Source organism: Cajanus cajan, chromosome 5 (assembly GCF_000230855.2).
Source record: "Cajanus cajan strain Asha chromosome 5, NIPB_CcT2T_4, whole genome shotgun sequence".
NCBI lineage: Eukaryota > Viridiplantae > Streptophyta > Magnoliopsida > Fabales > Fabaceae > Cajanus > Cajanus cajan.
Genome location: NC_138521.1, coordinates 54,253,630 through 54,314,577, shown reverse-complemented (window position 1 = coordinate 54,314,577; position 60,948 = coordinate 54,253,630). Strand labels below are relative to the sequence as shown.

Here is a 60,948-nt window from a genome sequence, read left to right as displayed (position 1 = left end):
TTATTGTTAAATTTTTTTGTTTAAAAATATGACTAAAATATCTTCTATGCTATTTTTTATATTTCAAAATATACAATTTTTTTCTTTAATAAATAAGGATACATGACACTTTTTCACTATGAAAAATTATATTATCTATTATGTTTTGACTTGAAAATTATTTGTTAATATATTTATGAACTTATTTATATACATACATTATACTAAATTATTTGATTTTTATAATATATTAAATCTAAAAATAAATTATTTCTAAGTTTAATATTTTACTTGATTCTTGAAAATTTTGAAAATTTTCATTAAGTTTCTAAGCTATAAAAAATTATAATTAAATTTTTCATATTTTTTCTATTTTTGTAATTTAGTTTTTGTATTTAGAAATTTATTTAAAATTCCTAAAATATTGTAAAATATTTTTAATATCCGCATTTTGTATACCTAAACTATCATATATAATATTATTATTCTATGTCATTATTCATATGTATCAAAAATGTTTTCTAAAATCTTATAAATTGTAAATAAATATCCAATCACATAAACTAATAAATTACAAAAATATAAAAAGATAAAAAAGTTTAACTGCAATTTTTTTTTATAATCTAAAGAGTTAATTAAAAAATCTTAAAAAATCAAGACTGAATATTATATTAAACCTTATTTCTATATCGAGCGTATCATTCACCTTCTATAAACTACAATACTACTCTTACTAACAACAAATTAAGAAAGACGATTTGTGGCTCTCAAAATATCTACTTTACCTCTCTATAACTCGAATTTAAATTCTCTCCTGCAATCTTCTCTCTCCGGCCTCTTTCCAGCAATAATAATAACCATTGAATATATCTATTAGCTCAAATTCAATCTTATAAAAATTATTTAAGAAATTATATTAATTACAAAATTACAAAATTAATCAAAATTATTATAATATTATTTAAGAAATCACATTAATTTTTTAATAATATTTTTGGCTCTGCAATAAATTACAAAATTATTACAATCTTATAAAAATTTAAAATAAATGTTAACTATTATCAAAATTATTACAATCTTATAAAAATTTAAAATAAATGTTAACTATTATCAATATAATTTTATATATTTCTTAAATAATTTTGATTATTAGACAGCTAAAAATAGTATTACAAAAATTAATGTGATTTCTTAAATAATATTATAATAATTTTGATTAATTTTGTAATATAATTAATATAATTTCCTAAATAATTTTTATAATATTGAATTTGAGCCATTAAATATATTTAATGATTATTATTATTGTTGGAGAGAGGCTGGAGAAAGAAGATTACAGAAGAGAAGAGGATCCAAATTTATTTTGTTAAGGAGTTCTCTTACAATCTTCTAATTATTAAAAAGTTCACAAAGATGAATTAAGATAAATAATATTTTAATTTTTCTTATTGATAAAAATTACATTGATCACAACAAAAGTTGAATCTAAAATCTTATATATTTTATTATTTTTTCTTATTGATAAAAATTACATTGATCACAACAAAAGTTGAATCTAAAATCTTATATATTTTATTATAATTTTTTATTATTAAACCGACTTTAATAATTTTATAGTTTATTTTATTTCATAAATCTTAAATTCTAATTTGGTAAATTTTATATACATAAAATTGTTATTAAATCCAAATAAATTTAATGATACCTAAGAATAATTAAGAAGACTTTAGATAAAATTAAATTGACATGAGTCTAGATAATTTGAAATGTATATATTATGTGTGAAGGTTGATCAAGGATGACTCAAATATATTAACCTGCATCCATCCAAATTGACATTTGTTGTAGTTGTCTATGATCACAAACTACGACATGATCTTAAACTCACAAGTTCAACTGATCATCGAGAAAAAAAAGTAGCTTGAGATAAGTACAAAAAAAACAACTTTATTAAAAAAAAGTTATTGAGATTTATAAAGATTAATCTCTCTCCTTCTCACCGAGTTCCTAGTTTTGTATATTTAAAAAGAAAAAAAGAAGAAGAAGAAATCTTGTAAGTTTTGTTGTTCTAACAGAAGTTAGGGAAGTTAGGAGTATCATTTTTTTGAAAGCCAGTTAGGAGGATCCTAGGAACATACACATCACACATATAAGTCTTTAATTAAAGACAAATAATTATGAAGCCCGGCACATCTCAATTCAAAAACTATTTTTGTAAATGAATTTAACAATCAAGAATTCAAGATAAAGTTACTGTAAAAAAATATATATATATTCAGGATAAAGTTATTCTATTATGTAGATCGAAATCCACTGCAGTATTTCTCACGCTAAAAACTAAAAAGGGTCCGATCACTTAAATTTTTGCTTTTATGGTATACTAAATAATAAAGTAAAATTTGATTAAGAAATTATGAATTATTGGATCTTACTGCACCCAACCTAATTGTTCGAAAACTCCCAACTATCCACACTTGATCATCAAATAATGCTTGATCCATTAATGAAAGAGAAAAGTATTCTCTTTGACTCATCTACTTTTGGGGATTTTTAACCTTCACTAATGGTACTCCTAACTTGGGTTTCCGCTAACATTCCATATTATTTGAGAAATTACGATGACATCCCTTATCTCTTTAGTTTATAAGTGGTCACTGTAGATTTTGGTCACAGATGAGAATCCTTTTATTTTTCTTAAGGAACATTGACCAAGTGTCATACACGTGACTCTAAATGGTTTAGATGTCTTTATCACTAACCCTTCTTTTCTTTACGGTAAATGACATTGTGAGTTTGGTTCAACTTTGTCAGTCTTTGTTTTTCAAAGAAATCGTAGTTAAGCACCTAGAGAGATCTAGGTTGGCTACACGGGAAATTTCATTTGCAAGATTTTGTGAAACTGTAATTTTCCCAAATAAAAGAGTATTGAGTTAATTTGTTGTAGTTGAATGATGTTGATAACATGCAAGTTTATGGGAATCCTTGAGAAATAAAAAAGTTGGATGATGGTGATCATGTTAATTTCCATTCATATTTTTCACCCCAAGTTTCTTTGCTGTTGTAGTTGTTATCCAATGCAAAATGTTGCTTAGTTGGAAGATTCTCTAGACTCAAATATCATAATCGTTTTGCGAATAACTTAATCTAAATCCTACTTTCCTCTGACGATTTTACTCAAGTATCAAATCCTCTGTTTTTGTCAAAGATGTAATTAACAGTATTAGGGGGGGACCTGTGCCAAAAAAGAAAAAGGTAAAATTGGTATCCGGTGCCAAAATGCAAAATGACTTGTAATACGTGTAGATTAGGAAACAGATATGTTGCCATTCAGAACACGGAGAATGCAGGTAATGAAGTTTGTAAGGTTTATCACAAATGACAATTAGCACATTGCAGCAGAAAGGTTGGGAATAGACGACAATTTTGTAACGTAAATTTTGTCATCTATTCATCTTATCTAATGGCCAAATTTCACCCTCCAATCCCATTTACGCACCATCGTGGAATGCAAGCTACTTAGGACCAGGACTGGCTTCTCATTTGTCCTATTTTTCCCACTTTCTTTGCTTTTCTTCACTCTATCTTAAAGGATCCAAATCAATGATCCATAACTTACTTCATGTTCGCTTCAACTTCTTATAAGAAACTCTAATGAATCACTATCACGCTTCAGGTAAATTCTCGTGAAGTAACGTATCACATGCACAGAAAAAAAAAAAAAAAAAGGCCCCCTGCTCCTGCCTCTCCCATTTTATTTATTTATTTATAAATTTTCTGTTCAATTCATTACTATTTACAACAAATCTTCGTTGTTACAACAATCCATTACTTTTGATTAATTTACTATCTCAATTCTTTTATAATAGTAGTATAAATTTTTTTTTTTTTTTTTTACAGAATAATTTTATATTTTTAATTATACTCTTTTTCATTTTGTTTCATAATAAATATATGTTAATTAAAAATTAAAAAAAAAAACAGAAAGGAAGTTAACGAACATTTGATCGGAATATACTTATCAAACCTTAAATCTGACCTATTCTTGGACAAGAATAGTACAGAACCTCTCCCCTTCTTCGTTATTTTCAAGAAAGATAAAGTCTGCGTTAATAAAAAAAAAAAAAAACTATGTCTATCCCTAACCAACAAAACAATAATAAGCTTATTCATAATTTGTGAAGGGCTTTTAAAATCATACTACTAGTTAATGTTAATCTCTGAAACTCATTGAGCATCATAACACAGAAAAGAAATGAATTGTATAGTTGTATTCTGACTGGGTCTTGGGAATCATTGTTTTCATGCTTGACGCCAAGACCTGAATAGAAGCAAGAAAAAGCGATTTATTTATTCATTGTAACGAAAAGTGCAAGCTAGAGAGGGGTGGAACAGAAGGAAAACATTAAAACAGAATCGCAGAGTCGCTTTAGTACTTGAGAGGGCAGAGTTATTGGTCCACAACCTGCCATACCCCGAATTCGCATTGAAACTACCTTTTAAGACTGAAATTCACCTGTATCTAACACTAGCAATTCATCGTGTAACTCTATGGGAAGTGAAAGTGAAAAATGAAGGAACAAACTACCATTGTAGAATAAAAAACATCTGAACTATGAATAAACAAGATGAAATATCCGCACCTAGTTTTATAAAAAAAAGGAAAAAGAGAAGGAAAGATTAAAAATTAAAATATGGGGATGGAACTAGGCATGAGAGAGAAGGCTAAGGTTGTCTTCTTCAGGCGGCGCGGGCAAGTTGAGATCTATGAAGCTCTGTTTCAACTTAACGGAATGAGTTGAAGATGGAATAAGGTGAGATCTCTTGTGGCCACCAAGGGCTTGACCGGAGGCAAAGAGCTTGTAACAAAAGGGGCATTGAAAAAGCTTAGTATGAGTTTGGTGATGAGTGTTTTTGCAAATGGTTGAGTGAGAGGCCAAGGCGCGAGAGGAGCGGAAGGGTTTGTTGCAGCGGAGGCAGAGGTGGTTTGATCCGGTGCGGGAGGTGTTAGGAGGAGGCGCATGCCACGTGTCTCTGGAGAGCATGATGAGGCACATGGCGACATGTTCCTCGGAGGAGCGGTTGGATCGTTGGCGAGTGGGGTTCTTTGATTCGCTCTCGCTCTCTCTGTCTTGGACAAGAGAGGCAAACGGAGAGTTGAAGCTTTTCTTGGGGTTCTCCCTCAAGGCGTCGGAGTCAGAGGAGTAAGAGGAGGAACTAGTGTCGGCGAGGTGAGCCTTCATGTGCCCACCGAGGGCTCTGCCATTGCTGAAGGACCTTGAACAGAGCTTGCATTTCTGTCTTTCCATCATCACTCATCACCAACAACTACTACTACTCTTCCTTCCTTCTTTTTCTTCTCTCTCTCACTAAACTCTTTTTTGGGGAATTCCCTACTTAAAAGGAGTAGGTCACAACCATTCCTCCACCAAAAGACACACACAACCCATAATTTTTCATTTTTCTTTTTTGTGTGCATCAAAAAATATGACTTGTGTGTGCCAGCTGAAATGTCAAAATGCATTACCACACTCACATTAATTATTCAGCGCCCAAAATTAACAAAGTGTGATTGGGAACACCCAAAGAGCCACAAGGAACATGCAAACCTTGCTGTTGCTGCCCCAATCCAATTACCTTTTTCCATTTATTGCTTCCTCCCTTCTCCAAATCACCTTTTCAAAATAACAAATTACACTAACAGGTGTCTTAAGAGATTAATTATAAATTTTTTTTTTTTTTAATTATATAATGAACACTTGGTAACATTTGTCATTTCTTTAGGCTTAATAACTAATAAGCCGGGGTTATTTGTAAATATCTTCTTCTTGGAGGGTGAAGTGAGATTATTTTGCGGATTTGTGTCACCCTATTTGGCAAATTAGGTAAGCTTGAAAGGCCAGAATTACATGGGAAACAAAAATATGGGTCCCTGAAATAGATTCATGGGAAGGGAAGCCGTGAGTGATAATGGATAATTATTTGGTTGTGATGTGCAACTCTCTAATCCTGAATGATTGCTGCTTCTATTAAATTCTGATTGCAAAATGTATCCAAGATGTAAGATTGGATGTAATATCACGTTACGGAGACAGATGGAAGCTATTTGCAAATTTCCTTATTTACCATATAAAAAATAAAACTACGTTCTCTTTTATATAACCAAAATTCCCCTAATTATAAAATCAAAATTAAATTGTAGGTTTATCAGAAAATTTTTCTTTTTCAGTCTGCTATTATTTAGTTAGTGGTAGTTATATAAAAAACAAAAAATTTAATCTTATTCGTAAACCAAGTAAATAAGAATGTATTTAATATTAAATTTTAATACAAATAAACGCACATAATTAAAGGAGAAGGAGAGAGGACTCATGTATCATGCGTGCACAAAAAGCAAGTACATTGCAAATTCCTTACAAACCTTGAATAAGTATAAAATTGTTTTACCTATCATATCTTCAAATAGTCCGAACAAATATGATTTATTATGTGTTGTTCTTGGACGTGTACTATGTGCGGATGTAAATGTAGTTTTTCTCCGTTAAAAAAATTATTCTACATGTACTACTGCTATATATGATCTTCATTTTAAAAAAAATTATTAATTGGTGGACACGTGGAGTTTCTCTCACACCAGGGGATTTTTTCAGATTTGAAAGCAAAGGTGAAAGTCTGAAAGATCGTCAACAAAAAAAGCTAGGCATAAAATTTTAGGAAAATTAAATATTTATCTTTGTTTTGGTGGATATTAAATATTTATCTTCATATTTGTAAATTATTCTTTAACTTCTATAATTTCAAAGAGTTACAAATTTGAGAGTAGTTCCTTCCTCCGGTGTTGAATATAAGGAGAAAAAAAATAATTTTCCTTAATTAAAAAAATGAATTAATGCTATTCCATTTTAGGTAATTTATTTATTTATTTATTTTTATTATGGTATTAAATATTTTCTCTATTTTCTTAGATTTTTTTTATGCAAACAAAAAAAAAAAGCTAGTACTTTTTTCGTTTCAAATTAAATGTCGTGTAAGAAAAATAAATAAGTGTTTGTTAGTTTTATAATGTAATATTAATTATTTTTATCATTTATATTCTTAATAATATATTTTTGAAAATATATAATTGTGTTGCATCATTTCTACCAATGATTAATAATAAGGTTAATTTTTTTTATAAAATTATTGTCTTTCATTTATTTATTAGATTTTTTTTATTTGTGTAAAAAAATAGAACAACACTTATTATAAAATAAAGAATAAGAAAATAGATGAAAAGTATAGTAATTTTACAAAATATAATTTTTTATTGAATGTGTAAAAAAACACCTTTAAATAATCCCGATTACAAACGCAACCACCATCGAAACTAGGTTATAGTGAGGTGAGGGTGCACATGGACCCCTCACTTTAAAATATAAAAAAAAACTTATGAATATGTATATGCATTTTTTATAATAATTATTATTATTTTTTATTTTTCAAAAATAATTTGTCACCATTAACTTTAAGTTCTTAGATCTACCACGGAATGAAAGACCATATCACAATCATGATGCCATGCATGGGAATTCGCCTTGTGATTTCATCACGATAAAACAATGACACTTCTCATAAATGATTTTAAGTATTCACCAACATTTTTGATTGCCCTTCATACACAATGATGACATTTGAGCAATCATTTCATGGTGAGGGAGATTCACAACCTTGTTCAATTTAGGTTTTTACCAACCACTTAGTTCGGGACATTAAGATTTAAGAGTATACTAACATTCACTATTTCATTATGATTAAAAAAGTCATTCTCTAATAAAAAAAAACACTTTTTAAATAAAATAAAATTAAATGTATCACTCACAATGCTCCTCCATACATATAAATAGGTACCCTAGCATTGCTCGTTGGTAGAATTTTCCTCCTATATACCTTTAACTTCTTTTAGCTACTTATACAAAGTATTACTTCTAAGTTCTAATTTTTTACAACTATCAATTATAGAGAATTAAAATAATCTTTAAAATCCATGATTCTTGTATAATAAAAGAATAAAGTATACATTTCTTTATAATAGAAATCTCTTTTGATCTTAAAGTATGTTCATCTTCTTGAAAGGAGAGAAATCAAGATTTCACTTCTTTTGTTTATTCCTTATAGTCTCTCTATCTTTTGCAATTGATAAGGTTTGAGAGAATAATTTTCTATCAAGGAGGAGATATTATTTCACGTTAATGAGTATTTATAACCTTTTAAAATTATTATTCCCATCAAATAATAATTATTCTCAAAAATAGTTTCATTAAGCACATTTACAATTTAATTCTTAATTATTTATTCATTAGCCCCTTAATACATCACATGCCTCTCACATGAAACATAATAAGCTTATACTCTTCCTTTTGGCTCATGTGACATTTCACATAATGGACAAATAAATTAATTAATTAAACTAACATAATATGTGTTAAAACGACTAAATCATTTTTATACATTGGGTTCATCATAATTGCATAATTGAGAATATGAACTAATTTGAGTCATGACGGTTGTACATCACTTTAATTGACATAATCCCTTCCATGTACTACAAACTAGTCTTCTCCTTAATATGACCAATAATGAGCACATAATTGATCAAACATAATGTCTTTATTTAAGATAATACCTATTCACATTACTCTAACACAAATATGCATGCAACCATAGAGAATAGATAATCATAAACATCACTAATGAATTCAAAGTGTCAATCATTTAATACAAAATAACCATAATACTCAACAGTCATCATTAACAATAATGCTCATATTTTTACATATATGAGCATACATAATACTCCTAGCAACTTATGTATATGAAATTGCTTCCATTTGTTTTCTTTCCAAGTCATTTTTAGGACATTGAACGAGATTAAACTTGCCTCCTTGTTGAATTGGAACAAGTGATACTGAACACTTTTCCATCCTAAATCTCTCTAGTGCTTTATTAATATATGCTTTCTAAGACAAGTCTAACAGTCCTTGTGATCTATCTCGAAATATTTTTATTTCTATCACATAACTTGCTTCACCTATATCTTTCATTTCAAAGTTACTAGAGAAAACATTCTTAGTCTCATGAAGAAGACCAAGATCATTAGTTGTAAGCAAGACATTGTCAACATATAGAATCAGAAAAATAACTTTACTCCCATTGACCTTTAGTATATACACTGATCAACAATGTTTTCCTTAAATCTAAATGAAACAATGATATCATTAAACTTCAAATACCATTGGCGAGAAGCTTGCTTAAGTTCATATATTGATTTCTATAATTTGGACACCATGTGTTCCTTTCCTTCAACCAAGAGCCTCATTGGTTGGTCCATGTAAACATTGCCCAAATTCATCATATCTTCCATAACCTCTATTAGATTTGGCAACTTTCACCTTTCTGTCTAATTGTTTTTCTACTTCATCCAAATAAACTTTCAAGGCTCCATTACTTGAGATTTCTCTTGTAGTAGATAGACATAACCATATTGTGAATAGTAATAAAAGTAATGAGGTACTTTTCCTTTCTGAAAGAATTAACATCAAAAGGTGTCCATATATCAATTTTAAGAAGTTGAGTGCTTCTTGTAGCACCTTTCTTTGTGAGTTTTGTTTGTTTTCCTTTAATATAATCTACACAAATATTTAGATCCGCAAAATATATATTTTAAAGAATTTCATTCTTTATTAATCTTTGCATTCTTTCTTTAGAAAAAACATTTATGCCACAAGAAAATAAAACATTCATTTTCTAAACTACGTTTAATACCAATATTATGATGTAGATTTAAGAGGGTTTTAGCATACAAATCATCTAAGTTTAATTTATATAAACCATCACAAAGAATACTAGTACCAATGAGATGATTATGCTTAAATAAATTGAAACATCCATTACCAAAATTAAAAGAGTATCAAATAATATCAAGTTTAAATAATAAAACTAAATTCCTAGATAAACTTTGTACATAAAAAGTTTCCAACAAATCTAAATGATGTACAATATTAAGGATTAAACAATAAGTCTCGGCTGCTTCCACTAGAGCTTTCACTCTATTTCCCATGAAGACAAACTTTTCATTTGGGCTTATGGTTTGGATTGTAATGAATCAATGGATCATATTAGAAACATGAGTCATACATCCTGAATCAATCCACCATGTATTATGGGAAACTTCAGTCAATTTTGCTTCAAGACATACATAAGCATTAAGCTTATCTTTCTTTTCGAATCAAGCCTTACATTTTGGGCAATTCTTCTATGAGTGTCTAGATTTCCCGTAGAAATAGCAATTATTACCCTTTGATTTTTATTTATTTATTTGCATAGATGCCCTTCACCCTTATCATGTTTCTTTGCAAATTTCTTTCCAACTCATTGATTCCCTTGGTGTCTTACATAACAAATTGATTGACTTCCTTGATTCTTATGTCTTGTTTCCTCTTAAACCAACATACTATGCAATTCATACACATTTCATTTATCTTTCATGGTATTATAACTCATTTGAAATAGGTCATACTCAATCAGTAATGAACTAAGAATAAATTGTACAAAGAGGTTCTCATTCACAATCATTCCTAAGGACTTAACTCTTATTACAATATTTGTCATCTCAATGACATGATCATGCATAGTATGTGAACCATCAAACTTCATAGTGGTTAGTGTACTCATTAGTGTCTCAACATGAGACTTATCAGCTGCTTGAGAACACTCTCCCACAAATCCCATAAATTATTTAGCACTTTCAGTTTTGGGGAGAGTTGTCTTAATACTATATGTGATAGTCATTCTTATAAACATTAGACTAAGTTTGTTAGATTTTTCCCAAGCTTTATAATAGGTTTTCTCTTTGTCGTTACTAGAGTCAGTAATAGTAGTAGGTTTCTCTTCCAATATAACAAGGTCTAGATCTAAGAAACTGAAATGAAATTGAACATGCTCATTCCAGTCAAAGAAGTTGAGCCCATTAAAAATTGGAACAGACACTACATGAGAATTTAGTGATTTGGTCACTTTAATTACTAACAACAAACACTTAATTCCAAAATCATACATCATGAATAATGGTACATATATTGCAATTGAAACAAAAACTTTAATATCAATTCCATATACTATACGAGTGACAACAAGTTTCATGCATTCTTTGATGGCAAAAGCAATAATACCATATTAGTTTTTTTCACAACAATTTATATGGTTTTAAAACCTTCCTTTGATATATGGATCACGTAAAGAGGCTCACAATATGCAATGCAAATTAGGATACAAAACTATAATAAAAGCTATAGTAATCATGATCGCAAAGCATAAAAGAAAAAAAAAGAAATTTGATTCATATGAAGCATGCACGACTTCAATGAACTGACCTTTTAATATCGATTCTAAAAGTCAGTTAGAGATTAAAACTTTAATTCCTTGATCGATAATCACAAAAATATTTCATTAAAATGTATATGGTACATGCAACGGAAAAATAACAAAATCCCTAACTTTCATAATTAGGATTTATACATAATTAGAAAAAAAATTATCATTTATGGAGAATTATACAATTTAATAACACATGCTCTGATACTACATATAACCTCAAATTTTTTAAGATTATCAATTATTGAGAATTAAAAGATCTTTTAAATTTATGATTCTTACATAACAAAAAAATAGTGCATACCTTTCTCTATAATGAGAATCTCCTTTGACTTTAGAGTGCATTGATCTTCTTGAGAGAAGAGAGAAATCAAGATTTCACTTTTTTTGACTCTTTCTTCTACTTTCTCTATCTTTTGTGACGACTAGGATTTGAAAGAATATTTTTCTATCAAGAATGAGACCTTGTTTCACATTAATGAGTATTTGTAACCTCTTAAAATTGTTATTCCCATCAAATAATTATTTTTAGAAATTACTTCATTAAGTTCATTTACAATTTAGTCCTTAATAATTTAATTATTTATTCATTAGTCTCTTAATACATCACATACCTCTCACGTGAAACATAATAATCTTACATTACCATCAAAAGGATCAATGCTATTAATCCTACAAGAAAGCTTGCCATATCTAGACTTCTATGGAGCAATAAATAAAAAAAAAAACTTTTGTTGATTCAATGTGTTGTTTGAAACTAATAAAACACACACACATATTACTCCCTTTATTTCAAAACATTTTATTCTTTTAGCATTGTGAGGGTGACACAAGCTATTAACCCTCTACTCCTATTATAGCTAGGACACTACAAGAAAATTGTCATATAGTGACACACACATCTTATAATGACACTATACATGTCACTAAAAATTACTTTTACCCATACAATAACTACAATATATGTTGGTATATTATTAAAAAGTGTGAGTATAGGCTATAGTGACACATAAAATATGTTGTTAAATCTCATTAAAAATCAACACTAAAATTGTGTATAATTATCACTAGTACACAAAAGGTGTTTTACGTCGTGTATTTTGACCCTTTTACGTCGGAAAAGGGTCCGACGTTAATACGGGAGTCGTAAATTTACGTCGCCACTGGAAGACGACGTAAATTTACGTCGGGAAATTTTTCTGACCGACGTAAAAAGGGTCAAAATCATGCCACAAATTTACGTCGGACAACGTCTGACGTAAATTTACGTCGGTCATTGCAAGGCCCGACGTAAATTTACGTCGGACAACGCCATGTCCGACGTAAATTGTGGCAGTTTTTTTTTTTAAAAACGTTTGTAAATTGATATACCCAACACCTGCATATAAATATAATCCAGAATACCAAATCTAAACCAGGCAGTCCAGAATAGAAATTCAAATTGTATTTCAAAATTGAATGACAAAAAGAAAATAATATATAAATCTTAAAAAACATAAATTATGACAATGTAAATCCTATTATCCTAAAAAAGCTATAAAACATGTTTGTCAATGCTATCTAAATAACTAACTATCAAACTATAAACATAATATCTAACTAACTAAACTTAGAAAAAAAGTTGCCCATTGTTCTCTTATCTTGAGCATCTCATCTTCGGGCAATGGAGATGGATCTTGAAAGACCTGAAAGGGTAATTTAAGTGTCATTAATATGCAATGTTAATTATTCTAAAGGTAAATATAGTTAAATAAATTTTGATATGAATTACCTGCGCCCAAGAATCAATAATACCCGCAGAAACTATGGCTTTCATCCAATACATGATGTAATAGCCACATTCAAACGAGTCTTGTTGCTTATTACACTAAAATGAGAAACAAATAACTATTAATTCCAAAGTCAATAAATTTAAATATTATTGACTGTATGAATTAATTTGCTAACCTTAGGGTATATGAAATGCAATGACTTTGATGATCTGGCTCTTCCACTTAATATATTAGCTCCAGACACGATTCTAATTAATTGAAATAAAAATAAATGTTAGCCAATATATATAATTACAGTGTTAAAACATAATGAAAAAATTTAGTTACCCATGTAATTGGCTTTTAATTTCCTGGCTTGGTTTTCGATGAAGTGAACAAAACCACACCACGGTATATTCCTTAGGAATGATTACCATTAACTGCCAATGAGACCTACATTGTATGACAAACAAATCAGTTAAAAAATTACCATGATTAAAAAATCAATTAAAAAACTAACCCGTCAATGTATGGAGCCATGTATATATGTCTTCTTGAGTCATATTCATCCAACTTCGATTCATTATCTATATATTAACACAAATTAACTATTGACTCAATTATTCATAATTTTTTTAACCTAAACTACAACCCTAAAAAATCGATGGTAAACAAAAGGTCAATGCCTAAAAAAGTCTCTTCTTTAATGCATCTGGAACGGCCCGTACTGAAACTAGAACGGGACGTTCCAGATCAACAAATTACAACAACAAAAATTCCAGCAGAACGGGCCGTTCTCCATGCAGTACGACCCGTACTGCTTGCAGAACGGCCCGTTCTGCAAGGAGAACGGCCCGTTCTCCTTGCAGAACGGGCCGTTCCAGAGGAACAAATAGCAAAAAAAAACAAATAAATTACGGGGACAACAAACTAACCTCAAACGACCAACGTGCTGACACTTACAAACTTGGATACGTTGAATGTAGCCGTAAACGCAGAGGGAGACTCAAGTAATTCAGAGGATTTCGTATAAACTGTGAGCGCGGGAATGAAAATGAGACTTTGGGGGCAATATAGGAGAACTATTACGTCGGATAAGGCTTCGCCGACGTAAATTTACGTCGGCCTTGGTGGACTCCGACTTAAATTTACGTCGGACGTGGGTGGGACCGACGTAAATTTACGTCAGACTAAAGGGAACCGACGTAAATTTACGTCGGAATAGAGGTACCAGACGTAAATTACCTAATTTACGTCGGTCTACGAGAGGTCCGACGTAAATTAGTCTCCACTTATTTACGAAACTGCCACCACATTTTTACAACGTCGGTGTTTGTGGTTTGCGACGTAAATTGGGTGACGTAAATACCCTTTTTTGCACTAGTGTATATGTCAAATAGACATGTACCTACATATATTGTACTCATAGTGACACTTTTTTGTATGTCACTATATGTAACATTTCTTGTCAAATAAACTTTTTTCGTATTTTATGTTATTTTATGCAAATTACAGACTTGTGTTAGAGATGGATAGACAATTCGTTATCTCACTTAAAATCCTCAAAAAGGTTAGTGATTAATTTTAGTCAAGTCTTATTCTAATATAAATTTTTTGTAACACAAAAACTTTTAATTCTTTTAACATTTTAGTTTTGTTTCAAGACTTGATTTTTTCATGATTTCAATGTATCTTTATGTAATATTTTTCAATTATACATTAATATGTAATTGAGTAATTAAGACTAGTATTAGTGAAACATTAATATTACTTTGTAATGGAGAAATAATATAAATAATAAATAATAAGTAATATTAAAAAAAAAAGTCTAAATGTATATAAATATAATTTAATGGTCATACACTTTTGATGTAATTTTTTTTACAACTAATTAATCATAAATCATGGTTCGTATGACTTTTAAGCTTTAAGGTGTTTATTATAAAAATTAACATATTTATCATTTATAGTGAATTGAGATTGAATCACAAAGTAAATTTTTTTTTTAAATTATCGGTACATTACCATTAAATTCATATAAATAAATTAAATATATATTAATATATATATATATATATATATATATATATATATAAACAAAGTTTGGAAATAGATAGAATAATTACAACATGTTTTTAATAATTGATTTATTTTTCTTAGTTATTTTCATCTTTCTTATAAATCATTTGGAGAGATATGACATTTTTTTTTTTACAATTAACAATAATAAAATATGAACTTAAGATCTTATACAAATTACTCAAATTTTTTGCTCAAATAAAGTATAAGCTTGAGATTTCATGCAAATTACTCAAATTTTCACATAAATCATCTATAACTAAAGAGATGTGGCATTTAACTTCTTATAAAACATCTAAGGAAAGAAACCAGAAATTAAAATCAAAAGCATTTGACCTCTTTGCTTCTCCCGCAAGCCTCCTTAATTTTTTCGCCGACTAGTTGCTATTACCGAACATGATTTTCAAGTTATATACCTAGTTCTCCATATAATTAGAATACGTTGAAAATATATTAACGGGCGCAAAAAAATCGAAGTTCTTACCTAACATGCATCATATTTGGAAAGTGCCTATTCACCAAAAGAAATTGTTAAGTGCCGTAGGTGTCACGCTGCTAGATAGTTAGAATTTGGTTGCATTTTGGTTTTGATAATCGCTTCAGCTAGCAACTTGGAGGCTAAATAAATAGACTAAGCATTAACTCAACATTATTGATTCCATATAGTAGAAGCACAATAACTGGGAAGTCAATAAAACAGAAATCATACCAGTAGCTCCTTTAAACCTAGTTAATTATGGTACACGCTTTAGGAGTATGTCCACTTATATAAAATATAAAATACAAAAATAATTAATTATCTTCTATTTCTTAACTTAGTTGTCTAGGGTTTTTAAGTCTTGATCTTGGATATGAATCATGTTAGAAGAGTTTTTAAGTCTTGATCTTGATATGAATCATGATAGAAGAGAAATACTTATTTTGTGTGCGTTCAAAATTCCTAATGGAGATTAACCATTACTACTGTACATATTTAATATCAATATTATGATTATTCAGAAGAAAAAAGATAGTCATTTGAAAGTTTTCCCTTCACATTGTACTAGTATTTAGTATGTGCAATGCATATGCAGTTTATTATGTAATTAAATTTTATAATAAGTTATATAAATAAATATTATATTTAATTTTATTTGGTAATGTAATTATGTTTAAATATATAAACTATATTTAAAGTTAGTATGTATAAATATTTTTAAAAATATAAATTATATTTCAGATTTATGATAAATAATTTGTATTGTAAAAAAATATTTTTATTTATTGATATTTATTTTAAAATATTAATATTTAATTTATAAATAATTTACAAATTCTTTTATAAAAAAAACTCTAAAAATATTTTTTTTAATGTAAAATAGAGATTCATACTTATATAATATTTATTAAATTCTTGTATTAATGAAATCAAACTCATTTAAGGCCATATCAACGTGAAACTCATTTTCTACAAGTGAATTTGTGTTTCTATTCAATAAAGGTGGTCATGAGTTTTTTTTTTCCAAAAAATAATCATTAATAAAATTAAAAGATGCTTTACATTTTTTTAAAAATTAAATACTTTATATCAATAATATAATTATTAAAAATATATATACCTATTTGGATACATTTTAATAGATACTCGTATGAGAAGAAATCTTAGCCATTCGATGATGGATATCCCACGATTCTGACTTGTTTTATTCTTGATTCTACAATTTTTTTTGGAAGAATGAAAGCACATTTATTATGAACGAATGCTTCCTTCTGTTTTATTTCTAAAACATATTAAACTAACATAGTAAAAGTTGTATGAAAATGACAAAAAAAAAATTGTGAGACTGCTGAGACCTTATGAAAAAAATCCGCAGCGGATTTGTGAGGAATTTCATTGCTTCATTTAGTCATTTACAAAGAGAAAATGCAACATTACCAATTACATTGCGACATAATCGATTATATTATAAGACATACTTGACATCGTTAATATATGTTTAGTAACAAAATAATATCATTGATAAAGAAATTATCTTATATAATTTCATTTCAAACGTGGAAAACTGTGGTCACACTATACCAAGCATGTTGATAACCAATTGAGTTTCCAATTTTTTAATGTTTATGCTTATAGTTTAGAGTCTCTTTTTCCTTTGTGATTAATTGATTATCTCAACTTGTATAACACCACCGATTGCCTAACTAATTATCCCATGTAATTCCCAAATAATTAGAATTATATAATAATAGTAATAAAATAATAATAATTAGAATAATAAAAATAATTAAAAATCATACTAGTAATTAAATGATATTATTAATTAAATAATTTCTAAAACATTTATCTCCTACTTTATTTCTCTTTTATTTCCCTTTAACCTAATAACCTCTATTTTTACTATTTTTTTTATCTACTTGTCTTTTTTTTTTCTTTTTCTTTTTTTTCCTTCTCTCCTTTCTCCTTCTATTTCCTTTCTCTTTATCAATATATCCTTAGGAACTAAATTCGTGCATGAAGATAAAATTTTATGCAAAAGACTCTAAATAACATGGTGTATAACTGTATAGATTTATTCATGAGCGGATTCAATAGAAGTATGGGTTGGCCAAGCCTTAATTCTCTCCCAAAATCATTTTACAAAAAGTATATATATGAATAAAATGAAAATCTAATTTTTTTATGTAAAAGTATACATATTATGTAATGATCGATTTTTTTAATATGTATAATTTACTTATTTTACCTTTTAGTTTTTTATAGTTTAAAAATAAGTATTTTTAGTTTTAATATTTATTTGCAATATTTATCTTTATTAATTCTTTTTAAAACTTATATTTTTAATTCTTATACTTGATTTTTTAATCTTTTTTTAGCCATTATCGTCAATTCTTGTAAAGTTTTCTTTTGAGTATCGACTTAGTATAAATCTTCAATTTTGTGAGTGTAAAAAAAATAACATCTTAAAAATAGGTATTGCAAGTGAGGGTAAAAAAGGTACAAAGTGTGGAAGACTTAATTTGAAATAATTTCAAAAAAATTAATTCGACATCAGAAACACAAAGTTAAGTATCTCTATCATATTAATACAAAAGAGACAATGTTACAAATAAACTAAAATGATTAAAAAATTATAAGTATAAAGATTAAAAAATATAAAAAAAAATAAAAAATATTAAAAGATAAGTATAAAGAATAAAAATGTTATTTTAAATTATCGAGACTAAAATGTCAAATAAGTAAAATTTTATGGATTAAAAAAGTATTTTAACTTTATATAATTTATTAATATCATTATATATATAATAAATATATTTATATTTGTTACTATGTTATAAAGGTAAAATATTCATTAACTTTGTATATTAATAATCTCGATTAAATCACTTTTAATGTAATTTCTCGTTTTAACTATATTTTTTTACCTACAAAACTTAAAGTTGATACATTGAGGATTTGAATTTAATGTCAGTCCGAACAATATATTTATAAGATTTCACAGAATTAATAAATAATTAAGTTATTTAAACATATATTTCAGAAAGAAACTATATTCATCATACTATCTATTTGTCACCAAAGACGAGTCTTTCTACACTTGGTAGGAATATCCTTAAATACTTACTAAAACAAGTATAATGATGTATGTTGAGGTTTATTTATTTTTTGTCCTTTTATTCATTTTTATTCATCAATCAAAAGTTAATCAGGGAAGAAAAGAAGGAAAAAAAAACATTGATCATCTTCAAATTTAATCATTTGCTACTATTTTTAATTGCAAGTTTACAACAGAAGCTTCCTATATATTATTCATTATTTCCTGAAACTTCAAGCATTTACAACCATTTCACGGAATTCTATCTAACTTGAGGTTACACCTACCTAAGTAGTTGGTTACAGTAAAAGTTGATTGCAATTACTTGTAAGTTGTAACGTCAAAAATTCGAATCTACTTTATGAAGGTCTCTACTTTATCATTTTCTGATTGGAGGATTAACTAGTCTGATAGCTATACATGTAGGATACACCCCAAAAAATAAACCTCCAAGATATTAGTTACACACCTTTGATTTTGATTGAAGATGCTTCCGTAGAGAGAGCTTATTTTTCTCACAATATATGATGTGCTTGCTTGTCCTTCAAACTGATCACAAAAGCAATTTTTCATGTCAAAGACTTGGGTTTATAATTATTATGCTAAAAGAAATTTGTTATACGCATCATGCTTACTGCTCAAGCAATGATGCAAAAACAAGGTTAATACAACGGCAAAAACACTTGAGGTATATCTAAATCTAGACAAGTCACGTTTATAGAAATCAAGACTAAAGTAGACTATAGACTTAACGTTGGAAGGGCAAATTCTTGTCTCAATGGGGGTACGAAAAATCTTAAAATCTGTGGCTATAATTGCCTCTTTACACTATGTACTTGTTTTAATTCTCAAATGGTCTTTCTTACTTGAACATTCAACAAAGCATGCAACGGTACGGGGAAAGACATAATTGGAACTCTGCATACGCCTAAAGTAAAAAGGGAACGTATCTTAAACAGAGGATGGCTTTTAACTTAAGCAATGTTAATTAACTAAGCAAACCTAAAGGCTAATTCAAATAAATGGATCACTCTGTTTTACAATTTTTTCAAAGACAAATACTTGTTTAATGGTAATTTTAGACAAAATCTCTGCTTGAATGAATGAAAATGCTAAATAAAGATAGAGTACGGTTGCATGAATAATCCATTAGTTAATTCAATTTCATGTTGACATGTGTACAAATATTATTTTGATAAGACTACAAAAATTTAAGGAACCATCTAACACCATAAAAACTTCAATTATTGTGCATATTAAATGTTGTTCATAAAATTACTATAAAAAACGAAGGGATAGGTAAGACACCACATCAAAATCTGCTAGCATCCATGAGTAGTAGTTGGTTTACCCCGGTATCAATTCTGTGACATTGATAAATACGAGCCTTGTTTAACCACATTAATTAACAGCCAGTGATTTCCAATTACAAAATGGTACTACTTTAAATCATTCATGCCTTGTGACAGAAAATAAATAATTAGATGAAATTGCTCCTGCATTCAAACTGAACAGCAAATAGTAAATGCTGTCCCAACAACAAACATAAAGTAGTAAATCCTTTTTTTCTTTTCTCTTTTGTTGATTTTGCTTTTGGCAAGCAGGGTGAGAGTGCTACTACTGGCTAGTGTCTACTAAGGGCAAGTAGTGACTCTGACATAGAAAAGGATGTAGGCACTACTCTTTACTTGCACTTCAGTTGTTGCATTTTTTCATCCTTGAGGACTTTGACTTCACTAGGAGGATGAAATGAATGTAGGGCATTATATCTATGACGACATAAGGGGAGGACATGCTTAGAAAAATGAAAAAAATGTGGTGCACTTTGAGAATTGGTTTGCACCAAAAAAAGAACCAAGCTACCTTTAAGTCTCACCTATCAAATGCTTGTTTTTGGCTTCCAAGTCAAGTATATTATGACAGGCATGATGACTACGATGAACCGTTGCTTTTGCATCTGAAGAAGAGATGAATCACGAGGGACCACCCTTCGGTGCAATAGACCAAACATGAGAGACATGTGTCAAGATTATGGAATGGCCTACAATACTAGACGTGTCGTTCGCTTTTGTTCCCCTTGTCTGCGGGCTAGAAACACACAACCCAAAAATATAACCATGACAACAACAAAATCCTTAAACAAAATGTATATTATCAAGTAGACTCACGAAAATCAGGAAATTATCTGTTCTTTTACACCAAAAACTAATATCATTCAGAGTACTGTAATTGTTGTTGATCCGAAGAAATTTTGCACATGACGAGAATTGAACATAAATGTTGTATACTAAAAATGCAAAATGTTGCTTTACCTATTTAGTGTGAAAAGTTACCGTTCCTCACTTTTATGGGTCTTTACAGATAAAGGTGAGATAAGAGTATACAGTAAACTAGACATTAAATTTGTATAAACAATTAGAAAAGGATGGAAAGTTGGTGGGTCAATGAGAAATTGATGTTGCATGGAATGCAAAAGCTGTATTATTGGCATGTTACCGAATCCCCGTAACTGCTTGATCAACGCCGGCAAATGCAATAAATAAATGGTGGAGAAACGAAATAGCTGTGAGGTTTGGTTCGTTCAATTACATTAAACACAAAGCAACTTGTACCAAAATTATTGGTTTTTCTAAGACTGGTAAACCAATTGTGGAGACTTGTGGGCTTGTCAATGACGACATGGAGGTAGCCCTCCAAAGTTAGGCAGAACTCGCCTGTGGGTGTTGCTCAAGTTCTTTAATTAATTAATGCTGCTGTTCAAATTAAAAACTAATATTTTATTTTGTTTTAACAACATATAACTTAGGATTGAATGCTATAAAGAGGACTTCATGTTCAAGTTCAAATCACTTAAACTAACTTGATAAATTAAAAATTAAAATATCAATGTTTTTATGGCTTGAAAAATTGTAATTTTTTTTTGAGTGGGGGTAACAAGTCAATTCGAAACTTTCTGGATAGGTCAGTGGCATTGACATTTCATCCATTTGAAAATTGAGACTAGACTTTGAAGAAATTTTTATGAACTTGGTAATGATGACCAAAAGGTGTTGTATTAATTCAGCTTGAAATTTTTGCCACTTGATTCATTCCCGCAAAGTCCTTTGAAAAGTTAGATTGTAAAATATATTGACATAGGAGATAAGTATTTGTTAATGAGACTTGTAGATTCCTTTCCTACACAAAAGAAAATGCATCTACTATAGTACAAAATATGACCTTAATTAGAAAGCCGCTGTAAGAGAGTAGTTGCTCTAAAACGAGAGAAAATCGTGGCTAGTATCAGTTGTAGGTTTTTGAGGAGGAAGGAGAATAAATTAATATTATGCAAAAGTGCAAAAAGTGCACATGGAGTGTCAGTTAAAAACGAAATTAGTGTTTTGGGTAGCCTAACTTTTGCGACTTGTCATTAAACATGGAAGCCCTACAGATGAAAACTACAGAAAAGAGGGACATCTGAAAGCTCTCTAATACAAAGGGCAAAAGTCATGTTGAAATGACCACGCCATATTGAAACTCCAATCAAAAAGCCAAAGAGAAGCCACAAAAAAAAAAAATACGTATTCTCTTATACAGTTCTTATGATTTCAAATTTGCAACAAAAAAACAAAAATCTTAAAACAATGTATCTCACAATTGGAAGCCATATTAATTTTTTAACTTGAACATTTGTAAAATTGATTTTAAATAAAGTGATTTATGTTTAGATGTATTTTTATTCTAAAATCATGTTAATAATAAAATTTAGTATATATTTTATATCTAACACAAGAACTACATAAATTTGCTTCTACTAAAAAATATAAATAGATCTATAATAATCTCTCAATATAGGACCAAACATGAAAACATTTACATAAAAGTTATATTAGTTTGTATTTCAACTTGATTTTGAATAATCAAATATGAATATAAAATTCACTTTTTCATGTTTTGGATATATATTTCGAATGTACATTAATATTCGATATAAATAGTAGCTTCTCTTTTGACGCCAATAAAAATGAATGTGGTAAATGTTTTAAAAGTTGATAGAAGTTTTATCTATCTCAAATAAAATAATTTGTAAAGAAAAATATGTGATCCCTATTTAAATGGTCATTGGATTTTGCAAATGAATTTCTTATAGCTAGTACACAAATACTTTTTACAAAGTATGAACTTTATAATTTTGTTAGTATTAGTATTGATTGATTTCATTGTGGCATTAACTCAATCTTTTTAACTAAATGATATTAAATTCTTACATATTTTGTCCTTAAATGAAAGGCCAAATGCTTTACGATGTACAAGGCACTTTGGTGGTCCCAAATCGATTTGCTTGAGTTGGTTCCTACAATGCCATCATACTAGCTAGCTGAAGAATTCAAGAGGAGAAAAAATTCATCGACTTAGCATGTGTTTGTGTTTGGTTCAGATTTTTAACATGATTATGTAGATTTGACTTAATATGTATTTGGTTCAGATTTTTAACGTGATAAATCATGTTATAATAAAAACTAACAGTTATAACTTTTACATTTTAAACGTAATTTTTGCTCGAAATCACATTTTAGACGTGTAACCAAACATGCACTTAATAAAATAACAAGCCTCTACCTCCTTTCAGAGTACTCGAGTGAAATTCAAAAAAAAGCCCTTTTTACGAACATGGTTCTGCCAGAGAGTTAATCTGAGGGCACTTCTGCACACCTCTAATATATTCTGGAACATATTATTGGCCACATCTAGAGCTAGCTGTTTTGTCATGTCTCAATATTTGTATTAGGAAAATTAATTCAAAACATAAAAACACACAAGTAGTTATGATTATTTTTTTTTGATTTCCATCAAACACAAATGTAATATTTAATCTAATTGCATCGCTTATTTAATTAGAAGTAAGGTTGGCATATATAACTCAGTAACTTATCCCAAAGCCTTTTTTAATTAAATTAAGATGGATTGTATTTACACTGTTTCTATCTACAAAATAAGTACATCCTACACTCTGACATTTGAAAGTAAAAACCACGTCAACTTAAGAGAGGCTTCTCTGCATCACACTCATTCTCTAAACCACCTCCATATGCATGGCCTTCTTTACCTTTGGCCCAAAGCACAAAGTAGAGCCCAACAAACATGAGTAGCATACCCGCAAAGCTGCAATAGAGTATTGTACAGAAGAATGAGATAGTGTAGTTGAGAATATAATATGAAAAACCAATAGCTAGGAATCTTATTATGAAAGTACCTTCCAATACTAATGGTCTGTCCTAAAGTAACAACCGAGAAAATGACAGAGCAGACTGTGGCAATGGGGCTGAACATGGAAACCAACACTGGGCCTCTCTTCTCAAGAGCCCAACAATTGAAGCTCAAGCATATTCCACTCACTGTACCTGCCTGTGCATTACAACTCATGCCTTTAACATCCAATCATCCATGTCAATGAGAACATAAAATATTGCATTAAACACAAATTGAGGCCCTCAGGTGTTGATCTCTGGTTAGAATTAAAGCTTAACTTAGATAATTCACACGACAAAGGTTTGTTTTAAAGAATTATGCAAATTATCAGGTCAAAACTCTAATTTTGATTAAAAAAAAGTGCAAACAAGACCTATTAAATTTTATTTTAAGTTTTGTCCTTTATACAATTTTGTTGATGCTTGTTGTGTTGTTCTTCAATCACAATAAAAGTTTTGTCATAATAATCCTCACAATAAAGATTTGTTTTATGATATGAGTAGTAGTAGTTGAAATTACCAGAAGAGAATAGCCAATCATGTCTCTAACACTAACAAATGGCCATCCAGTTTTGAATTCGTGATCTTCAACTACTTGAACTGCGGCAGTCATGAACGTTCCTAAAAAGGAAGTTAATGCACACAAGGACATGGGTGCAGGAAAATCTGCTAGAGTAAAGGCCTGCAAGAATCACAAATTTTGTCAATTGAATGCAACCATTTGTGTCTCTTTTCCTATTTCATTGCAAGTTACCTGTAAGACAATGTTGCTTGACAATATGAGGATTGCAGCCAAAAGATAGAGACAACCGATTAACTTGTCTTTGTCAAACGTTACATTGGGTGATGGAGATGACACTTGAATTGTTCCCTCTTTAGCGGACGGAGGTTTAGAGATGCTTTGCATTATGCTCATTGTGAGAGCCCCTAAGACACAAAGCAATGTGCCAACGATTTTCACTCTACTATATGTGCAGCTTAATTTCACTTTTTCCAACCTGCCTAGCATCAATTTTTTCATTAATTAACATGCAAATCATATCATATAAAAAATAATCATAATATTATACTAGTTAAGAGAAATATTGAAATTATCAAGCTCATGCAAAAGTTGATTCTATTACCGAAAAATCCATGCGATGATGAAGATAAGAGCTGGTGCAAGGTTTGGCATGGCAGTTCCCATTGCTGGTGAGGTTAGACTGATTCCTTTAAGGAGTAGAGACTGGAACAATGTTACCCTGCATACTCGATGATACTAACTATCAGAAGAAAACAAGCTAGGTAAAATATATTACAAATTCGAAACACAGCAAGAAAGCAGAGAAATAATGAAAAGAAAAATTATTTGCAAATATCAGAACCACGAATAAAAAGGATTGTAGTGTCATATATTGGACTAGTGTTTTTTTTTTCCTAATCTAAAAATAACTGGATAAATTATTGACAACTACGAGATTTCATTTGTGTGAAACCATGACCTGGAATTAAACTAATTAAGCAATAGAAAGGAAAAGTAGAAGAATAAAAAACATTATAGTCCACTGGGTCAGGTAATTAGAAAATTGAGTGACAATTTGATTATAAGGTGTTGCAACTTGTAAGGATTATTTTTTCTGAAATACATCATTTTATTTTTAGTCTTTCTCTAATTCTCTTTAACTTTTAAATTTGGATGTGTTAATTTTGTTAAATCAAAAACGCTAATGGATCCATGAACCACTAGTTATACACAACAACAATTTATTTCTTTTTACTCTCAAATTCCTTAAAATAGTACCTACCTTTCATTATAAAGTAAGCCTTTGCAGTCCAAAAAGAAAAGGATAAGATAAGCATTTTAATAAGGGGTTTACCACAAAGTACGGTGCTTGCACTTGATAATTTGGAAATAAGGATAATTTTGGTGCTGACAAGCAAGATTGTGTTCAGAGAGATTCTAGGGGTTAGATATTTCCTAAAACCCATGATAATGTATCCGCCTTCAACAATTCCCTAAAATTAGCCTTCATCATTTGTAGTGCTCTTAATTTAATGGGATTCAAAAAAAACCAGCATGTATTTGGTGGATTACCAAGAGGATGATATTCAAAAGCCTACTTGCATGCCCAATTTTTTTATAAAAAAAAAAACATAAATTAAAAAATGTATACCTTAAACCCGGAAGGTTTAAACAAAAATAAAATAAAATAAAACCCTTAAAACAGGAATTGAATTCATCTAATTCCATGATCCATCTTCCACTATATTTTTTTTTCTTCAAAATTATGAAAGGAATTAATGGTGAAGGAAATTAAGAAGTTGGTGATTAAATTTGCTTACCCTCCAAAGGAAAGCAAGAGAAACTGTAAAAACAACTTGAAAGTAACTTTGGTGGGCCATTTACACCTGCAAAAGATACATAAAACCATGAAGTTGATGATCAAAATAACAATCTAAAAAACAGAAACATAGAGAGAAGGAGATGAAACCTTTCAAAATAGAAGGCAAGGGGGAGGAGGAGAAGGAAGGTAGCAAAGGAAGTAAAAATGACAATGGTAAGAGATTCAAGGCCCAAAGACATAAGATAACTGAGAAACACAGCATTCCCAGCGTAAACAGATTGCAAGGCAATCAAGCCTCCAATGATAACTAAATCTTGCATGGCTATTCCTCCATTCATGATAATAATATGAATTGTTCCCACAAAATGAAAATGAAAAAGAGAGGACATATAGGCCATCCTAGCCTCCTCCCTTCATTCTCTTGCGCTGTGTATATGAAAAAATAGTATATGTTTGTGGTAACAGCGTTGTGATGAGTTAGAAGTGAGCTACCCTTCACCAGGTTGGTTGTTTCTACCAGTCTTCGTTTCTTGACAGGAAATTCCTTTGGCTGCGTGCATGTGCGTGCATGCCAACCTTTCTCTCCTTTAATTTGGTAATAGTCTCCAATTAATTCTTCATTTTTCCTATATTTATATACATACATATAAATAGTCGGAATTCGTAATGTTTTTCGCTATATCTAAATCCAGATTCTTTTTTTCTCGATTCTCCCTCCCTTTCTTTTTTATTCCTTTTAACTGTGCAAGATAATTTTCTACTATTATCTATTCGCAAATTTTATACATGCAACTTTATTTATTGTTTTTTATAATGATTATTTTAAAAATGTTATAAATAATTTCTTAGCCATATATTATTAATTAAACTCTAATTTTAATATTTTCTTCGAAAAATATTGTCTTTATTATTTTTCATCCGAATCTCCTTGGCAATGACCGGAAGTATATTTTTCTTAAAAAAAATAATCATATTCAAGTTAAGTGATGTAAAATAATTATGAATGATATAACACAATTTAAAGCCGATAATATGAATATTTTATACAAGTCTTAACCCAAGAGAGTATTTAAATTATTACTTTCTCTATATCTATATATAAATAAAAAAGGAAAATTTCACATAGGTTAATAAAATTAATTAAATATATTTAATTTACATAATTTTACACAAAATATATACTATATTTACTAAAATATTTCTAACTACACATATAATATAATAAATAGTATTTTCATTTATTGTCTTGATTAAAACTTGTTTATATTTTACTTTAAAAAAAATTATTTATTTTTATTTATATATAGTTACAAAGGGAATATTAATTTAAACATGTACTCTTGCTCAAATTAATTGTGCAATTCTTCAGTTGCAAATGATATAAATGTATTTTTAAGAAAGAATAGAGTATACGCTTACAACGATTTATTTGACAATTATTATAATTCTTTTTTCTATCTCTCTATCATTAATAAAAATGATGCAGTACAATTTTGTTACTTTTCCGTCTTAAATTAATTCCAGTTTTAACATTTAGAGAATGTCACAAAATAATTAATGTTTTCACTCTTCAAAATGATATTGACTTTTTTTTTAACTTATATGTCTTCATAAATTAACTATTCAAACACCGTAGTAAAAAATAATATTTTATTGAGAATGAAATTATTTTAATGAAATTATATTAAAAATAATAATAATATATTATTATTATTAATTTGTGTGTATAAACTTTAAGTTGTAATCGAACGAAGAAGTATATAAATATCATTTACTTATCAATAAACGCAATAAATGATGGCATGAAAATATATAAAAAACAATGATGTTATCTATTATCATTTTCCTATTTCCGAATATTCCTTTTGTTTTGATTATTTTATTAATTAAGAAGTAAGATATGAATTAGAAAGATATTTAGGGTTTTAAATTTAAAAAAAAATATTTTAATTATTATTTTTATCTCTCAAGTTGATTAAAAATATATTAACTGTTTTTAGGAAAAAAAATTAAAATTTTTATGTTTTAATTATAAAAAAACTTTAAAGTATCGAATTAGTGCATTTCTCTAATATTAATAATTTAATTTTGATTAGATAAAAATTATATTAAAAAAACATGAAGGTACCTAAACTTATCCACCCAAACAACAATTTGGTTTAGATTTTTAGAATGATAAAGGTAAAATCTAACCTAACCTAATCAAACATGAATTTTTTCATGTGTGGTATAAATTAAGTTTTAGAGCTGAAAACCTTATTAAACAAATTTAAAATTTAAAATTTCATTTCATATATTTGTTATGAATAAAATAATTAAAAAATTATTGATTCATAGGATATTTATTTTTATCTATATCTATATTTTTATACTAATAATAAATAATATATCTCCCTTCAAAAAAAAAATATATATCTCATTTTAATATACACAATTTTTACATAATATTGTTTTTATAAATTTTGTAATATAGTATTTGTTTTATCCTTTATAATAATAAACGGGACAAGAGTAAGAAAGAAAGTGCGTCTCATTACAATACAATTAAGCGGGCGGCAGAATGTAGATGGTAAGATGGTGGAATTGATGTGTTGGCAACAATTAAATTCAATGCTATGTTTGCATGATCAACATTTGTCACTTTCACTTCTCACTCACCGTTTTCATGTTGGAACTTGGGATTAACTTTAATTAAGTTCAAGAATAATGTCAGTGATGTTTTTTTTTTTTTTAACACTTTTGTATTATTAATTAAAATTTATAAAAAAAAATCACAAAAGTTTGTTAATATTTTATTAATAGTTGAAAAAAAAATATTATCGAAAGAGTTTTTAGAAAGAGAATCACTAACTTTTCTTGTAATTTCAAATATTTTTTCCTTAAAAGAATAAACATTGACTTACCATTAATATAGACTAGTTCAATTAGTTGAGGAAAGTATGATAAATTATTATAAATTTTTTAGTACCAAGTTTGATTCCAGTAAAAGTAAAATAAAACAACGAACCTTTCTAAATTTATTGAACAGTAATTGAAATTGAGAAAATATTAAATAAGTTAATAAAATATTTGATAAAAATATTTAAACATAATTACTTATTATCATTTTAATTTATATATAGATAAAATAAAAGAAAGAGAGAAAAAAGAATCAGTTATTTCAAGAGTAAATTTTGATATTTAGTCTACTTAATAAATTATATTTTGCATTAAATTTTAACAATTCAATTATTAAATTAAAAAATTTTAATATAAATTTAATCTATAAATTTTTTAAAATAATTATATGATACATCGTTATATACAATTTAGTTCATATAATTTTTAAATTCTTAAAAATTTATAAATTTAATTTATACACTAATTTTTTTAATTCAATATTTAAATCATTGAAATTTGATTCGAATAAGTTATTTACTAGTGGAAGTTTCCCTATATTTTGTATTCCATCCGCAGTAGTAGAATTTCCCTTAGGTTTGTTTACCCAAACCTTGTATTCCATGTTCCATCAGCTGTAGTAGATCTTCCTAAATAATCCATATTATGTAGTAGAATGACTGATTCACATACTAATGTATGTGAATCTCCTATGTTCTCTAGATATCAAAATTGTTAGCTATTTGAACATTTTAGTTTCCTATTTTTAATTCTTGAACACAGTGTATCATCGTGGATCCAAATCATTTGTTCCCAAATTGTCTACATTCTTGTTCTACTAATAAATCATATTCAAATATTTTATTTAGACAAATTAATTTAAACTTTTAAAACTTTAAATTATTAGTTTTGATAAAATAATATAATTTCTTTTGTAGATAAAACTCAATTCTTAAGATTAAATTTATAAAACTAAATATTAATAATTTTTATAAATATTAATTTTATGGTGTGTTTGAATAAAAAAATTTAAAAATTTAAGAAATTTAAAATTTATAAAATTTGAATTATTTTGATATCAATTTTTATGATTCTTTAAATTTTTTGTTTAGATAAACCATTTCAAATTTTTAAGATTTTAAATTCAAAATTTTAATAAGGTAATTTTAAACTTTAAATTTTTATATCAACTTTGAAAGAGAAAAAAAAACAAGAATTTCAAATTCTTTTTTTTTTTTTTGAATAACTTGAAATTATATCATTTAAATTTTTTTACAAATATTTGAATTCTAAATCCTTTATAAATTTTCTATCCAAACTGTACTTCATACCAATACATTTAAAATTATTCAAAAAAGAATATTAAATTATCCCATTTAAATTTCTCATCGACACACACTCTTATTGGAGGGTTTGTTAATAAAACTGGTCGTGTAATATGTATGCTTCTTTTGTTGCGTGAGTTATAACTTGATCACAATTCTCATATGATCCATATTTCATAAGCGCACAGGGAATAGGTGTGGCAATGAGAGTTCTTGCAGCAAGCAGTGGCACAGGGGCTGATGGTTGCACTGGAAATAGGATATGGCTTGCAATGAGATTCCATACGATGCGCTTTTGGATTTCGTTGGTTGCAAGGATTTGGTTAGTAAGATAATTACGAATTGGAGAGTTGGGGCACTTCAATTGCTGAGTGTTTTAGTGTTGATCTTGGCTGGTTATCGAGTTCGTTGGAATGGATGTGTGGCTCGGGGTTGTGGTCATGCTCGAAGGTGAAGTGTGAGGGTAAGGTTTTGGGTGCTTGGGGGTTGGGACCATCGACCATTCCCACTATCCTAATTATACTTGATATTTTTACAATTGGTTTTTTTTTATTAACTTATTGTCAGAATTGAAGAAAACAGTTTAACAGGCACTCAACACGATTAAGGAAAGCATGCAACAAGGAAGTTCGTAGTTCTAATAATGTCTGTAAATGAATGTATAAATCAGGACGAATATCTTTTATTCAGCAAAAAAAATCACTTTCTCGGCCAGAAAGAATTACAGTGAGTATAGCAGCTTTCTGCGTTATGTAACAACAATCATAATTCCAACCTTACAAACACAATGCTTTCTTCAATTTCTCTTCTAGCAGGTCACCTCGGGACTGATAGACCGAGCTCTAAAATAAAACAAACGTTGAATTATTAGTAACATGCTAGAGTAGCAAACCCTAAAAAAGCAATGAACCAAAGACTGCAAAACAAAAGCTTTAAACAAGTTAAACTCCTATGCAAATGCATTGAAATGATGCCATGGTAATACATGCGCGTAGACGATTAATGTGTAATCTGAAAATTATAAGCTCCATTCATATGGCATTCGTACAAGTTACTTCAGAATAACTTATATAGGTAACATGTTTTAAACACAAATTGCGAGACAGGTTATATTGTTCTCCTAACTATTCAGACAGCAAAGACAAAAGATCCCACCTTAAGAACAGCATGCATGTCTCACGTCCCATCAATTCCATCTGACGAAAGTAGCAGTTATGTTATAGTATTATACTTACTTACTATAAAAGGATCATTCAAAATATCATAATTTTTTAAGGCAAATATTTGCATTCAAGAGTCTGATTGATAATCATTAACAGTCCTTAACTATCTATTTAACTTTCAATACCCAATGCACTCCTAATTCCAACTCCCCTATGTCCCACCGTTAGGCTTTTCCTTCATATTTCCAAATATATCCCACTGGCAACACCACTCGTGAAAAATTTAAAACGCTAGTCATTGACTCATTGTTAACATAGAAAGACACCTTAAACCACCATCTAGTTGCATAGCTATTTTGTAAGTTTTAAGACTTCAATAAAATTACAGATGTTATTTTTAGGTAAATGATATAGCCAGCTCAAGCGCAAATGCGATGGAGTACTGACTAAAGGTAATTTCTCTTTTCTTTTAAAATTTAACAAAAAAGGTTCATGAATCTCAAATAACAAGCAAGGAGGTTTAGCTCAGTTAGTTGGACAAGGTGCATGAGTAGCTGTAAATCTCGTGGGTACTGAGTTAGATTACAATGAATAAAAATAAATAAATAATCATCCAATGGGCAGCACATGCGAGTGATTATAAGCTCAATTGTTAACAACATCAGTTCATCACCCTATCATTATCAAAAGCTTTATAAGTAATGGCTATTTACTAAACAGAATACAGGACTTCAAGCCGTTCAACCATATGTAGAAAGAATGTATGGAAAAAACATAGTGATTAATGCAGTGACAAATCACGTCAAAAAAAGATCAGCAACAAAATGTTCATCCAATTTGCTGCTTGCATAAATGGGAAAAAAAGATTTGGGATTTTTTAAAAGGAATCACCAAACCACAAAAAATGGACAACTGATTGCAGTTACCGGAGGAACATAATTAAATCCTTTGCTTAAGAAACATTAAGAGAGGAAAGCCTGGGAAATGGAAACTGTCGATGAATATATAGACATTACATTATACAAGACTAATGTCACCAATTTCATTCCTCTAACTTCTTTTTCCCTCCCATTTTCATTTTCCCACACAAAAGAAAAAGGAAGCCATTATTCCAAAGGAAATCCATTCATTCAGACTTTGAATAACTGCAGAAGCAGCCAACAGAGTTTGTTTCCAAGATAACAAAAAAGGAAGCCCTATTCTAATATTGTTGAAGAGATTATTATGTTAAATAAACACTTAATTTTTTCATACTTGATAATGAAGCAGTAGGCCATAATTAGCTGGTCCCGCAATTTCCCAATTAACTATGTGCCTGCAGGAACCAAATTTTACAGTTAGTTAACATCAAAACTCCCAGTTAAAGCACTTTTACTTCTTACTCAGCCTCCAGTTTTTTTTTCCCCATAAACCCAGCTACTTAAACCACAATGCCCCAACTCTATAAACTAGAGGTTACTATGCTATAGTGCGAACAAAATATCGAGCTACATATCTAGTTGTTTCCTAAACGTTCCCTACACCCATTTTTCCAGCTAAATTCTTTTATCATTTCCTTTTTTCGGCTAATTCTCAACACTGCTTTTAAGTAACAACTACATCATGAAGAGAGCAAATGTTGCATAAATTCAACAAGCAGCAGCATATCCGTAAGAAAAATGTCAAACCAGGGGACCCTAATTAAACAAACAAATAGAAGTAGAACAATGTTTTTAGTTTTATTTCTTCTTAATTTTAATATTTCACTGAAAAAACTTATTCAAAAGCGGGAAGAGAAAAAAAAATCCTTAAGAAACACTTAACCCAAGAAGCAAGGAAGCTACTCACACTTTGCGAATAATTTTGAAAAAGAAAGTATTAGAGGCCGGGAGAGGTGCAGCAGAGAGTACCCTGAGAAAGCGCTCGGCAGCTTCTGGAAGTTACGCTCAGGCACGACGTCATTCTCGCCGCCGCCACCGCGCTGTGCAGCGGCAACATCGACTGCGCGCATCTCAGTTCCGGCGAAATCCTGCAAGAGACCGAATATTTTAATATTTTTTTGCGATTAGCAACAGAAACGAACGTCGTAGGGTGAAGGGAAACCTGGTTAACAAGGATGGGCGAAGAGGAGAAGAGGAGGAAGCTGGTTTGGAGAATGAAGAAGTGCGAATGTTGGATTTGATTGCCGATCTTATGGACGAAATTGATGTTCGTTGCGCGATTCTGCTGCACGCGGAAGCCATTGACGATCGGAGAAGGAACCAGAACAGCGCAAGCAAGGGTTTAGGGTTTAATTGCTTCCAAATGGAAACTGTCGGGTCTGCTACTCTGGACTATTGGGCCTTTTCATCGTTTGGGCCTCGCCTCTTTCGCTTCGATCTACAATACTGCTTTGTAAAGATTTTTTTTATTGTGAGATTAACATCACTAAACAAAAATACTTGATGGTGTTTAATCTATTGACACTACATCACATTGAACTCTATATAAACTGAGGGAAAATAGTGTAATAGGAGTTTGTCAATCATACTACATAATTATACTAGTAGTTTACGAATCACAACTACGAAAATATTGTAACCTTAATATAACATGAAAAAAGTTTAAGGTAATGTTTTTAGCCATCATAATTGTCTTCAAAGCATAATCATATCATTATATGTTGTTGTATCACAAAGATGACCACATCAGTACACACATATTGATATATACATGCATCTCCATATGCAACAAGTTCAAATAAGAAAATACCTTATTTCGTTCAAGTTCAAACTAAAACTCAATATAAATCTAAATGAAAATGTGCAGAAGATCATATGCCAAAAAAAATATGATTGAGATTGAAACCTGTATAAATTTAACTTGCTCAATACCATATGTAAAAAAAGTATGATTCAAATTTTGAGGTTATGAAATAAGAAGAAGCAATCAGTATACAAATCCACCAAATGTTAAAAGATAATTAACTAAATGAAATTAACACCAAAAGGACATTGTCATTAATAATTATTCATGAGATAAGATTTAGAGTTTTCCACTAAAGCATTCCATATGTCATTCAAAATATTATACGAAACACCATTACAACATCCCAACGCTACAAAACATGATTCATATACAAATCATTCCAAAATGTTATTCTAAAATACTCAACACACTCCTAATTGAAATATGCTGTATTTTCCTTAAATCTTCCAATAGCAACATGTGATTCATGTATCTATGGACAAAGTAATAGCATGTGTTGATGCAGGTGCACACAGCACACATGACCCAATTATATCAATATTCACAAGTTTTGTTCCATTACTTTAAGCAATTAATGAAGTAGTATTTCTACGTGTAGGTTGTGTTTGTGACACTCACTACTCCAAAAATTATTATCATTACATGTTGCAAAAATACTTAATAAAAAACAATGCATCTAAAAATATTTTTGCGAGTAAAGAACACTACATTCAAATCATAACATTGTAAATAAAAGGGCATTGACACTCCAAAAATCATTAGAATCTTACCTTAATACCTCAGCTCAGTGTATTTCCTTCTCTTCGAAGTTGTGTTTTTCCTTCGCCACTTACCATGTTCCCATCCATTAGATACATTATTTTTGCCCAGGTTAAGTAGTCAATCGCTAAGTTTTCTCCCACACAAAGCCTAACACATCACTTATAGTGAAAGGAGGTAAGAGAGAATGTAACCCTCACACATTATACAAAGAAGATAAAAAAAAAAAAAAAAAAAAAAAAAACAGTGAGAAGGAGAAAATATGACACAATAATGGTAGATAAATATTTTTATTCTATCTTGTTTCATTCATTTACTTTTTATTTTATAATTATAAAACTCTAATGACCAAGGACAAAGTTATTCATATAGTTAAAAGAGGGCCTTGGCTCCTCTAGTTTTATATATATATATTGTTGGGGAATTTAGAACACTGGAAAGCATTCCACATAGTGAGTAGTGAGTAAGTCACACAAGTGAGCTTGACACCACAACATAACCTAAAACCTTAAGGCATTAGGTAGGTGGGTCTTTCTCACTTATATATTACTCAACATGTCCAACTCTAACCAATGTGGGACTTCGCTTCACACTTGAATTCCAACACTCCCCCCCAAGTGTGAATCCCTTCCACATGGTCACGCTCCTCCTCAAGCGGAAACTTTTTTCTTTCGTCCACGAGTATTCAATGGTGGCCTTACTTGCACTATCGTTGCACTTCAACGACACACGTCCTCCACACCTCTAGGGAGACTTTCAGTACAAGGGATGATCCTACTCTTGGATCTCCTGCCAATTCCATTTAGGATCCCACTCTTAGATCCAACCAATACTCGTTTGAGCCGATCACCAGTCACTTGGTCGAACCATCAGCTCTGATACCACTTGTTGGGCCCGATAATCCCACCTGTTGCTCTACCATAGTATGATATTGTCCGCTTTGGGCTAGGCCCGCACGGTTTTGTTTTTGGGCTCCTTCCCAAAAGGCCTCATACTATATGGAATGGTGGACACCCTTATAAACTAGCCAATGTTCCTTCATTTTACAGATGTGGGACTTGGGATGAATCCCAACATATATATATATATATATATATATATATATATATATATATATATATAACATTTATGCATTCATTAAGATTATTACTTTTTATTAAAGAGATTTGATTATGAAAATAATGAAATTTAACTAAAATTTATCTTTTTTATTTGACAAAATATTTTGTTTCTTTTTTTATATTTTTTGTTGTAAATATTTGTCTCTTGTTAAATAAATATTCTATTTACTTTTTTAATGATCTCCATTTAAAAATAATTATATTTTCTATTTTTAAGCAAAATGCATTTAATTGATTTTCTTTTTTAATATTCTCCTTTTCTATTATAACTCTATCCGATCTTAAAAGTTATAAATGATCATATTCACAATCAAATAAATTTTTTAGTTTGATTATTTAATTATAAATTGATTTGAGAGTTAAAAATTATTATTAAGATTTATCAATAGGACAAATTTATATAAACTATATAATAAAATGACATCTTTTTAGTTTTTATAGAATAAGAATTGACATCATGGAAATTTTAAGACCTATCAATAAATTTTCTTTTATTATATGATTAATCTTCTTTTATTTTATTTTTTTTCTTGTCTTGTCTTAGCTAAGTTACACATCATTCTTTTTTCTTTTACAATGGCTATTAATTACTATGTTCATAAAAATAGTTCAATGAATAAATATTTTGATTAAATATATTTTTATAACACAATTAATATAACTTTCTTTTTAAAGAAATTATGATTAATGATTAATACGTATATCAAATTTTATTATAAATTCATGAAAATTTTTAGTAGTACATGAAACTAGTGATTAACAAATGTAATTTTGTGGTGTAAAAAAAACAAATGTAATTTTGTATCTTCTAAAAAAAATATTGAGTTTATTGTCTATGCAAACATGTTTTCTAAAATTGTTTTGAAAAGTGATTAATAATGAATGTTATATATATATATATATATATAATTTGATATTTATATATTTATTAAATTTATATTAATTTTATAGTTAGTCCCTCTTGTATTTTAGGTTTAACTATCATTATTCAATGTTTAACTTGATTAATCAATGGATGTCCATTTAACATCAAGACTGTTTTGCATTTTTAAAACCAAAAGGATTCGATATCTCTATTTTAATATAGGGTGACCTAAATTACGGATTAAGAAAAATAAAAAGACTTAAAAGATAATTTAATCAAATTTTAATCTAATATAATTGGTTTAGCAAGTTAAATAAATCAACCTAATAAATTAAATCCATTCCACCATTTATAATTTTTTTTTAGAAAGGAGCTATATAAAAATAATCATGTGATTTACCTCAACACATTCATGTGCTACCATCTCTCTTTTTTTATAATAAATTATAGTATATTTTGGTAAAAAATCAAAGACTAATCTCTCATACTAAAATTATTTAAGTGATTAACCTCTCACAAAATACACACACATGAGTTCATAAATAAAATCCTTACCACATTCTTAAGATATATGATTATTTTTTGATTATTTCACACCATGTTCATATATAAAAAATATTGAATGGGTTAAATTTTGATAATTTACATTATATTTTAGATTATAAATATGTTATCATGAGACACATGACTCTATCTAAATCGATGATGGATGAAAAGTTTGTCTTATGAGATATTATTCCATGATCCTTTCAGCAGCTTTGATCTCTAGTCCAACTGTAATTCATATATACAGTAGAAACTCTTTAAATTAATACTCGATAAATTAATAAACTCTCTAAAATAATAAATTTGTCCGGTCCCGACTTGGGCCAATGTAAAAAATTGAAAAACTCGATAAAATAATAAGAATAATTTTTCGGGAGATCCCTTTATAATTTTCGGTCCCAAGAAAATCATAAATTAATAATTCATAGAAATTGAAAAAAAAAAATATATTACACTCTATTGAAATATGATTCAATAGTTATCTGTTTTCCTTTAAAGTTCAAGTCTATTTGGAACTCATCTCTAACTTTTCTTATTGCATCCAATAGCTCAGGTGTTGTATTTTTGTATTGTATCATAAAGTCTATTTGGAGTTGTCTGTTTTGCCTTTTTATTTGGTATGTACAGTATAATTACTTAAAAACTCTTTAAATTAATAATTATTAATTTATCGATAAATTAATAACTCTCTAAATTAATAAATTTCTCCGATTCTGACATTATTAATTTAAAGAGTTTCTACTGTATAGATTGTTTGACATTGTGATAATAAAGGTAGAGTATAGTTCCACTACTGTGAACTGTTGGATTAATAGAATGTATTGGATTGAGACATGTGTACTATAATTTTTTATTTCAATCATTTACATGTTTAACTTATTTCTTTTCATACTTAACTTTTTTTATTGGTAGTCAAAGGTGGGGTACTCCTTATATTCCTCTTAAACCATTGTTTGCTCTCTCTAATTTGCTAAGACTAGTGTTCTAAATCATTGTTGTTGTTATGTCCATACTCTATTCTATCTACCTTCCCTTATCAAGGCATGATTTCTTGTCCTTAACTCCTTCCTCAACAATGACCCCCAAAAAGGCTCTCAAGCTCTTTCACTTTGTCATGTGTTGTATCTACAAGCTCCCAACCCTAACATGATGGTGACATCATGCCTCAATATTGCAGCGCTCAACATGTGCGCTAATTTTGACTATGCAAAGTCTTTGTGTAAGTGTTCGATGAAATGCCCCAATTTAATGTTGTGCTTGATGCATTTTGTTTTAACACTGTGATAAAATTGTTTTTAGAATTGATAGGAAAGATTTGATTGTGTTAAAGAGTATTCTTAAATTGGAGATTCGTTGTGTGACCACTTTCCAGTCCCTTGAGTGGGCATGTGCTTAAATTAGAGATTCTTAGTGTATAAACACTTTTTAATCTCTTGAGTGGATGCGTGAATAATAGAATGAGAATGTTTGCTTAATCTAATGCAATATCATGATTTTGTGAAACATGTTGATAAAATAGTACTATAACTTAAGATTGGTGAGAGAAGCGAAAAAAGTGATTTGAAAAATATTATTACTTACAAATAGACTTTTTCTATTTATAAGAATCATAACATAACTCACTCATGTATATTAAACATGTTAATGATGTTAAATATGATAACACATTCCTTCAATAATAATAATAATAATAATTTGATAAATTCCAAGAGACAAGAAAATTTAGAAAAAAGAATAAGAGAAAAATTGTAATGGAGCAACCTACCTTCTCTTAAAGTTTGTAATAGTGTATGTTGTGTTACTTGTTGGCATGTTGCTAAGGAAGCTAAATATTAGTCGTGTATGATTTGGAGGAGAATTTGAGTTGCTGCATTTGGACATGATTCAACTTAATTTATTTTATCCATGAGTTGTTTCAAACTATAAAAGAAGTCTACCCTATGTGTATTAATTGGCATTACTTACCAAATTACAAGTACAGTTCGCTGATGCATGTGGTGACAATTGTTGTTAAAATACAATTGCAAAGACGTAAAAAAAGGTAATATTGCAAGCACCACTGCAGTAGCAAACTGCAATTTCAAACAGGGATATTACAATATTAATGATTCATGATTGATACAACTAGAAGAGTGGTCTCAACGGATCCAGAGTTTAAGGAAAAATAAAGTTAAACACATGAATGGCTAAAATAAAATTTCACATCACAGGTGTCAAAATCCAACGGTTCAGTGTTGTTAAACTGCACCCTACCGTTCTGCCACAACCTCAGACAACCCGAATCCGTAATTCACGTAAATTCATTTTCTGTCACTCTCTTTTTCACGCTGTCGTTAACTCATAAAACCAGGTCACGACATTATTTCTTCCCCTACTCATCACATCTAATAACCGAATCTAAGGTAAACTACAGCAATCTAAAGCAAATCACAAATAAAATTAAAGAGAAAAAAAAGAAAGAAATTGAAACATTTTGAGTTAGGGAAAAGGAAAGGAACCTGGAAGAAAGGTTTTGTGCTGAAAAGAGGGTCGAGTATCGTTGTCCCTCGGTTCACATTTCAGAATTGTGAAAAACCCTAAATCAGGGTTCCAGCACATTGGGTCGATTCTGAGAGTGGAAAGCGTCTCGGGATGAGGAAGCGGGGGTGAGGAAATCGGAATGGGTGTGTGGTTGTGGACCAACGTGGCTGTGTTGCAGCTTAACGGCAAACACAAAGACGTGTGTTGGAGATCCACCGCTGCAACAACGGCCAAGTCCGTGCCTTGGTCGGTGATTTGCGGGGTAATGCTATTCGGGCTGGGCCTCATTTCCCTCTTGACGGGCCACGTGGCCTCTCATCTCGAATGGTACTCTCACCGACGCTCTCTCTACTCCGCACTGGATGGAAGTGATCGTGCGCCTATTGATATTTGGAAATCGCAGTATTCTAAATACTACTATGGATGCAAAGAGAGGGGGCGTCGTTTTGGTCGTAAGTGAAGCCTTCTCACTTGCTGCTGTCTCTTGCTGTTTTTCAACTTTTGTGTCATCTAGACTGCATGTCTTTTTATGTCATGCAGCTGCTGCTGCTGCTGAATCAAGCTTTATAACCTGATGCCAGTTTTGGAAAATTTTAAGTTGAGAATTGAGAGTGTTGCGGCTTTCCATCTTGCCATGTTTGTAATTGTAATTACTCTTTTGAGCCCGGATAATCTTCTTCATAAACACTTGTGGAGGTAAAAAAATAGAAAGGAAAGATGAAATCAACTTCTTCCTAATGTAAAACTTATGCATGAGTTAAAAATGGGTTTTTGGAGAACTTAATATGAGAGGACTTCTGAAAGTTAGCTTGTGCATAAGTTAATTTTGGCTTTTGGAGAAAATAATTTCATATGTTCTTCCTATTTTCTTCTTCTATATGTGTTTTTGGAGAAGTTTACCCAGATAGACTTTTACTTTATTGTTGAAATTCTTTGCTGCTTTGAGTTATGTGTTATGATCTTTCAGTGATATCCTTCATGATAGCTAATGTCTTTGCATGCTTTTGAACTTGGCTTTTTTGATAAATTTTTCCATAAGCACCTCAAAGTGAAAAAACAAATAAAATGAAAAAATGAAAAAAGTTAAAGTTAAAATTTGCTTTTACACAAGTTAAAAAACATATTTTGAAGATACTAATATGGGAGAACTTATACAAATTAGCTCATCCATAAGCTAATTTTAGTTCTGGAGAAATTTATTTAATTTTTGCTTCTTATTTTCTTCTTCTAAAAGTATTCTTGGAAAAAATTATCCAAACATGCCCTTTTATGGTACTAGAAGTTAACTTGTGGGTTTCTTAGTATACAATTATTTTATTTTTTACTTCATTCTCTAGTTTTCTCAGCAGAACCCTTTGGTGTTTTACTATAGTTCACTACCCCTGTGCTCTTACTGCAAAATAATAGGTTTAGATTTGTAACAGTAGAAGTGACTCTACTTTATCGGTTATAGGCTAGCATTTTATGGATTGAAAAAACTCAAGTCTCACATCAACTAGAGATAAAAAAAAAATAATAATGTATATAAGTAGGAGCAACCCTTACTTTACAAGACTATTTTGTAGGATTTAGTTAGGCTAAAACCCATATTGGGTGAAATGAGAAAATTTCAAATCTTATATCAACTAATAATAATGTTAAAATAGAATATATAAGTGGGAAACAACTCTCACTTCACAAGTTACATAAGATTGAATTAGGTTCAAATTTAAATTCTAAGATTATGCATGGTGTTTTGCTGCTTTTGTGTATGGCACAGTTTGATGGATATCCAATTCTTCCATATTATATTACTTGTAGCAGCTGAATGTCTTTCAAAACTTTGGATGATTTGCACTCTATTTAACTCAGCATGCTAAAACATCTTCCTGATATTTTAAACACATGTATTATATGTAAGTGCAAGGAGTACTATCCTTATGCATTGAATTTTTAATGTGTCTCGAAAACACATTTCTCTTTAAGCTATACGTATGCTAAAAACCTCGAGTGGTGCAATCCAGGTTGTAAGATGTGTCTATATGATGCTTTATTAAGCTGAACTAAATTTTTCTACATGTCACTTTTTATCTTATTTTGGTTATTGGATTATATAGCTGCTGTACGTGAGCGCAAGTCCAATGGATACTTGCTAATTGCAACAAGCGGAGGACTGAACCAACAAAGAACTGGGGTAAGTAGGACATAAGTTTTATGATATGTAATATTTTCATTGCAAGAATCTTCTGTAATATCTTCCGGTCACTGGTTTGATACCTACACCTTTATGGATGGAAAATATTAGTGTTCGGTGGTCCTGGTTGTTCTCCCATTTATTAAAATAATTAACAAGATGGGAACTGTTTTCTTTTAACTCATTGGTTCTGTTTCAGTTGTTTTCAGAGAATATGGGCCACAGCTTCTTTATGTATCCATAAATCATGATGATAATTTCCCTCTATCATTTTTCAATAAAATTAATAGATTCTTATGGAAATGACAATCATGTTTTTGCCTCCAGATAACAGATGCCGTTGTTGTTGCAAGAATTCTTAATGCTACCCTAGTTGTACCTGAATTGGATCATTATTCTTTTTGGAAGGATGACAGGTAATCTATAGATCCTATCATAAATCATTATTCAGATTACAGTTGACAAAATCAAGTTAACAGTTTAACTTTTAATAAAATGTTGTTTGAATACAGTGACTTTTCCAATATTTTCGATGTGAATTGGTTCATTACTTATCTCGCAAAAGATATTACTATTGTTAAAAGAGTTCCTGATAAGATCATGCGGTCAATGGAGAAACCCCCTTATACAATGCGTGTCCCGAGAAAATCAGAACCTGAATATTATCTTGATCAAGTTTTGCCGATACTTTTGAGAAGACGGGTAATGCCATGTTTTATGATTGATACATGTATGAAATTTCTTAATTATTTTGCTGGAAAATGTTTTGATTCTGTAAACGACTACTATGATGAAACATTAGTCATTGCTTAATGTCAATTTGGACAATTCCCTCATAACTTCTGCTGTGGTAGTCACTGACTTTTCAAATATTTTGTAGGTTTTGCAATTGACAAAATTTGACTATAGACTTGCAAATAATCTTGATGATGAGCTGCAAAAGTTACGTTGCCGTGTTAATTATCATGCCTTGAGATTTACTAAACCTATTCGAGAACTTGGTCAAAGACTTGTAATGAGAATGCGAAAGATGGCAAGCCGTTTTATAGCAGTCCATTTGAGGTTTGCTCAATGAACCTGATGTGTAAAGCTCTAATTCAACTTCCATCTAAAGCTAAATGGTGTGGGTTGGCCATCCAATCCCTTCACTTCTGTAGATCTTAGAACTGGTTTTCTCTTGTTTGCTCTCTCACATTCACATATATGATATCCAATCTTATCCCTTTTAATATTGACTCATCAATCTGGTTGATTTGGCTTTCCCATTTTCACAACTCCTTTCTGATTTTCTAAAATTGGTTGTATTTGCATTGAACAATTTGAAAATATCAACTCTCCAACACAATTTAATAATAGCAACATGGCAGGTTTTAACTATGGCCATTGCATACATAAAATTTTAAGGATCTTATAATTCATAATGATTCATGGCAGGTTTGAGCCAGATATGCTGGCATTTTCAGGTTGTTATTTTGGTGGGGGTGAAAAAGAAAGACACGAGCTTGGTGAAATCAGGAAAAGGTGGACAACATTGCCTGTAAGTATGCAATCCTGACTTCTAACGGCAAAATCTTATCGTACTGACAAAATGACAAGTTGATGACATTCTGTCCTTTTCTAGCTTGTGCTGAATTCCCAAAGTAGTTAAAACTAGTCATTTCTTTACTGATATGTGAGCCATTACCTTGTGGTAATACAGGATTTGAGCCCTGATGGAGAGCGAAAGCGTGGGAAATGTCCTCTTACTCCTCATGAGGTGGGTTTGATGCTGCGTGCACTTGGTTTTACAAATGACACATACCTCTATGTTGCATCAGGAGAAATATATGGTGGGGATGAGACCATGCAGCCTCTCAAAGATCTTTTCCCCAACATTTATACAAAGGAAATGCTTGCTCAAGAAGAGCTGAAACCTTTTCTTCCATTCTCTTCCCGCCTTGCTGCTATTGACTACATCGTTTGTGATGAAAGTAATGTATTTGTCACTAACAACAACGGTAACATGGCCAAAATCCTTGCTGGTCGTAGGTAAGGAGAATACATGATGCCACCCTCTTATTCTTCCTTTATGTTTCAAAAGACAAATACAAATAAAACGTTATTCTTATGTTTTGGCTTTTCATATCAACTTTTATATGAAACAGGAGGTATATGGGTCACAAAAGAACTATCAGACCAAATGCAAAGAAGCTTAGCGCATTGTTCATGTCAAGGCATGAGATGGAATGGGATACATTTGCTAGCAAGGTTAAAGCGTGCCAAAGAGGATTCATGGGAGAGCCAGATGAGATGAGACCTGGACGAGGAGAGTTTCATGAATATCCAAGCACGTGTGTGTGTGAGAAACCATTTATAGATGATCTGAGCCAAGATGGAATCCGTCCCCCTAAACTTGCAGCCTACAACGTGACCACGAAAGCATACTCTGCAATGAACTGAGGAAATGAAGAAAGTGTTGTACTACGAAAGCGAAATTGGAGAAGGGCCAGCACGTGATAAAATTGAGTAACTTTGGACCGGTGTCATTAATTGGAGGAAGAAATAAATTATTATTAATGGCAAGAAATGCTCTACGGCAATGCCTCCATTTTAACGTCTGATTTGGCTACTATCAAGTTAGTGCTAATTTAATTAGCTACGGCCATGATGAATGGCTCAATTCAGATCCATGTATAGGGTTAAACGTGAGAAACATCAACGCTTTGCAAATGTTGATAATAGATATGTTTGGATTAGAATCAGTTGAACACTTGTAGGTAATTTGATTTTGCAATTTCTTCCCCAGTTCCATATTCTAACTTATTTCCGTCCATTTAATAAATTGCCTGATGACCTTCCCCACAGATGACCTAATATTGACAATTTTGCTATAAGCTTATAATGAAAGTTGATGAACAGATTCACACATAATACATGATTCGTCAATTATAAATGTTAACAGTTGGGCCGTTTTAAATTTCCAAATCTAATATCACTTGGTTTTAACCCTTAATGAATTTCATTATAAAAGAAAAAAATCATACTATACTAATACTGCTGCCGCTGTTATTAATATTATTATTAGAAGTTTAGCACTACAAATTTTAGCAACCTAAACTTGCTGCAGAGAAGTATGCCAAAGGACAAAATGGAAGTGGAACTGGGGATGGGTAAAAGTCGATATCCAATGAGGAACATGACGCTAACATTTGATCATATCGACAAACCTTTGTATAAACATGTCAACATGGATAAATTCCATATACAGCCTACAGGATTAAATTAAATCATATTGTAAACAAGATAAAATCAATATTGACATCTACTGGGGGACTAGTCTCTGCCTAAACCGAAGGAAACAAGAATTTCCACTCCTATGTTCCCTATTATAAATATACATGTCTATGTCGAATGTGGTGGTCTTTCAACTGAACCGCACATTGCAACTCCTCGTTCAACCTTGGTTATTACCTGTTGCAATCATAAAGTACAAGCATAAATATAGATTCACAAGGTTAACAAAAGCAGGCGACTCACTCGAAGAATTATATATATATTCTCACCCCTAGTAGTATTCCGATTCTGGCTTTTGTGACCCTTTTCATGTGAAGCAGAAGGAATCTTTGAGATAATTAAAGAGCTCTGCAATCCTTCTAATAGCTGCCAACCCAAAGTCAACCCCATCAGACTCAACAGAAGACAACGGTGCAAAAAATACATTTTTTACAGGTCAGACAGTGGAAATGGCTTATTAAACTTGAGACAAGAAAATAAAATAAGACGCAACCTATAAAATCAATTTCAGTTAACAGCAGGTATGTTCTTACTCTTGATGTTGGCTGGATCCTGCGATTGGATCTACGAGGCTCAGTGATTTCAGATGTTGATTTCACTGGATTTTCATTAAAAGCTTTTTCCTCGTCAATCTTACCCAAACCTCCACCAGCAGGCGCAAGTTTTCCTTTACTTGCCCTTGATGTTGATGTCTTTTTAGTGGGATGAGAATCAGTTGAAGACGCAACTGATGAATACAAGATTGGTCCGCCCCCAGCTCCAGTGTTTCCAGAATAAGATGCTCTTTCCACCTGATGTTCACTCCTAAAATGACTTGAAGAATCCTTGATCCTTTCAGCACGACTTGTCAGATCATTAGTACGAGAGTTTGATAAAGGGTTTTCTTTAGGTGGGATCACTCTACCCAAAACACTTTGCGGCTTTCCAGACTTAAAGGAGGGCCTGGAGTCAGCTCCTAATTTCTCCTTGGTCTCATTTTTGGAACTAATTTTCCACCCACGTGATCCAGTACCGTGAGGTATCAAGAAATTTGCAAGCTTAACTGAATCATTTCCATCCTTGATCTTACTTGTCCCATCTTCAACATAGTGCTTGCTTACTTCCATGAATTTCCTTTTCTTTGCAGGTTTAGGAACACCAAAAATCACTCTTGATCCTTCTTTTTGAAGACCAGTCCGAGCCATTCTTTGTGCATCAGATTTATTTTCGTTCTTGCTGTTCTTACCAATATTGAACACTTTATCATTTTCACTCAAGTCAAGTAACCTCAACTCGCCAGGATTTGCTGTCTCCACAACATCAGAACCTTTTGGAATCTTGTCTTTCCCTTTTACTTCTACTGCAGGATTACCCAACTTAGGTCGCTTTTCACGAGGTGTATCACCCTGCATGCAAAACTTACGAGTCAGTACAGGCATGCATCAAGTTAAACCATCAGGAAGAGGTTGCAAACAAAGTACCTCATGGGTAAAACTTTCAATTGCTCCAACCTTGGGAGACTCGATCCATTTCCCATCCTTCCAAACAAGGGATGGACGTAGATGCCAATCTCTGACAACTGATGTTTCTCCACTAACTGCGGTAAACCAATTACATTATATGTTTCCAGGAGGCTCTATACAATTGTAAGCACAATATAAATTAATGTTTAATCAAATAACGTACATACCTGGGAAGTGAACAGTTAATGTCTTATCTTTCTTATTCTTATCTGTCAAAACTCCTTCCTGCCAGCTGATAACATAAACCATCAAATGTGAGATGACTTCCACAGGAAAATATAGGTGTATTGTATACAGCTATGGTCCCGTTTGGATAGCTGAGGTGATATTTTGATTTTAACTTATAAGAGAAACTCAATTCGTTCTACCTTCGTATTTTCTTCTCCACAAGTGTTCATAGAAAATAAAATAATAAAAAAACAAAAAAAAAACAGGGCATATATAGGAAATACAAATTAGAAATACAAATTAAAAGTGCTGCAGCTTAACGAAATTTCAATAATAAAAACATGATCCTTCAGAGCCAAACACCAAGATTTTGCAGCTTTGATTTTTCTTTTAGACAAAAGCTAATATTAGGATGAGTTGAATCTGTAAGACCTTGAGTATCTCTTTCTCCTGAAGGAACCAAATGTGTATTTAAAGATGCTATTTATTGGTATTATCTGAAAAACATTCCTCAAAATGGTGGGTGCTATACTATTACTATTTATCAAAGACTATAATCAAGAACAATTATGCCTGTGCTTTCAGCGTGATGAATCCTATCAGTGCAACAAAACTCACTCCCTTTTGCAAATTTCTTGATATGCATCTTAACTATAATTGATGAAGACAGAAATTTTCTAGTATCAACAATCAAACCTTTCGATACTAGATACACATTAACTCAATAGTCAATACAATTATTAAAAAATACATCTAGTTACTTCATTTATGTCAAAAAGAAAGGAACCAATTTACATCCCCTGTATCCATGGGCATGGATTGGTGCCAAACAAATAAAACCTTAAAAATTGAAATAGAAAATTTCACAGGAAAATACCCCCTAAAACATGTTATATATTATATAAAGTATAAATATATATTAAAAACATCAAATTCAATTCCAGAATCATCACTAGAATAGTGGAGATAACCATACCTTTCTTGTATCCACGCATCAACCCTATCCCCAACAGACCAAGTATAATCTACTAAAGCTGCCCTCCGTCTCTTCTTTGTTCCTTCATTATGCAAACCAGTAAGAGTACGAGCAGTACGTATTCTGGGAGGTTTGTCATCTTGACCATCAAGTGAAACCCATTCCTTCAAAGGCCCTGTACCTGGAAACAACAATTTTTTCATGATTAATTTTCCAAGAAATATCACTGCAGAGTTATATGATCCAACCTAACAGCTTTTTCTTTCGAATGTCCAATTCTAATTTTCTCAAATATATACACTATAGCCCACCATTGGCTCTTGTAAATAGAAAAAGAATTGAAAAACAAATTCATGTAGTTTGTCTCACAGGTCAAGTAGTTAAGGTATTTTATTCTCAAAAGCTTGACCAACCTTCATCGTCTACAAGCACAGTGTAGCACACATAAGCTTTACCATCCTTCAAACTTATTATATTGGCCGTGTACCATGCTGCTTTAAATCCTTCTCCATCTTTGAAAACCTGATGATACATATGATTGATTCAGATAGCCAGGAAAAGATGTAATTTAAAATCAGATCCATATCGAAAAGAATGCATCTAATTTTAATTACAAACTATGACCTAATCATCACAAAGATTGTATGATCACAGTGAAAGCAAATGGCCATTAGTATGGATACTCTAATCAAATCAACTAAAGAAAGCATAACCTAAGAGAACTACCTCTACAAGTGAGCCCTCCTTGAAGTTATTTCCCTCCACATTTTCAGGCCCATTACCAGCTGTGAAAGCAGCCTTTATTTCAGTCTCAGATTCAGGAAGCACATCAATGGGATTGACTAAATCAGAAACTCTACGGCCCTTTGGTCCTTTTGAACTCTTTTCACTGGTGTTAATAATAGGAGAAATGGCATCAATGGACCTCATAAGGTCCTGAGGTATCTCACTATGCATTGTATGAAAAGGCAACTTCTCACTTGCAGCAGTCTTCTTCCCCTTTTCATGAGATGAATTATCTCTATTACATATATGAGAACTTTCCAGTCTGTCTCCAACATTGTCAACATTCACCAGACCACTGGTCACGTCTTTCAACAATCCAACTTGCTGAGAGGACTCTTGGGCTACATTCCAACAACCCCCTGGACCAGCTTCTACCAGGTCATTTAATTCCAAAGGATCTCCCATAGTAACAATCTTTCCAGCCTGGGATACAGCTTCTGCTGCCAGCTCAGCAGCCTTCAGAATAGCATCCATATTTTCAGCTCGTTTTCTGGCAGCTGAAGCGGCTTCCATTCTCCTCCTTGAAGCCTCCTTTGCAGCTCCAATAATAGAACTAGAGCTATTGGTTCCAATAGTACCCCTCAAGATGGACGCAGGGGTTGCTTTTCCCAAGTTACTCACAACCCCTGAATGAGAAATTTGACAAGACTTATCATAACCAGATGAAACTAATGCTTCATCAGCCATCAATTTTGCATGCAAAGCAGCATTTGAAGCAACATTGGCAGCAGCAGCTGCTGCCTTTGCAACAGCAGCAGCAGCTGCAACTGCAACTGCTGCAGAAGCCAATTTGGCCTCGATATCTGACACCAATCCAGAATTTTTTTGCTTATCCAACTGTTTCCATATCTCCAGGCTGTGATTCACAGCAGCAGCAGAAAGAGCAGAAGCTTCCTCTGCATTTACCCTTGCCTCCTTAATTTTCATAAGAGACTCATCTGACAGAATCCTCTTCTCAACATTCCAGTCACTTTTGAGGTGATCAGCAAGAGATAGAGGAGTTACAGGCAGAACTGATATGGGAACACTCCCAACAGGGGTTGCAGTGGCAACAGTAGATATATGGCTGCTTACAACAGGAGTAGGTACTAGTTGAGACTGCAAATGCACAGCCTTTTGGCCAAGATCCTCAGATACCATGGCTTTTTTTCTTTTTTTGGGCTTTGGATCTGAAGAATGCTGAGCATTCGATGCCATCAGGTTGTTTGTATCAAGCACAGGGGAAGTTGCTATAAATACACTTTGTAGGCCTGCACTAGAAGCTGGAAGACCAGGAACAGCATTCTTCATGCTAGAGGAAGGAGGTACAGAAGATACTTTGACCGAACTGAACTGAAAGGTATCTGTGAGAGGTGATGCAGAAGGATGGGGATTATTGTTATCAGGAGCAGGAGTCCATGCTCCACGAAGGGGGGTTTGGGATAACCAAGATGTGTTATGTCCAAGAAAGTTTCTGAGAGGTGTGGTTTGATACGGATGCAAAGAAGCAAGTGCCTGTGAATAATCCATAACAGAACCTCTAGCAAAGGCACTAGATTGAAGGGGATCACAGGAAGGAGTTGGTAGGCTCCAAAGGGGGGATGAAAGGGGTACTAAAGGGTTTGCAACTGTTGGAGTAGCCTTGCTGCCGGCTAGGCCAAGAGGTGAAGAGATACCTTTTCCTTGAAGTGCATTTTGCTTAACTGTGACATCAGTGGTTCTGGAACCTGCAGATCTCAATTCTCAATAGTTACACAATAAAATTAAAGAACAAATTAAAAATTAAATATATATGTCTATACATATAAAGGTATAAATATATATAGGATACCAGATTTTGATTGCAGAGGTGTTTCTGGGTCAATAGGATAAGACTTTTTACCATGCTGCCTTTCCATGCAAGAAGACCATGCATTCTGCCAAATGCTCCTTCCACCATCTGAAAATATAATGAAACTCAATACTTTGTTACAAACAAATAAGAGTAAAGAGCATGCAAAGGGAACATGATTCGGGAAAAAAAAAAACCTGGGCCCCCAAAAGCTGATATCATATATGCCTCATCAGGTACCGTGCCTTGACTGCAGCAACATCAATCAATAAGAAAAACAATTGTCACTATTGATTATCATAATGGAAAGTATAGAACATATCAAGCTGCCTAAACAGATAATTATCTCACAAAGATACACCAGTCTCTTGCTTTAAGATGGTATATTGATTGAACAAGCATAAAATAGGTCTAAGGTTCAACACATCAATTAAATCTGAAATCCTTACAATAAAACTGGATACCCATTTTGTAATTAACCATTGGGGAGAGTCAGATAAGAAAAAAGTGTGGTGGGGAATGGATGAAAAAACACGATTGATAAGCACACGCGTACATCACATCTATGTAGAATCCAAAGCAATGAACAAAGTATAATATAGCTAATATTTGAACTCACATCAAAGCCCCATAGACAAATATCTGTGCACGCAATTGTACTTGCTGAATATCCATGAAAGGTTGTTGAAACAGAACAGCTGGAGAAGCTGAAGAGTTTAAATCTGGAAGGCTAGATGTTGAAGTGTTTAAGATAGCAAATGGTTTTGTACCGATAGAATCAACATGCCCATACTGTTGCACTTCATTTGATTGCATCACCTGGAAACCAGGTGATGGGCTCAAAGACACACTAGTTGATCTATCACCTCTTTCTGACTGTCTTCCTGGAGTTTTTCCTTTATTTCCTTTTCTAGAAGATTCCTTTCCAGCTGACTTATTATAGGCTCGCCTAGTTTTGCGTTCAGGTGTACCTTGAGAAACACTGTGTGCTATAACACCATCAGATATTTGTGGACTCCCAAGGGGGATATTTCCTGCAACTTTGGTTTTGGGAGTACCTAGCGCAGAAGTCAATGAAGATTCCTCTACAACCTTTAATAACAAGAGTAGGAGAATCAAGAATAAAATGAGTGCATTGGATCACTTCAAAATCAAAATTTGGAATATATCTTATAATGAATCTTTAAAGAAACACCCCCCTTCAGAAGGGAAACCAATCATGATGTAAACAATACAGAGAATAGCATTCAGATAAAAGTGCCTTTAGAGATTATGAACTGCAACAAGAATTACCGTTGAAGCTTTGTTGGCTGCAGTAACAGGAGCTTGTTGCCTCTTTTTGCTAGAATTTGTTCTTTTCGTGGTCTTTTCTGAAACATCTTTTTTAGACAAATTCATCACAGGATTTACCTCAGGAGCTAAGCTTCTCTCACCTTTAGATGCATCATTCCCCTTAGGATCATGATCAGTAGACGTGTTCAATGCATCCTTATTTATGTACTCAGAAACTAGATGAGCAGAAGCCTTAACTTGATTCACATCCTTTTCAGTTTCAGGATTGCTTCCAAATATAACAGAGGCACCACAAGTATTTTCGGCAGGATTGGTGGGATTGGTTCCAGTTTCATGCAACTCAGAGCAAGAATCAGGAACGGAAGATTTGGAACCTTCATTTGCAAATAAATTGTCACCAACAAAACTAATTAATCTTCTAATAAGTGCGGAAACATTTGAATAAATGTTAAACAGCAGGAGATGCATGTTTTAATTATAAAGCAAATAAGATGTTATTTGCATATATTCCATTTAACAGTCCTACAAACATAAGGATTGGGCAACTCTAAAACAAGACAGGATAAAGTGTTAAAAATTACAAAACATTTTCCAATATTCAACTGAAGTTCACCACAACCTTTGTTGTGCAAAGGACACTGCCAGCAGAAACAAGAACATGGCAGATCCAATGTAAATTTAAAAAGAAGACAAGTGACAAGGAAGATGACTGCCATCATATGCAATAAGCAGAGACCATCAGTAAGAGGGGCAAACACATGACAACACCTATGGGGAAACAGTCGTCCTATAAGCAAAACTTGAATATTAGAGCAATTATCAAAGCAGAAATTCAGTCCACAATGAAGACAAAGGTACAATCATAATTTTCATCCTAGATATACTGCATAGGCTTCCCTTACTCCAGACATTAATGCATGGTGCAGTAAAAATCTCCCATAGACACATGACAATTAAGTAACCTACAAAGTTTAGAATTAGTTTGACACTAAGAAATCACAGCCACTATTTGAATGGTCAAGCATTCCTCAACCACAGAACATAGATAATTTTTTGAAAAAAACCCTCATTAAGAGTACAAAACACTTCGATAAATAATGAGACATTTGTGACATTATATTTCATGAAAGGATACACAATGACAATGCTTTCCTTAAAGTTACATAATGTATAAACAGAATAGTTAACAATGAGAACATATGCAAAAATTAATAAAATCATTCAGTTAGAGGAAAGTAAAGAAATTAGCATAATTGGTGTCATATACATAATATTTTCCCGTGCTACAGAATGGACACATAAACGTAATACAACAATTAATAAATAACAGAATTTGAAAGGAAACCCAAAAATGGTCAAATACTAAATTAAAGAATACCTGATATTTTTGAGGATGACTTGTCATTGTTCTCTTGTATTGCCTCTTTGTCATCCTTGGTAAAAGAAACTGCAACTTCATCCCCAGGTTTCTCTATTGATTCACACAGAACTGCAGCCACACCAACCTCTTTTGTGCACTCCTGATCAACCTTATCACCCAGTGTTTCTTGAGGTTTACCCATCTTTTCAGAAGCAGTAGTCACACAACTGCTTACTGTGTCACACAACAATTGTCTAGATGTATCAGAAAAATCTTGTTTTTCAGTTCCAGTAACAGGACAAGGAGCAGTTTCCTGTTCAGAAGACCTAACAGGAAGAGTCGTAGTTGCTTCATTGGCTATTTTAGCTTCAGAACAACCTTCATTGGCTATTTTAGCTTCAGTGCTTGCTACATTGGCTATTTTAGCTTCAGAGCTTGCTTCATTGCCTATTATAGCTTCAGAACTTGCATCATTGCCTATTTTAGCTGCAGAGCTTGCTTCGTTGCGTATTTTAACTTCCGAGTTTGCTTCATTGGCTATTTTAGCTTCCGAGCTTGCTTCATTGGCTATTTTAGCTTCCGAGCTTGCTTCATTGGCTATTTTAGCTTCAGAGCTTGATTCATTGGCTATTTTAGCTTCAGAGCTTGCTTCAATGACTATTTTAGCTTCACAGGTAGCTTCATTGGCTATTTTAGCTTCACAGCTTGCTTCATTGGCTATTTCAGATACAGAGTTTTCATTTTCATCAATGGAAGCAGACCCAACAAACACCACTCTTTGTTCATAGTGATCTGTAACTTCATGTGTGGACACAGCTTTGCTAGGAGGTGGAACATCAACCATTTCACGGGATGTTAAACTAATATTTTCTGATAGATATTGTGAAGCTGAAAAATAAAATGAAAAGAAACCATGTAGTTAAACCTTATAATGACTTAGATTCTATTCTTAGGATAAATCAACTTTATTTTCTTAACTACTTCTAGTATACCTGAATTATTGAAAGGCTTGATGTCAAATGATACTGTGGAAGTTGCCAACTTGGTTTCCATGCAACCTGCACTAAAAGATGATGAACTAACTCCTGTATCAACGAGATGGGATTGGTCAACATCACGATGCACTAGGCTAGAATCAGAAGTGGCCACTTTATTATCATGATCCGTAGCAGAAACATTTTGACAGCAGTTTTGATGGTCACCATGCTTGTCAGGTTCATTGTTTTCAGATACTTGAGTCGCCTCACCCGAAATACAAGATTTTTTAGAAGCCACTGCACCTGAACTAGAAAAATCTCCTGCTTTACTATCATTATTTCCTTTACTAACAGTAGAAGTGTCATTAGACCCCACAGCAAACACAGATGCCTCTGACTTACTTAATAAAACCTTTGTGTCCATCTGGTTACCAATGTTCAATAACTCCTTTTCCTTAGAAACGCTGGTTTCACTATATGTCTTCTCAACGGTACCCACATTCTGCTGAAAATTAGGACATGTACTACACTCGGATTTGCTGACCCCAACTATATGCCCCTCAGAACTGGAATCATCTTTAATTTCAACCATTGGTGAGTCACTTGTATTTGGTGCAGATTGATTATCCACAGTTATACCTTCCTTTGCATTGCCCCAAGACAAATCTCTGAAATGTGCATCTTGATTGCATCTTTCTGCATTATGGAAGTCAGAAATACCATCAGATACCATGCTCAAGGAGCCCTCTAAAATACTTCCAGAAGTCTCAAGGCCTTCAACTACATTGCCACTTTCCAATGTTTCTTCCATGGGAATCGAATAAAGAGGTTTATCTGAATGATGCGCTTCACCAGCAGCTGCATATACATCCAAAGTTTGAGTGTCCACATATGAATCCTTGTTAATCACAGAAGAATCCAAATCTTGCTCATTTTGTATTTGTAAAGAACTTTTCTCATTTTGAACGTTTAAGATACCACAAGTGGAAGAGATATTTTGTACAGAAGTTGCAGTAATACTAGTCTTCACCCCTGAAGCAGTCAAATCCTCTTGAGTTTTTTCTTCAACAGAACCATCAGCCACAGTCTCAACTTTTCCTTGATTTGTATCATTACTTTTGCCATCAGTGAAGAGAATTCCCCTAGTCATGGGCAAGCCAACATTTCCAAGCATATCATGTGGCTGTAGATTACTTAAACTTCCATCAATGGATAGTTCTTCTTGGGAAACTCCAGCCAGTGACTGCTCCCTTTCTACATCCCTTAATCCAGCCAAGTTTTCATGGATATAATCTGGTGGCTGTAAATCAGTAACATTATCTTTAAAATCATTTCTATCGTCAGGTTTTGGATCGGGCTCCATTTGCTTAGCTAAGCATGCCAGTTCATCACAGGCATCAGATTCCTGTATAACAGTTTCTCTAGGGATAAATTCCTCCTGTCCAACAGATTTTAATAGCATTTCAACAGATTCTGAGGAAGTGGCCTCAGACCAAACATTATTATGCCTTGATATAGAGCAAGATTCAGCTGCAGTTGAATTGAACTCTATGCCACTACTCCCCCGGGAGTATGCGTCAATCCACTGGTTATCTTCGTTACTTTCAATACCAAGGAAAACTTCAGTTTCAACCAAACTATCAAATCTTAAATTCCCTTGAAGGCTTTCATCAAAATCAAACTTAGGGAGAGCGTATGGCCTTAATACTGGGGGAAATTTTGTGCTCCCTTCACCAGGTAAATGGAGATTCTGGCTTTGAAAATCATTGTCATCATAATCCATGGATGTATCCCTAAAACAAATAAGCATTTTAGAATAAGAGCAATAAGTCAAATAACTAGGAAACTGTGCTCAAGTTTGATATACAAATATTCATAAACTGGACATGCATGCACATACAGACAATTTCACAAGCAGATGTGCATGCATAAGATTCACAACACATAGTGGCATAGCCATCTGTTTGTGGCTACATGGGTAAAGCGATGGTATGATGTTTTTCTTAAAAATGCTAGATTAATAATGTTAATGTTAATAGTTTTAAAACTATGTACCATAACCAAAAAATTCAATATTCAAAGTTTAAGGGGAAAAGTTCATCATTCATATCTGCCTATGTTATGTAAAAAATAAAGTACAGGTCTTAAAAACTTAACCAAATAAGGGGAAAAAAGATAGTTACTGCTAAAAAGGACATCAATGTCAATTACAAAAAAGAGCAATTATGTCAAGGGTCAACTACTAGAGAAAAAGAGAAGTGTTTTCTTGTCATTTCTAATATAAAAAAAAAATTAGGAAAGTTGCAATTTGAGCATGAGAAACCCAACTGCACATGACCTATGCAAAATAAAAACAGAGGAAAAAATGCTTCTTCAAGAAGCTTCTACTAAAACAGAGCGAAACAGCCACAGTGGCACAGGAGTAAATACTAGAAATGGGACTTTGGTTCTGGCTGGATGCACAATAGGTTATTTTATCTGGATCTAGTGGCTAAGCAGACCTTTGTCCAACCAGATCTAATCCAGAAACTTCAATAGTAACTGCTTATTGTCCATCACCCATGTCTCTGAAGTGCCAAAATTGATGTGCACCCCACCATTATACCACAACACTCTGTCACAAGCATCTGGGAGCCGGAAAACTCCACTCATCTTGCCCACTCCAATAATTATTGATTAATTAGGAACAACCACTCCACACGAAGCATGTAACATATAGCCTCAATTTACCCAAAGCAGAAAACAAGTTGGTCATTAAACACTTGGAAATTACAAAATTTAAAACATCAAGTCAATTCAAGAATTACGTAAAATATAACCAAAGCTCATATTCATAATGAAAAATAACCTGTCACCATGGATTAATATTTATGAATCTATCTAATCTACAATTAATACACTTAGAAAGTCACTAGACATAGCGAGGAGGGGAGCAGTGGCAATCAGCTTAAAGTCTTGGGTTTTATACACAGTAGTGACTGGGAATGTTGTTTTGAAAAGTATAATGTGGCAAAAAAGGCACACATGATAAATACAATTAATTGAAGGCATCCACATGATTTACACGCATTCAGTACACAGATAGGTTAACACAATCATCACGCAGTAAGAAAGCTTCTTCTTCATAGTCCATAGTGCCACAGCAACACTGTATACATTGTGAGATTTTTTAAATTAAATCATTCACAAATGACTTGTATAACTAACTTTCACACATTTTTAGCAGCCAAAATATAGTAAACAAAGGAGAACTAAAAAAAAACTGTTTCGTAACCAATATCATATTTTTCATTGAAAAGACACCAGGTTTAACAATAGATACAATAGATACAGGATGACCACTTTACTGGTGGCATGATCAGTTAACACTTTCACACACAGCACCAACCTTCCCAATGAACAGCGCAAAGCAACCGTACTCCATAACACACATCCTTAAAAATAACTTTCAAAGTAATTTACTGAATTGACCACCTTGTTAGTTGAATTAAAATCAGTCGCATTACAATTCTTCTCGGTACCACCAATTAAATTAGCCACACCCAATCAGAACCAAAAATAAAACTTACCACTAAAAGCAAAGAAAACCTAATCAAAAAAAAAAAACCTATTTCACAAAAAAAAGTTGGACATGAACAGTACCAGAAGAAGAAAGTCTAAAAACGCTACCTCCCTCCATTCGGCGAGGAAATCCAGCCCCTGTGATCTCACCTATTCGCCAATCGTACAGTCATCTACTGCATCAATCGATTCATGCACTGTCAGTGTAACCTCAATCAAGTGAATAAACTTCAAAAAGAAAAAGCGTAGAACACCGACAAGGTCGACGAAACCTCGCCGGAAGGCAGAGACTCACCGGTGAGTGCGAGGTCCGGCGGATCGAATTAGGGTTCCGGCGATGAAAGAGATATACGGGAAGATAGAGAGAGTAGTGAGAGAAAGGCTGAAACGACCCTAACACGCGAAGTGTGTGACTCTTTCGCAGCCGATTTTTTATTTTTTATTTTTCTTTTCTTTTCCTTTCTTATATTCTTCCCTGAGCATTCAATTTTAATAATATTTTATACAGCAACTAGTAACTATATATTACTATCGATTTGTCATTATCAGCTGTCTATTATTACTTCCATTTATTTAATTTTTTATTAAGAATTATCATTAATTTAATTATCAAAAATGGCATATACTGATTAAAAAAATTACTTAAAAAAGAGCAGAAAATATGTAAGAGACATGTTAAAGTCAAAGTAGACACAGCCTTTTCTTTAATTTTTATAAATAAATGTTAATTCTTGTGAGTTTCAAACAACTCATTTATGAAAGCTAAATTATATCTTTATTTATTAGTAATGTTAAATTTGCAGTTTTTTATATCTATTTTTAATTTTATAATCTTAATTTCTGAATTTTATAAATTTTGTAATTTTTTTTTAATATTCATTCATTTATGGTTAAAGTTATTATATTAATTTGATATTAAATAAATAACATAATAATTAATATTTAAATTAAATTTTATTATCAATTCTCATTTTTATTTCATAAAAGTGATAAATTCAAATTAAAAAAATTGATAAAAATGAGAATAAATTAATTTCAATATTAATCAATCCATCATTTATCAATGTTAGATCATGATTAATATTACAATGATTAATAGGTGAATATTTAATAAATGAAAAAATTATAAATTTTATAAAATTAAGGAATTAAAAATAAATAAATAAAAATTATGAACTTAACATTATAAAAAATCAAATGTATAATTAAACTAATTAAAAAATATAAAATGTTATCAACATATCCCATATTAACTTCTTACAAGTTATTTTTCATTAAAAATATTATTATTTCTGAGCAAATGCCCTAATCTAACACATTAAAAAAGGCCCAAAACAGGTGGCAAAAGTGGAATGGTGGCTAGTAGTATATAGTTAAGAAAATCCGCATCCAATATTTTTATTTAGTATCGTAAATATTGGTATTATTTTATTTCATAAAATAAACATATTTATTATTGTTGTTATTTAATAAAAATATAATAGGTTCAATTGTTTTTATCCCTCAAGTATTGAAATTGTGCAATTTTGATTCCAAAGTTTTAATTGGGTAAATTTAGTCTATAAAAGATTATAATTATACGATTTTGATCCTTTAATTTTTAATTGAATAATTTTAGTTCCTCGAATATCATAATTGTGCGATTTTAGTTTCTCTCATTAAAAGTTTAATATTTTTAATATATATATATAAATAATTTAAAATTATACAATTATTTATCTATTCAAATTAATGTATATTATAATTTTCGTTATTATATTAAATAATATATATTTATTATTACTAGATAAATAAAATTTATATATTATTATTTTTATAATATTACTGATAAATTAATATCAATAATATTATTAGTATATTTATAGATAAACTAATAATTTGATAAATATAACTTATTATATATGAATATACTTTTATAAAAATATAAGTATATTAATTAGAAATATATATCTCATATATTTATATTTTTATAAAAGTATATTAATATATACCTAGCTATATTTATCAAATTATTAGTTTATCTATAAATATACTAAAAATATTATTGATATTAATTTATCAGTAATATTAAAATACTAATAATATACAAATTTTATTTATTTAGTAATAATAAATATATATCATTTGATATATTAATAAAAAATTATAATATATGTTAACTTAAATAAGAAAACAATTGTATAATTTTAAAATATTATATATATATATATATATAATTATAAAATTATTAAATTTTTAATGAAAAAGACTAAAATCGTACAATTATAATATTTGAGATACCAAAATTTTTCAATTAAAAATTAATGGACTAAAATCTCACAATTATAATCTTTTAAGAATTAAAATTACTCCATTAAAATCTTGAGATCAAAATTGTACAAGTGTTATACTTGAGGTATCAAAAGCACAATTAAGCCAATATAATATGATTATGACACTTCAAGTAAGTCGAGTAAATGCCTTTACTAGAGTTAAATATATTTTAATTTAAAATAAATAAGTTTTTAAATTTAAAATCAATTTTTTCAATTTTTATAGTTTAAAAAAAATATTTTAATTTCTCATACTACTAGTGGTATAATTGATTGTGACATATAAGATAGTGAATTTTATATAGTATTTTCACTAACAATAAAAATGCAAATGATTTTATGCAACAATATTTCATGAATTTATTAATAATATTTAATTAAAGGGGCCAAAAAAAATTTCTAATTATAAAAATTAAAAAAATAATAATAATAATTTTAAATTTGAGGAATTAAAAATAAATTTATCTTATGGTTGTGAGATTTAACTTTATTTAAACCTTCGATAACTTATGGGA

The 60,948-nt window shown here is 31.0% G+C and overlaps 6 protein-coding genes across 14 annotated transcripts; 1 reads left to right on the top strand and 5 right to left on the bottom strand.

The window, feature by feature from the left end:
• Nucleotides 1–4,535: 4,535 nt before the first annotated feature.
• On the bottom strand, nt 4,536–5,638 carry LOC109808923 (zinc finger protein ZAT9). The gene has a single exon (XM_020372118.3). It carries the CDS (start codon nt 5,286–5,288, stop codon nt 4,683–4,685), a length of 606 nt encoding a protein of 201 aa, XP_020227707.1. The 5' UTR covers nt 5,289–5,638; the 3' UTR covers nt 4,536–4,682.
• Nucleotides 5,639–12,669: 7,031 nt separating this feature from the next.
• Nucleotides 12,670–14,798, bottom strand: LOC145957768 (uncharacterized). Its single transcript, XM_083074170.1, has 4 exons — nt 13,485–14,798; nt 13,333–13,405; nt 13,157–13,252; nt 12,670–13,070 (listed from the first exon to the last, which is right to left on the bottom strand). Exons 1-4 carry the CDS (start codon nt 13,571–13,573, stop codon nt 12,981–12,983), a joined length of 348 nt encoding a protein of 115 aa, XP_082930296.1. The 5' UTR covers nt 13,574–14,798; the 3' UTR covers nt 12,670–12,980.
• Nucleotides 14,799–23,683: 8,885 nt separating this feature from the next.
• Nucleotides 23,684–26,907, bottom strand: LOC109808692 (WAT1-related protein At5g47470). Its single transcript, XM_020371798.3, has 7 exons — nt 26,487–26,907; nt 26,338–26,403; nt 25,140–25,256; nt 24,770–25,013; nt 24,536–24,697; nt 24,021–24,172; nt 23,684–23,929 (listed from the first exon to the last, which is right to left on the bottom strand). Exons 1-7 carry the CDS (start codon nt 26,735–26,737, stop codon nt 23,803–23,805), a joined length of 1,119 nt encoding a protein of 372 aa, XP_020227387.2. The 5' UTR covers nt 26,738–26,907; the 3' UTR covers nt 23,684–23,802.
• Nucleotides 26,908–31,195: 4,288 nt separating this feature from the next.
• LOC109808629 (uncharacterized) lies at nt 31,196–34,015 on the bottom strand. 3 transcript variants are annotated; one of them, XM_083075369.1, is made up of 5 exons: nt 33,787–34,012; nt 33,594–33,712; nt 32,959–33,019; nt 31,697–31,737; nt 31,196–31,383 (listed from the first exon to the last, which is right to left on the bottom strand). In XM_083075369.1, exons 1-3 carry the CDS (start codon nt 33,924–33,926, stop codon nt 33,012–33,014), a joined length of 267 nt encoding a protein of 88 aa, XP_082931495.1. In that variant the 5' UTR covers nt 33,927–34,012; the 3' UTR covers nt 31,196–31,383; nt 31,697–31,737; nt 32,959–33,011. The 3 variants fall into 3 exon arrangements, with proteins under 3 accessions (XP_082931495.1, XP_082931493.1, XP_082931494.1); XM_083075367.1 differs by lacking the exon at nt 32,959–33,019 and having other exon boundaries at nt 33,787–34,015; XM_083075368.1 differs by lacking the exon at nt 31,697–31,737.
• Nucleotides 34,016–40,049: 6,034 nt separating this feature from the next.
• LOC109808563 (O-fucosyltransferase 29) lies at nt 40,050–45,217 on the top strand. Its single transcript, XM_020371607.3, has 8 exons — nt 40,050–40,694; nt 42,339–42,415; nt 42,743–42,831; nt 42,928–43,117; nt 43,296–43,477; nt 43,850–43,952; nt 44,115–44,443; nt 44,560–45,217. Exons 1-8 carry the CDS (start codon nt 40,382–40,384, stop codon nt 44,852–44,854), a joined length of 1,578 nt encoding a protein of 525 aa, XP_020227196.1. The 5' UTR covers nt 40,050–40,381; the 3' UTR covers nt 44,855–45,217.
• A 365-nt stretch (nt 45,218–45,582) lies between these two features.
• On the bottom strand, nt 45,583–58,572 carry LOC109807841 (protein SWOLLEN 1). 7 transcript variants are annotated; one of them, XM_020370504.3, is made up of 16 exons: nt 58,417–58,572; nt 58,203–58,297; nt 54,576–56,353; nt 53,602–54,471; nt 52,224–52,597; nt 51,550–52,022; nt 51,128–51,180; nt 50,931–51,038; nt 49,061–50,826; nt 48,748–48,856; nt 48,335–48,515; nt 47,358–47,422; nt 47,149–47,264; nt 46,222–47,073; nt 45,958–46,054; nt 45,583–45,865 (listed from the first exon to the last, which is right to left on the bottom strand). In XM_020370504.3, the coding sequence occupies exons 3-16, from the start codon at nt 56,341–56,343 to the stop codon at nt 45,849–45,851; spliced, it is 6,849 nt and encodes a 2,282-aa protein (XP_020226093.1). In that variant the 5' UTR covers nt 56,344–56,353; nt 58,203–58,297; nt 58,417–58,572; the 3' UTR covers nt 45,583–45,848. The 7 variants fall into 7 exon arrangements, with proteins under 7 accessions (XP_020226093.1, XP_020226092.1, XP_020226097.1 ...); XM_020370503.3 differs by having other exon boundaries at nt 58,230–58,297; XM_020370508.3 differs by having other exon boundaries at nt 50,982–51,038; nt 58,230–58,297.
• Between the last annotated feature and the right edge of the window lie 2,376 nt (nt 58,573–60,948).

Bases quoted from the DNA above. Each gene is read 5' to 3' on its own strand.
- LOC109808692 (XM_020371798.3), bottom strand. From the start codon at position 26,737: ATGGCCTATATGTCCTCTCTTTTTCATTTTCATTTTGTGGGAACAATT. The intron at 26,404-26,486 runs GTTTCATCTCCT...TATCTTTTGCAG, and splicing joins CTTGCCTTCTATTTTGAAAG to GTGTAAATGGCCCACCAAAG. The intron at 23,930-24,020 runs GTACTTTCATAA...ACTCTATTGCAG, and splicing joins CAGACCATTAGTATTGGAAG to CTTTGCGGGTATGCTACTCA.
- LOC109808629 (XM_083075367.1), bottom strand. From the start codon at position 33,926: ATGGCTTCCGCGTGCAGCAGAATCGCGCAACGAACATCAATTTCGTCC. The intron at 33,713-33,786 runs GTTTCCCTTCAC...GGTCTCTTGCAG, and splicing joins CGCCCATCCTTGTTAACCAG to GATTTCGCCGGAACTGAGAT. The intron at 31,738-33,593 runs GTACTCTCTGCT...TACTTTCGTCAG, and splicing joins CTGCCGAGCGCTTTCTCAGG to ATGGAATTGATGGGACGTGA.
- LOC145957768 (XM_083074170.1), bottom strand. From the start codon at position 13,573: ATGGTAATCATTCCTAAGGAATATACCGTGGTGTGGTTTTGTTCACTT. The intron at 13,253-13,332 runs GTTAGCAAATTA...TTCTCATTTTAG, and splicing joins TGCATTTCATATACCCTAAG to TGTAATAAGCAACAAGACTC. The intron at 13,071-13,156 runs GTAATTCATATC...TTACCCTTTCAG, and splicing joins TTATTGATTCTTGGGCGCAG to GTCTTTCAAGATCCATCTCC.
- LOC109807841 (XM_020370504.3), bottom strand. From the start codon at position 56,343: ATGGATTATGATGACAATGATTTTCAAAGCCAGAATCTCCATTTACCT. The intron at 51,181-51,549 runs GTGAGTTCAAAT...ATGTTGCTGCAG, and splicing joins TTTGTCTATGGGGCTTTGAT to TCAAGGCACGGTACCTGATG. The intron at 47,265-47,357 runs GTATGTACGTTA...GGTTTACCGCAG, and splicing joins ATTAACTGTTCACTTCCCAG to TTAGTGGAGAAACATCAGTT.
- LOC109808563 (XM_020371607.3), top strand. From the start codon at position 40,382: ATGGGTGTGTGGTTGTGGACCAACGTGGCTGTGTTGCAGCTTAACGGC. The intron at 43,953-44,114 runs GTAAGTATGCAA...GTGGTAATACAG, and splicing joins AAAGGTGGACAACATTGCCT to GATTTGAGCCCTGATGGAGA. The intron at 44,444-44,559 runs GTAAGGAGAATA...TATATGAAACAG, and splicing joins AAAATCCTTGCTGGTCGTAG to GAGGTATATGGGTCACAAAA.
- LOC109808923 (XM_020372118.3), bottom strand. From the start codon at position 5,288: ATGATGGAAAGACAGAAATGCAAGCTCTGTTCAAGGTCCTTCAGCAAT.